We start from the raw sequence: 69,378 nt of genomic DNA on the forward strand, positions 1-69,378 counted from the left end.
GGGTTGCCATTCCCTTCTCCAGGGGATCTTCCCGACCCAGGGATCGAATGTGCATTTCTTGCATCTCCTGCATTGGCAGGTAGATTCTTTACCACTAAGTGCCACCTGGGAAGACCCAAGGTTCCCCAAGATTCCCCGAGCCCTGTCCCCTACCTGGACCAGGAACTGAAGGCAGATGAGCGCTTACAAAGGAGGCCAAGACACAGTTTCCTTTCAAAGGTTTTCTTTTATTAGTCTTTTCTGAAGCAGTTAATTCTCTTATTTTTTTAAAATGTGTGTTTCATCCAGAGCTATACCAAAATGATTAAAATGAATTTTCTAATGGGGATATAGCTCCCCAGATCAGAAAAAAAAAGGTGGTTTTTTTTTGTTTGTTTGTTTTTTTTCCATAAACCACACAAGTAAAATGAAAGGAGAACATCAACAATCAAAAATAATCCCCAAATGTCCAGGACAAAAAATAAAATATTTATTGATCTATCACAGCCAGACACATAGAGATGGGCAGGGCGGGGGAGAAATGCTCTGAAATACAGTGGCTCGAGGAGGGGATGGGGATACAGTACTGCGTGGGGGGAGACCCAGGTTGGGGGGTAGATTCCTGTGGCCCCAGGTGGTACAGCTCCTCACACCCAGAGGCTCGGGGCCCCTTTGTAGGGGTGTGTGCGATGGGGTGGAGGCTGGGCACAGGCTGTCACAACAGGTTAACCGAGTCGATGGTGGGGGCGCCCAGCCAGCAAGGGGTGCCGGGCGGCCAAACCGGGACAAGGATGGACGGATGGATGGACAGACGGGCAGATGAATTCCACAAGAGCAAGAGGGCTGTTCCCAATACTGGGGTGAGTCTTCAGACATGGGGAACAGCGATGGGTCGGGGAAAGGGGGGCCAAGGAGGCCAAGAGATGGTGTGACCCAATCCAGCGTGAGGGTTTCAATGCTTGGGTACCAACTGGACCGCAGCCAGAGGTGGGTCCTGGTGGGCAGGGGGAAGTGAGACTGCCCAGGAAGTGTCTGCACCATCTTCAGAGGAGCCCCAGGGAGGGGGTTCCCTAAGGGGCTGCCCTTCCCTCCTCCCTCCCCGCAGGAAGAGTGAAAGCACCAGCACGTAGCACCAAGTCCCCTAGAGATGGAGAGTGTGTGAAGGGGGAGTTCCTGGGTGGGAAGGGCGTGGGCGCAGGGGGCCAAGCCCACCCTCCCCTCGCCTCTGAAGGAGGGGGGCTTCCTGGGGCCCACTTGGCCACCACTCTCTTGCCTCCTTGCCCTGTGGATTTCCAAGGCCGCCCGGCCTGCCCCGTTCCCACCCGGGGTGGGAACTTAGGAGGGGGCATGGGAAAGTGGGGTGGGGTCACAAAGGGTTTACATTCTCCACCAAGCAGTAGCACCAACGTTGATGAGGTCGTGAGTCAGGGGTCCCAGGAAGCTCACTTTCTCTTCCGGCCACAGGATTTCCCCAGGCAGGCCCCACCTGGGTGCAGGGGAGGCACGCCCCACAGTCAGTCCTGGCTGCTGGTGCCCAAGCCCTTGCCCACTCTGCCCAACTCCAAGCTCTTCTCACATCCGCATCATCACCATGGGAAACAGAGGCTCCAGGAAGCCAGGCGGAAGGAAGCCTGGCCACCTCCCTAGGCCAAACTCCGCGCCCTTTCATTGCGCAAACTCCCACTGGGCACGTGGATGGTAGCAGGGCCCTTGCCCTCTCCTGGGGAGGATCTGACTGGTTAACCTTGTTTCAAATCATCAAGCCACTGGGTCGGGTCGTGGGGCCTGGACTAGCGCCTACCCCTGCAGGAGCGAGGTGTGGCTCGTTACCGCCACCTGGTGGCAGTGAGACACTATCTCTGCAGAGCTCATCCAGGGTGTTTGTTGGGAAAGAAAGCAAGCAGGGTCATGGGCCACAAGCACCAGCTGGTGCCTGACTGAGAGATGGGCGCCTTGAATGAGGTCAGGCTGCTCTGGCCTCTGTTTCTCCCTGGGCTGCCTCGTCTCAGGGTGGGGTGGGGGCGGTGGGAAGCAGGTGCAGCTAGAAGGGGATCCACAGCCTGAGCGCCAGGGTGGAGCTGGGGCTTCTCTGAGTCTCTTTCAGGCATCCTTGGGAGAGGCCTTGAGGGTGGTGATCAGACACTGCCAGACGCATGTCTGCCCCTTGGAGCAAGGGCGTGGCTCCAGGACTCCCGCGGGGTCTACCCCTCCAGTTCCCTGACACCAGGGCCCCCTGTCACCTCCATTCTCTCTCTCCCTCCCAGTCCCTCCTCCCCCCGCCTTTTCTTTCTCTCGGTTTCTCCCTGCAGGAGTGGGGGTGTGGGTACCAGGCAAGGAGGGCTTGCCAGGTCTGGCCTGGGAGAGCCAGGAGGGTCCCTGGCCCACTCTCAGCTCTGAGGATCTGTTTCAGAGACAGCAGAAGCAGAGGGTAAGGTGTCCAGCTCCCCAATCCCTGGCCTCGCTGCCGGGCCTCGTCTGACATGCCGCCCCCTGCTCCAGCCTGTCCCCCGACCCTGCCCTCTTCCAGGGGCAGAGTCTACTCACCTGGGAATCCCAGGGCTCCCAGGGCCCCTCCGAAGGGCTTGGGAGGTTTGCCTGTGGAGGGAAGGCAAGGGGTTGGGGAGGTGGCCAGGCTTCCCCATCTCTACCAGCCCGCCCCCCTACCCTGCACCCATGCGCCTGCAGCAGCAGGTTCCGAAGGTCTCTCTGCCCCCAGCCCGACCCTCCTGCCCAGCCTCGTTCCTTGCAGCCTGTGGAGGTCTGAGCAGCTCTGTGGCAGCCCCTCCCACCACAGTCAGACCCCAGGCCACATTTCCCAGGGACAGCCTCACCCCCCAGCCAAGGGGCTCCAGGTTCGGCCTCCTTGACCACCTGCTTGAATAGGCCCTGTTTTTACCCAACAATATCTTTCCTCTTCTATGGGACCTTGTCAACCTCTCTGGTTAGACCCTAAGACCTGGCATGACCCACGTCCCCGTCTCACTCCTGATGCCCCGTCAAGTGCCAGGCTGGGAGCTCTAGGAATTGTGGTCCCCACACCCCAAGGCTGGTCTTTGCAGCTTCTGTGATTCTCCCATGGGCTCCATCAAGCCCCCGTACCAGCAGGCCAGCCCAGGGCTGTGGCTGCAAAAACTATTCCCTCAATAGGATGGACCCACACCCCCGCCCCCCGCCCACGCTGCGAAGGAGTTCAGGGCCCTGCTTGAAATGAGGCCCTGACTTGTGAGACTGGTTAAACTCACCACCAACTCCCAGGCCCCCGGCTCCACCTGCAAGGCAAGCAGAGGGGTGGTGAGGATGCGCGTCTCCAGGGAGCCCGCCAAGGCCTCCCCGGCAGTGTGGGCCTCGTTTGAGAGGGGCCCAGTTCTGGGCTGGGGCGTGGATGGCTCTGCCAGTGACTGTGTGACCCTGGATCCTCTCTGAACCTCAGTTTGTCTCATCTGAACGCGATGTTTTGTAAAATCCGATGCCCCCGATGTTGCATGGGAGGAAGAGAAGAGGAGGAGGCCCAGCTCTGTGCAATCTAAGGATGCGGGGGGCCCCCAACTCTGTAGCCTGGCTCAGCCCTTCTGGGCAGGGGAAGAGGAGGGCTGGGGCGCCTGGCCGTACCTGGGAAAATAGGAGAGAGTCCGAAGCCAGGCCTTGCTGCGACTCCTGCAGGAGGGGTTTGGGGTTGGCGTGGGGGCGTGGGGTGGGCTGGGGTGGGACCCTGGGACCCGCCGCGGCCTGGTCACCTACTCCTCTCCGCCTAGGATCACCTCCTCCCCCTTCCCCTCCCCCACTTGTCAAAGCAGCTTTCTTAACAAAGCCTCATCAGCCTGGTATCTGAGGCCCACGTGTCCCTCCCACCCTGCAGCCTTTCCCGGACTGTCCCCTCCACCCTCTTTCTTGGGTCCCTGTGCTGATACAGCCCTGGAGTCCCCGCTGCTAGCCAGCCAGGCTCAGCTGTGGATCTCACAGCAGAGGCGGCCCCTACCTCCAATTGGGAATGGCCGGCCGGCTCCTAGGACACCTCCAAGGCCAGCGGCACCTGAGAAGAGGGCAGAAGGGGGTAGGATGAGACACAGCGTAAGGGGCCCTGAGCATCCCCTCCAGGGTCTGAGGACGTGATTTTCAGGAAGGATCCTTCATGGCTAGTGTGAGCAGGACTGAGGACTGAGCCGGTTCATGGACAGGGCAGTGAGGGTGGGGTATAAGCAGCTTGCAGGCCTGGGCTCGGGGGGCTGTGGGAGCAACTCACCAAATTTGGCTGCTTTAGCAGCTGCAGCTGGAGACACACCTGGAAAGATGGGGAGCAGGAGGGCTTAGGAATATCTCCTCCCTCCCAGAGTCATGTCCTCCTCCTGACCACTGCCATCAATCTGCCCCTGCCCACTGACTCATGCTTCTACCATCCTTCCACCCCCCCATCTCTCCAGAAATCTTTATTAAGCTCCTGCTGTGTGGCCAGATTTGTGGAGCACACGGGGTAAGAAATTTTAGGCTGGGTCAGAGACACAGCGATGACCCGAGAGAGAGAGAGACGTTAACACAAGGTCCACCACAATGGCAGAGACTTTGGGAAAGGGATTTCCCTCCAGGCTTTGCTTTCCTTCTCTGAACTCCCACTGGAGGTGGTTGGGCAGATTGAAAGAGAGAGGAGAGGGAGAGATTGGGACACCCAACTGCAAGGGGCAGCCCTCACTAAACCTGCTCTGTGTTCAGCCGCTCAGTTGTGTCCGACTCTTTGTGAGCCTGTGGACTGTAGCCTGCCAGGCTCCTCTGTCAGTGGGATTTTCTGGGCAAGAATACTGGAGTGGGTTGCCATTTCCTCCTCCAGGGGATCGTCTTGACCCAGGGATCGAACCCATGTCTTCTGCACTGCAGGCAGATTCTTTACCCACTGTGCCATTGGGGCCCCTTCAAATGCTGCAGGAGCCCGGAGAAGGGGGCAGGGCTCAGTATAACCTTGAGTTGCTGATGAAGTGTGGGCAGGGTCCAGGCAAAGAGGATCGCCCGAGCAAGGTGTGGCCAGATGGGAAAGAAAGTCAGTCTCTCTCTCTCTCTCATTCATATGTGCTGCTGCTACTGCTGCTAAGTCACTCCAGTATGTGCACGGGTGTGCAAACACACTCGCACATCCCACGCCATTCATTCACTGATTCCAGAACACACTTTACCTCCAAGGCCCACAGCCCCTGGGACAGCTCCGAGCCCACCAACTCCCAGTCCTCCAACTCCGAGCCCACCGACTCCCCCCAGGCCTGTGGAGAGAGCTGTGTATTAAACCCTGCAAGTGACAGCAGTTGGCTCTGTCTGCAGAGGGGTTGGAGCCTGGGCCCCCAGGGCCTTGGAGGGCTGGTGGGGCCAGGAGGTGGGCGGGACCCCCCAGAGACAATGCCCCTGAAGGCCTTGGGGAACAGGCCAGGGAATATATGCTTCATGGCATGTAGTCAGACACACCCCCCCCCCAACTCCCACGGCAGCCCCCATCTCACACCCGTGCTCACCAAATTGGGCGGCTTTGGCGGCAGCTTTGGCGGCAGCAGCTGCGGCAGCAGGTCCGACTCCTGGGGACACAGAGGGAGCTCAGGGAGGGAGTCTCCATGGATCAGTCTCCCTCAATGCCCAGCCCATCCTGGGGTTTCCAGTAAGGTAGGTACCGTTAGCCCCATTTCACAGATGAGAAAACTGAGGCACGGCAGAGGTTAAGTAATGTGCTCAAGGCTTCATGGGGTTTCAACTCACCTGCCACACCACCTGGAATGCCGGCTCCACCAAGATCTCCAACCCCTCCAAGGGCCCCGACCCCTCCTGGTGCTGTGGAGAGAGGGTGGAAAGTCAGTCCTTCCCGGCTTCTGAAGGACGACGCTTCCCCGCCCCAAGGTCACTAGGCAAGTAGACAGGTGGTGAAGGCCACGTGACCCAGAGGAAGGAGCAGAGGACAGAGGTCCATTCCCAGACACACGGGTCTGAGTCCCAGCTCTGCCCTGACCCTCCGGACAAAGGCAGACCCCATCTTGATCCTTGACCTGCCCACCTCCTCTCCTTCCATCCAGGCTGGCACTGGGAGCCGCAGGTGGTCCCAGTGGTGGCTGCGGCCATGGGCTGCCAAGGGCGGAGGACTAGCCTCAGGCCCTGACAGCCCTGGGTTTGAATTCTGGTTTCTCTGCTCATCAGAGCTGTCACCTCTGACCCTAAAGGGGATGACGATCCTTTCCCTGTTCACCTACAGGTGTTTGAAGAGTGAGAGGACACCCTCTGTGTGAAGGTCCTCTGAGTGTGAACCACTGTCCAGGACAGAGCTGCCAGGAGTTACAGCTAGCGCTTTAGGGGGACACTCATGGTCAGTGCTTCGGTTAGCCGGCTTATTGTTCCAGGCAGCAAGAAAGGTAGGTGCCCTTAGCCCCATTTCACAGATGAGAAAACTGAGGCACAGCAGAGGTTAAGCAAAGTGCTCAAGGCTTCAAGGGCAGGAAATGACTTTGGAGCCAGAGCCCTTAGCGTCTCTGTTTCTCTGGCAATGGCTGTCGAGCTCAGACCAGCAGGGCCGCCAGCAAGGAACAGGAGAGAGGCCTGTGGGTTACCAGGCCCGCTGCGGGTGGAACACTTTCCAAGGTGGAGACTGGCCCCAAGTGGACCGGCCAGACCTGGTCGGCAGTTCCCTGGCGGAGGCCCCGGCCCAGATCCTAGGAGGCTGGAATGCAGGGGGACACAGACAGCATGGGGCTGGGCAGGCTGGGGCTGCCTAGGTGCCAAGTGTCGGGGGTGGGGGCGGGCAGGCTTGCCACGTCCTCGTGGCGGGCACAGTCCTGCTGACAGCAAGGCGGGGGCCAGATGAGGAGTCCTGGCTTTGCTGGGACATCAGCCCTGGCCCCTCCCTGGCCTTGGGCCCCATGAAACTGTCAGGGCCTGAGGGGCCTTAAAGACCATGGTCCTCACCAACGTGGAAACGTGAGGGGCGGTTTGGGTTGTCCTGGGGCTGTAGTCACGCTCGGCATTTAGTGGGTAGGAGCTGGAGTCTGCTGGGCTGTCATTAATGTGTCCTATAAACTGCCTTTTTCCACGCTGACCATCCCAGCCCTGTGATGTAGGCTCCAGGCACTGGGCCCTGGCCCAGAGGGAGAGGAGATAGGTGACCAGGTGCTATCAAGGATGGTGGGGCAGCAAGGGGATCAACCACTGGGGGTGGTGTGTTGAGGGGCTCTTACCGAACTTGGCTGCTTTAGCTGCGGCCAGGGTTCCAGGTACTGGGGAAAAGGGCAAAAGGAAGAGTGGGGGAGGTCAGTAGCTGAGCTCTGTGCCTGGGAGTTCTGCTTCCTCCAGGGAGCCCTCCTTGACTTCCTCAGCTTTCTTTGTTTCTCTCAAAGCCCTGAAGCCGTGACTCTGCAGCTAGGAGCTCACAGGGCCAGGGACAGAGCTCCAGTATCTAGCTGTGTCTCTACCAGTCTGGTCTGGGGGTGCTTGAGGGCTGAACTGTGCCTCATCTTTCCGTTCTATCCTCTGCTAGCTCTTCGAGGACCAGCACGGTCTGCCCGAGGCTGGTGTAACTAGGAGATGAAGAACTAGAGTTCCTCATGGCCCTCTTGCCCCTGCACACTGCTGAAGGGGAGCTAGGTGGGCCCAACCACTTCCACTGACCCCAGGGACCCCCACCCTCCTTCCTTGGGTTGGTGGGCTTCCTTTCAGCTTGGAGCCCTTCACCTGGCCTGCCCCCTACCTCTTACCCCAGTTGTCTCAGACGGCTCAGGAGGATCTAACAGCATTTATCATATGCCTCGCTGCAAGGATGCTGGAGGACGTGCTGGGGAGAGAGCCCTGCCTCCTTTGGGCTCGGGCGGCATTGCTGTTCAGCCCCCAGAAGGCCCCTTACCTGCCCCTGCCCCAAGTCCAGGAACTCCGGCCCCGACTCCAAGGCCGGGAACACCAACACCCACTCCAAGGCCAGGAACGCCAGCGGGAAGGCCAGCGGCAGCCCCTGCGGGAGATGGAGGAGTGGGGTGACGGCGGCAGACAGGAAACAGGCCCTTTTGGGGATGTCCTGCCCAGGAAGCTGAGTCAGGGCCCAGGAAAAGGGGCCCAGTCTCATGCGGGGGCCTTGTCCCTTTCATCTGCCCTCTCTACCACCAGTTTTCCTAAAACTCACACTGACCACCAAGTCCAGCCCCTCCCCAGACCGCCATGCAGGGCCACACATGCTGGACACCGCTGCCCTTTCCAGCCTCACCTTCTGCCCCTCCCTCCTGGATGAACTCATTTGATTCCCCTAACAAGCCTCCCTGGCAGGTGCCCTCGGTACCACACAGGGACATCAGAGGTCACTCGGCTGGTGTGGGGTCTCCCTTATGCTAAATCTGTTTCTAATGCCCATGTCTGTGGCCTGAGGGGCCTCAGGAGGCTGAAGGGCAGGTCTGAGAGGTTGGGTGTCCACCGACCCAGCTCAGGCTGGAGTCACACCAGACGGAGAAGGCAGGCGGAACACTCACGGAACTGGGCTTTGGCGGCGGCCTTAGCAGCGGACTTAGCTGCAGCTGGGGCTGCAGGAGAGGAAGAGGATGAGGTTTAAGGATGGCACCCCTGGAGGAGTCAGAGGACCCTCACTCAGGCCCACTTATTCATACAGCTTACCTATGACACCACCGGGGCCAAGGCCGATGCCAGGAGCCACGCCAACGCCGGGAGCCACGCCGACACCGGGAACTACGCCGACGCCAGGAGCCACACCGACGCCGGGAGCCACGCCGACGCCAGGGCCTAATCCTGCGAAAGAGAGCAGAGCCAATCCTTAACCAAGTCCTGACCAAGGACAGAAGCTGACGGAAAGAGCAGCTGGCTGGGGGGTCAGGAACCCTGGATCCTTGTTCCAGCTGGGCACAGACTTGCTGTGTGACCTTGGGCAAGTTACTTTCTCTTGATGGGCCTCAGCTTCTTCATCCCTAATAAGAGGTCTGTGCAAGATCAGGAGCTCAGCTTTCAGAGTTCCAGGGACCCCTTTGATACAGGCAGACTCACGTAGCAACCAAACGACTGCAACAACATGTAGTGAAGGGAGTTTGGCAAGACAGGCAGGCCCGGCTTCAAAGCTCAGCTCAGCCACCATTTAGCTACATGAGTATGGGCAAGATACTTAAGCTCCTGGAGACTCAGTTTCCACATCTGCGAAATGGGTGCAACAGAACCACTCTCATAAGGCTGGTGTAAGGATTACCTCAGCAAATGCTGAAAGTGAAAGCGTTAGTAGCTCAGTCATGCCTGACTCTTTGTGACCCCATGGACTGTAGCCCACCAGCCTCCTCCGTCCATGGGATTTCCCAGGCAAGAAAACAGGAGGGAGATTCCTGGCCCAGAGACAGAACGCATATTGCAGTCAGATTCTTTACTGTCTGAGCCACCAGGGAAGGCCTCAGCAAATAATAGTTTTATAAACATGAGTTGCCATATCTGAGTTTAGGAATCACTGGTGGCTCAGTGGTAGAGAAGCTGTCTGTCAAGGCAGGTGATGTGGGTTCGATCCTTGGGTTGGGAAGATCCCCCGGAGAAGGAAATGGCAACCCACTCCAGTATTCTTGCCTGGGAAATCCCATGGACGGAGGAGCCTGGGGGGCTACAGTCCATGGGGTCACAAAGAATCGGGCACGACTCAGCAATTAAACAGACTTGAGGTTAAGATTTCTCTGGCATGCAGCTGGGCTCTAAAGTGAGCTGTTTCGCTGTGCCATATTCAGGAGGGTGTGGGAGCCTGGGGCTGCCAGGGTGGCCCTCGGCTGAAGCAGGAGATGCAGAGCCCAGTCAGGGAGTGAGAGCACCGCTGTCGCTCAGGGTGGGTGGGAGCTCAGAGAAGCCCAGCGCCTGTTCCAGAAACAGGGCAAGGCCCTAGCTGGACCAGAAGGCAGCAAGGGCTTTGGGAAGGGTGGGGGTGGGTGCTGGAGGGCTCTCCGGCATCTCTTCTCTTTTTGTCTTCCTGCTTAGAAACTTCGCCCCCATCCCTCAAAGTGCTTGGATGGGCCAAGACCTGTGAGGAAGGCCCAGGCCCAGAAGGTGACAGCTGGGAGAGGTCACATTGGAGAGGGGTGCTCTCAGACTCCAAAGCAGAGATAGGAGAGAGCAGCGCTCTGGGATCAGGCTCGGAGGCAGAATTGGCAGGGGGCTTCCCAGGTGGCTCAGTGGTAAAGAATCCATCTGCCAATGCAGGAGATGCAGGTTCCACCCCTGGGTAGGGAAGGTCCCCTGGAGAAGGAAATGGCAACCCACTCTGGTATTCTTGCCTAGGAAAATCCCATGACAGAGGAGCCTGGCGGGCCACAGGCGTGGGTCCGCAAAGAACTGGACACGAATGAGGGACGAAACAACAACAACTCTTACCAAACTGGGCGGCTTTGGCGGCTGCTTTGGCGGCTGCAGCTGCTGGAGCCCCGACCCCTGGAAAGGCGAAGATTAAGGATGGGGAGCGGTCCCCAGCACCCCACCCCTCTCTCTTCCATCCCCCATGGTAGAAAGACTTCACACAGTCCATATCTCGGGAACTGCCCCCTCTCTCAGGCCCGCACTGAGATGGCCCGCCAGCCGCTCTGGGCATGTCCTCTCCCTGAGAAGCAGCTCTGACTCTGTGGCTATTGGAGGAAACGGCTTATTTCTTGGGGGAGGAATGCAAAAGGGGAATTCGCCCCCCCACCCCCCGCCCCGGCCCAGAAAGAAGAAGAAATGCAGAAGAGAACTCTTATGGGGGGAAAAAAAACCCACAAACTGACAAGAAGGGTTGTAAGTTAATCTCATTTCCTCCCTTTGGAGAAAGAGTGCCGGATAAACAGAGACTAACACAGGCCCTCCCACCCGATCAGAAAGCAGAAAGGCCCAGTGGGGCGGGGGATGAATGAGGTCTCCCCAAACCCCAGCCAAGCAGAGTTCTGCTGCCTCTCAGGCTGACATCCTGAGCATCCCTGAGGGCAGGGAGGAGACTTTCTGGGTTCACTTAGCGATCTGGAATCCTATGGAGACACTTCCCTTCAAAGTATGGGAAATCCCTTTTTCTCTACCCCTGTCTCTGGGCTCAGTCTTGCCATCTGTAAAATGGGACCCTTGATCTACATCACCTCCAGGGCCCCTTCCATGAGATAAACCAAACCCATGTCTGGGCTGGGACACAGCTCACCTGGCACCCCTCCAACACCTGGCACCCCTCCAACACCCGGCACGCCTGGTATTGCTCCTGGGGCACCTGGCACCAGCCCTCCCAGGGCTCCTACTCCCCCAGCACCTGGAAGGATGAAGAGCATGCAGCTTTGCCGTTGAAGCACCCCCCGGGGAGCCGAGGGTGGAGGTGGGGGCTGCATCATGGCCGAGTATCGTCCGGGCACCTTTAACTCACTGGTGTGGGATGGGGGATGATGAGCCAGGTACCAATGACCCCAGTAGTGGGCAATTGAAAAGGGCAGAAATGTTCACTGTGGCTTTGGAAAATGGGGCCGGGGCGTCTGACTTAACCCCGGCCTTTTCAGCCCCAGAGGCCAAGAGTGTGAGGTTGCTCTGATTTTTGAGCTTTGGCCCCCACAGGAGAGCCTAGCTGTGGAGGGGAAGGGGGAGGGCTTGGCCCTGGGGGCAGGAGTAGGGAGGAGGGGAGGCGGAGGGGGCAGGGAACGCAGGGCTGGGGCACTTACCGATTTTGGCTGCCTTGGCGGCGGCAGCTGCCTGAGCTGCTGCTATGGGGAATCGAGAAAGAGATTCAGAAACCTTGCTGGATCTCAGCTGGGCTGTGCCCTTGGCTGTGCACCAAGGGCACGGGAGGCCCGCCCTGCGCTCTCCCCCACGTCCTGCCTGAGTTCCCAGAGCTCAGTCTACCCTCCCCAGCCTCCATCCCTTTCCCTGTCCCCACCCCTGCCACCACCACCTGCCTTCATGGAACTAAGTCTCATGGGAAAGGCCGGCTCCTGGAATACCTGCGTCTCCGAAGCCAGGAAAGCCCCCAGGGCCAACCCCGAATGTGGGAATGCCTCCAACTCCCACTCCGCCTCTGGCCCCTGAGGAGGGAAGAGAATCGAGTGGTAAAGGGTCTAGTGGGAGAGGCTGGGGCGGGCTCTGGGGGATGCTGGGATGGGGAGAGCACGCGAGCCTCTCTGCAAGTCTGGTCCATGAAGGACAGGAAGCCATGAGATGCCTGAGCCCCACCAGCTTCCTCCCTCCTGACCCCCCCTGGTGTGTCCCCAGCCCCTCTCTCCTCTGAGCAGCTGGGGAAGGGTCTCTTTGTTGGTGATGGGCAGACTGTGGAGTCTTATCCCCCGCCAGGCTGGGGCTCTCCTCTGAGAGGGTCCTGGCCAGGACAGGGAGGTCAGGGACACTGTCTCCACTGGGAACGACATACTGGGACTCTACTATCACTCAGGCCCTCGGGCTCGTGGTGGGAGACACCTGGGGGACACATCGTCCTGGGGCCCAACGGGTCCAAGTCCCAGCTCTGCCAGTGACTTGCTGTGTGGCCCGGGGCAAGTCACTCCCCTTCTCTGGGCTGTAAAATGGGGAGTAGAAGATGAGGGTCCCGGAGTCCAAGTAAAGGCCAGAGCAGGGCGGGGCGGAGCTGTCCGCTCGGCACTCACCGAATTTGGCTGCTTTGGCCGCTGCTTTAGCAGCTGCGGCTGGTGACACGGCCCCTGGAGAGACCAAGAGAAACACCAATGCTCAGGGGAGAGTGGAGCGGACACTCGGGATATGTAGATGTATATCCCTCTGACTTTCAGTCCATCTTCTTTCTATCTATTGAGCCAACACAGGGTTGTCCATCCATTTACCCACTCGTATCTCCACTTACCCATCTGTCCATCTGTCTACCCAGCCACTCATTCATCCACCCACTGACCTTCCCAAATGTCTGTCCATTGTCTATCTTTTGATCTCAATCTACCCGCTCAACCACTCATCTCTCCAGCCACCCACACATGCATTTATCCATCCATTTATGCATCAGCCTGCCTATCTATCCTCTCATCTAAATGTGTAAACAACTATCTATTTTGTATTTGCCTTCTACCTACCCATTCATCTGCTCATCCACCATCCATCCATTCATCCATCATTCTAACCACTTATATTGTCCCTACCTGCCTATCCATCTCTCTTTTCATCTACCCATTTATCTTGCCATCCACCATTTTACCCATCTTATTTATCTATCCATGTAACCACCCATCTTTTTATCTCTCCACTCATCCACCCATCATCCATTCCCTCATCCATCAATTTGCCTACTCATCCACCTGGCTGTTCACCTACCTCCCCAGCTGCCCATTTGCCCATCCATCCATCCATCCATCTCCCCAGACATTTATCCATCCTTCCACTTACCCACCCATCTATCCACCATTTACTGAACACATATTCTGTGAAGGGCTGGGAGCACAGAGATGAAAAAGACATGGAGCATACTGACAACCAGAAAGTAAATTGGAGAAGAGGCTGGCAGTAGTTAATTATAGCCCAAGAAAGAGAAGATGACCAAGGGTATGGAGAGAAGAGGATAGAAAGGTGATGTGTTAAGGAGAAACAGAAAGTCTTGGCAGTAATTTCTAACATCTCTCTTGCACACACAAACATACGTGCACACACATAGCCAAGCTCAGCTGGTCCACCTACGATATCCGAGCATACAATACCTGGAACTCCGACACCAGGGATCCCAACACCAGGGACTCCAACACCTGGGACTCCGACACCTGGAACCCCAACACCAGGGACCCCGACACCTGGAACCCCAACACCAGGGACCCCGACACCAGGTACTCCAGCTCCTGGGACGCCAACTACTCCTGGGCCAAAGACTCCAGCAGCGCCTGTGGATGGAAGGATTGCTGTTCTGGCCTGGACCCTGTGGGAACCTCAGGGGGGCCTTCGGGAGCATGACTTTGGGGAGCTTCAGGAGCTGCGGGTCCTGTGTGCAGGATACTAGCTGCGGGGGCATTGCCTCTGTGTGGATCCAAGTCACCCGAGAGAAGGGGAGGGAACTGAGGGAACCCCGACAGAGCTCTAGGGGTTTGGATCTGTGGCTGGGAAGAGCAAGGTCTAAATCTAAAGCAGATTCAGAATGCTCTACTGGGCCCAGGCAATTGGTACAGCAGCTGTGAGTGGCCCAGGGGGTAAAGTGGGAGGAGTCAGCAGGGTCCCTGCCCACATTGCTGGGCCAGTCAGTGGAGAGCAGTGGACAGAGCCTCCTGGACAGAGGCAGGGAGGCATGACCATGATGCTTGAGGGGTTGAGGGGGAAACAGTGCCCCAGCTTGACAAAGACAAAGTCCATCCAGCCTTATAGGACTGGAGCCTTCCAAGGTGCATCCTGAGGCTGGGGCTGGCTGGAGCCCTGGCACTGCCCGTTCCGGGGACACTCACCGTATTTGGCTGCTTTAGCGGCGGCGGCAGCAGCAGCAGCAGCGTCTGGAGCCCCGGCCCCTGGAGAGAAAGCGGTAGAGGGTGAGGCCCTTTCCCTGTGACCTTCTCAAGGACACCCCTCACCGCCTGCTGGGATGGACCCTACCTGCAATGCCTCCAATGCCAGGAATTGCGCCGGGCGCGCCAGGGATGCCAGCACCACCAACACCAACGCCAGGGAGAACTCCGGCTCCTCCAGCACCTGTTTGGAGCGGGGACAGTGAAGATGTGGCTCCCAGGGGCCCCTCCTGAAGCCAGGCAGGAAGGCTGCTTGGACGCTGGTGTTTTCACCGCTGCAATCTCCTCTGGGAATGAGGCCCAGGCATCTCCGGCCGGGACTGCTTGGGAAGAGGCCCCCACCCCACTGTTCCTTGACTCACCCCTAAAGTGTCCATTTCAACAGCCTCATTAAGGGACTCGTATGTTTTCAGACAAATCCCATTCTAATCACTGCCACATACTGAGAAACCACAAGCGGCCGCTCCCCGGGCCAGAGGGGCCCCTGCAAGAATGTTCAAGACTTCCTCTCTCTGTTCCGAAGACGCGGCCAAGTTTGTAATCCAAGCGCCCGGCTGCCTGGCTCTCGCAGCCCCTCGCCGCCCCACTCTCTTGCTCTCACATTCCAGCCATCCCCTCCAGCCTTGGGGGCCTGGAAGAGGACCTCTGTGGGGCAGGCCTCCAACTCACTGCTTCCCTCCACATTCTCGCCCCATTGGGCTAGTGGGCAGGCATCTTCCATCCCATCATGGCTGCAAGAAGGGGATCCCTTGGAACTGGGGCTGAAGGTGAAGACTTCACCCCCATGATCTAACTCTGAACTGGGGAATCGCCAGGGGCCCACTCGGCCCGTGCATGGCCCGAGGGAAGGCCATGCCGCGTCGACTAGCCAAGGGATCGTGGGCTTGAGGCGCTAGTTAAAAGTTTTATAGTATATATGAAGTTGGTACTCAACTATTAGACTGTTCAAACGCTCATGGGTGTGCCACCTAAAATGATCATCCTAACCACTGCTGTGCCCGCTCCCGCTGCTTGCTCCTTTCTATTTTAACCACCCAGCAAACTCTCTACCTATATTCTAAGGCTGTGAATCATATCATTTTCTCTGAGAACCATTCCTGATTCTCTCCACATAGAGGCCACGTCTCCCTCTTCCTGAGCCCCACGACAGTGCTGAAATTCTTCAGCAGAGCCCTTATCTGTCCCCGGTTTCTGAAACGGAGGGCGGGACGGAGGAGGGAAGGATGGAGGGATGGATGAATGGATGGATGGAGGGGTGGGTGGATGGGTGGATGGAGAGATGAATGGGTGGATAGATGGACAGAGGGAGGGGCGGATTCATGGCTGGATGGAGGGAGGAAGGGACTGAGGAGGGAGGGATGGGTGAATGGATGGGTGGAGGGGTGGGTGGATGGATGGAGGGATGGAGGATTGGAGGGTGGAGCGGATGCACAGGTGGAAGGAAGAATGAATGGGGGGAGGGAGGTAGGGACAGGTGGTGTTGAAACAGCCAGATAAACAGGGGCGTGGCGAGGAGGGGCCACCTTGGTTAGTTAATAGGATAACTAGGCTCTCAGTGGTAATAGCATGGTGAGGCTGGAGGGCTGGCAGCCAGCAGGCAGGGGCTCCAGGGGTACTTACCAAGCTTCGCTGCTGCTTTAGCCGCTGCTGCTGCAGCCTGGGGGCCAACCCCTGGGGGAAGAGGAAGGGGAGAGACTGGAAAGTGTGCCCCAGCATTTCCGGAGCCCATCTCTTCCAGGCCCAAGAAAACCAACTGGTTCATATCTGGGTGTGGATGTGGGGCATATAGCAAGCAGAGGCTGGGAGAGCTGCCCCAGCTTCCTGCCTTGCCCCACAAGGGACCTTCTTTAGACTCAGACCAGGGTCTGGATATAGGGTGGGCTGGCTGGGTTTCTGGAGCCTGAGTTATTTGGCTGGCGGAGGGGTGAGGCTCTCCTTACCTGTCCCCGTTGGATACCCAGCCTTGCCTGCGGCACCAGCCACTCCTCCAGGCCCATAGCCTGTGACAGGAGAGGCTCAGTGGGCATCCATGCGATCTCATGGTGGCTGCCCCCTCCCCTGCCCTTCAAGGACCAGGCCACCCAGAGCCTCCACCTGTCACCCCCAGCCAGAGTTAAATACAAACATGTGTGGAATGGTTATTCCCATTTTACAGACGAAGAGACTGAGGTTCCGAGAAGAAAACCTGTTTTCTCAAGGCCTGGTGATAAGCGTGAGGGCCAGGATTGAGAACCAGGCTGTCCTGAGTCCCAGTTCCATGCCCCCCTCCTTAGGGGGCTCCCATTTTGAGACTGCACGCCCACCCTACCCCCCAGTTGGTATTCTCCTAGCCCTGGACTGGGGCCACAGCTCCCTGGCCGGAACCCTGCGGCTGGAAGGAGCCAGAAGCCCGCCAGTCTGAGAGGGCCTTACCATAGGGCAGTTTCCCAGTGCTGTAAGGCAGTCCATAGCCACCTGGGGAGATGGAGCGTGGGCTCAGTGGCTGCCCCCGGCGGCCCCACGCCTCACCGGGTCCCCGCTACCTGGGCAGACAGACCTAGTCCCCACACGCACTGAGGCCTGAGGCCTCCTTCCGTCCACCAGGGTCCTGAGCTGCTTCCAGAGGCTCTCAGGAGAGCCAAGGCCTTGGAGGAGGAGTGGGGAGAGGACGCCCGGCTCTAGGGCGCAAAGGGACGGCCATTCCTCTACCCGCCATGGCCCCCAAGTCTGAGGTCTTCCTTACTCTCTTCCCCAGCAAGAAATGGCTCATCATCGTGTGAGCTGGACAGGTGGAGTGGGCTGACATCAGAGGTTTCTTTCCAGTGAATGGTGTTTCTTACCATCAACACATATGGCTTCCCATCGGGGCTACGGGTCTCTGCGTGTGTATGTGTGTGTGGACACGGATGTCTATGTGTGTATGGGAGGCCAGCACCTGCAAGATGTTGGTCTCTCCCCGCTTTCTTTCTTTTTTAAAAAAAAATTTCTTTCTTTATTTGGTTTTGCAGCATCTCAGCTGAGGCATGGGGGGTTTTTAGCCGCAGCGTGCAGGCTCTAGTTCCCTGATCGGGGCTCGAACCCAGCCTTCTCCCTGCACTGGGAGTGTGGAGTCTCAGCCACTGGACCCATGAGGGAAGTTTGTTCCTCCCTGCTTTCTTTTGCTGTTGACCAGAAGTGGGCAAAATTACCCAGGTTTCCTGACTACCCTCTCCAGCCACCCCAAGATACAGGTGGGCAAACAAGTCCCCTCTCAAGCTGACCTCCCAGCAGGGAGGCCCAGTGAATGGAGTCTCTTGAATCCTCTGCCTGCCTTACCTGGCAGCTTCGGTGCCTTGATGGGGTATCCCAGCGGGACTCCAGGCTGCTGCCCTCCGAAAGGTCCAACTCCTGAGGGAACAAGGAGAGCAAGACAATCAGGCTCCAGCCACACGGGGCCAGGAGCCCCTGTGATGCCTCCAGCCTCCAGCTCCACTCTCTCCTCAGACTAGAATGAGCTCCCATGGCATCGGAATCCAGAAAGAGACTGAGGGCCTTCCTGCCTCTTTATGTCATCAGTCAGCTGAGCAACGCCCAGCAATGGGCCGCTTCCTCAAGGAAGCTGCAGGATGCTCCCCTTCCTGTGGCTTGGGCTACACTCGGAGCCTGCAGCCCTCTCACCATTTGGCACAGGCCGCTGCATTTTCTGGGCTCCTCTAGGCTGCCAGACAGGGGTTTGGGGCAGGGGAAACAGGCCTGTGACAGACACCACTTTGTGCCGAAGCCGGTCCAAGGCCTGGAGCAGTGGGAGTGCTCAGCTCCTCCCAGGGCAGGAGTCCCTGCCTGGCTGGCCACCCATGGGCCTGCCCACCCTCCCTGGTGTGGAGGGACCCAGCCTTGCCTTACCTGGGATTCCAGCAAAAGCTCCGCCCCCACCTGCAATGACAAGGAGCCATCACTGTGGCTTGGCCACCACGGGCCCAGGGCACCCCAGCTCCAGTGAGGGGAGTGCTGGCCCAAGCCGTGGCCAGTTCTGCCCAGACCTCCCAGCTCATCACAAACACATTGGGGATTTCTCACCACCCATCTGGGCCAGCTGAGCCCAAGTTCCCTGCCCCGCTCAACCCAGGACTGAGGGTAACCAGAGAGTCCCACATACCTGGGGCCTTGGGCTTGACTCCTGCTCCAGTGGGAACCCCGGGGAGTACCCCTATACCCGGGAACCGAGCTCCTGAGAGGACAAAGAGGAGGCTGGTGATGAGGGTGGGGAAGGTCCAACCTGGAAGGGCCAGCCTGGCACCGCACCCACCCTCCATGACACAGCTGGCCTCCTTCGATGTCAGCTACTGGCATGGCTCATGGGGTGGGTGGAGGGCCCCTCTGGTGGTGACTTCTCTGCCCTGTCTGCCCCAAGGTCAGAAGTTTTAATCCTATTTCCTAGCCCTTCTGTTGGCCTGTCTTTTAAACTGGAGTTAATTTCCCATTGCCCTGCCCAGCCTCATCAGAGAAGGCAGACAGACAAGGGAACAGGCTGCAGGTCGGGGAGGGCTGTGCCCTCGGCAGGGGGAGGGGCTCTCGCTGGATGCGATTCACACCCAAACACGAAGCCGGCATCTGCTCTGGCTGGGAGGTCTCCAGCGTTCAGTGCTGCCACTTCTCCTTTCTCCCCCACCGGGGCTGGGCCACCATGGCAGGGAGGGGCCGGGGGGGCCGAGGGGGACCCTCTGTCAGCCAATCCCACCCAGCCAGCCTGAGTCTGGGGTTTTGGGGGAATTCAGGAGGTCACATGTTGCATAGGGTAGCCAGGCCATGGCGGGGAAAGGAGGTTGAGAGGGCAACTCCAAGGGTCTCCTGCAGGGCGGATGTGCTGGGTGGGCCCCCCTGGTGACTCATGGCGTTTGAGAAACAGCTGGCCACCCCGGGGACTCGGTCTATCCCTGGAGACCCACCGCAGACTGTGATGTTGGTCTGGGTCTGGGTCTAGGCTTGGGGTTCTGGGGGGGCGGGGCTGGGAGGAGCTCTCTGGTCTTCCTAGGGGAAAGACAACCAGAGCTATCTTAGGTCTGTGGCCTGAGCTTTGATGCTTGGGGCAACAGTGCCCGTCAGGACTCCGGCGGCCACTGTTTGGGGGAGCTGGGGGCCCCCCGGGAGGATGCGAGGGGCTGCTCTCAAGTTAGGGTTCCCCTTTTCCTCTTTGCTCTCACCTGTGCCTGGGAGCACTCCACCTGGGTATACACCTGGGAGCCCCACACCTACGGCCAGAAGAAAACCGTGTGAGCAGCAGTCTTGCCTCCAGGAGCCTCTACTGGCCCCGCCCTCTACAGCAGCCCCAAGGCTCCCGAGCTAGCCCCCCAGGATCGCCCCTGGGGGAGAGCCGGGGACATGTGTGTGGCGTCTGCAGGCCCCCCTCCCACGAGTTCCGGGAGTCATCTGCAGATCCTTCCGTGCGTGGATTTGTCCTGTCTCCTGGAGCCTGTTTACACGGCCGGCCCAGCCCACCTCGGGGCTAACAGCTTCCAGATGTTCCCTCCCCGCTGTGCAGACTCAGGCTGTCTTCCGTTGAACCTGAAGTCACTTCCTTGAGGGCTTGGTGTGGAGGGATGGGCACCGGATGGGGCTTCACCCCAGCCCTGTCGGGACTGGGCGGGCCCTGCTGCACTGACTCCCTGCTCTGCGCCTCAGTGTCCCCATCGGTCACCCGAATGCCTGCCACAGAGCCTGTCTCTCACGTCTGCTCCAAGGTCCTGGAGGAAGGGCCTGGAAGGATAGCTGGAGTCCCTCACCCCTGTCTGGGACCTGGGATCACGCTCTGGGCCTGCCTCTGCCCCTTGACCCCTGCCCCGCTGCAGCCAGGCCCTGACCTTCCTGCCCTGGGGTGAGGGAGTTTGGGAGCTCTGGCCTCTCCCTGACCTCTGCCCTCCAGTCCCAGAGACTCCGTCCACTGACCTGGCACTTTCCCAGGCTTCGCTCCAACCCCAACTCCGGCTCCAAGCTGAGGCACCACCGCACCTGGAGGGGAAGGGGCCACATCAGAGGGGCTCCCCTCCTCCCACGACCTCCCCCCAGGCCACCCAGGTCTCGCCTCCATACCTGTAGACACTCCTAAGCCACCAACACCACCAATGCCGCCGACACCGCCGAGACCAGCAGCACCTGCAGAGGCGGAGGCGAGTCACACCAGGAGCCGCGAAAGGCAGGAGGCCGCTGGACTGAGGTCTAGCCTTGCCTATGCCTCACTTTGAGACTCGGACCTAGCTGGTTGCCTCCCATCACCCGCAGGAGACTGGAGCTGAGGATCCTGTTCACCGCTTCCCCAGCCCAGGAAAGGTTCTTTGCAAGGTGGAGAGCCCACAGAGGCCAGAGGGCTTATGGCACGTCCCAAAGGGTAATACTCACCGGCCTTGGCAGCAGCTTTATAGGCTGCAGCAGCGCCAGCCGGGCCACCGGGCACCAGAGCCCCTGGGAAGGCACCTGCGGGAAAAGCCCCGAGCCCTGCAGAGAGGAGGATGGGTGAGGTCCTTCCCCGAGCCCAGCCCAGCCCTGGCCCGCCCCGTCCAGGAGGTACATCTGAGGCTCTTCTGCTCCGTGCGAAGATGTGACTGTTGCTCCCAGAACTGGGTTCAAAGTCAGAGATGCAGTATGGCCCAGGATGCTCCGCTCAGCCTGACAAGCTACAGGGATCTTTTGGGGTCAGACTTCCACACCTCCCTCCTTCAGGAAGCCTTCCTGAAGCCCCGCTGAGTCGGGTGACTTCTTTGGGCTCCTGGGGCTGCTTCCTTCTAGCTCTTCTTGCGTGCTGCCTGCTAAGTTGCTGCAGTCGTGTCCGACTCTTTGGGACCCCATGGACTGTAGCTCACGGTAGCTCCTCTGTCCACGGGGTTCTCCAGGCAAGAATCCTGGAGTGGGTTGCCATGCCCTTCTCCAGGGGAATCTTCCCGACCCAGGAATCGAACCTGCCTCTCATTATGTCTCCTGCATTGGCAGGCGGGTTCTTCACTGCCAGGGCCACCTCGTCAGTGTAATAGCGCCAAGACCCAGCTGTCATTCCCGGGGCCCCAGGCAGGTGGTCTTAGCATTACCCCCTACACCAGTGCCCAGGACAGGCCTGGTCTGCACCCTTGTACCCCTGACTGCTTGTACCTCCGATGGCCCAGAGGGGCATCTTGCCTGGACGTTAACACTAACCTGCCCCAAGGCCAGCGCCAGCGAGCCCTCCGACACCTGTAGGGAAAAGAACACAGAGCTAGGTGAGGGGAGGCTGGTGTAGGTCATCGTTCTTGGGCCCAGGATGGGAAGGGACTCACGAAACCCGGCAATGCTGGGATCTGTGTGTGGTCACTCAGGTCTCTAAGCTGGACTCAAGTTTTCGGTACTTGGCGGCCAATCCTGGTAAGATAGTCACCACTGTTTAGTAACCAACTGCTTTGTGCCATGTGGATGCCACTGTGTTGATCCCAACCAGACCTTTCAGTTTCCTTAGAAGTCCCGCCAGCTAAAGGGGGACCCAGAAGGGCTTTCTCTCAGGGCTGGAGCTGAGCAGAAGCTGCCAGCAAGGCCAGGCCAAGCCCTGCCCTGCTCCCACGTCAGCCCCACCCCAGGCCTTTCTTCGGCTTCCTTGCAGGAGTCCCCTGGCTCAGCCCACACCCTCTCCCTTGTATCTGGAGCCCTTTTTGTCATCCATCTAGCCTGCCCTGCAGTCTGGGAGCCTCCTTGCCTGCAGACAGATGCTAAAATGTTTATAAAAAGCCAAATGGGTCCCTCTGGCTCTCTCCTTCCCACATCTGGGCTCGATCTCTGCTGTTCTCCCTCCAGGAGACATTCCACGGCTTTGGCCAGGACCGATGGGCAATCAGGTTGGAGTTCACAACCGTGCCGGCTTTGCTTCCAATTATGTGAGAATCTCTCCCACAAGCGCCAGTCCTGGTCACCAGGGTCCCAAGCTCAGGGGCAGCCTCTCTGGGGACCAACCCCAAACAAGCAGGACAGCTGAGCCCCGGAGAGTTCACCTGCCTTTCTCTGGGTGTGGTCCCCTGGCCTCACTTCCTACTTATGTGAGCTGGCCCGTCTGAAAGCCAGCCAGGCCCTCTGTGAGATGGGCCTCTGCCTCCGGCCCATCTCCCTTCCGGGCAGGTGTGGTGTGGTCTGGCTGGGCCTGGGGTTTGCCTGGGTTCACTTCCCAGTGCTGCCGGCCCCACCCCACCCCAACTCTGTCGGGGGTGTTTCTCTCCAGCCTGGCCTATTTCCTGAGGTCCAGCAGGGCAGCAGACACCCTCTGGCCTTTCCTGACCGCAGAGGGGAGAGGAGGAGAGGATGGGGACCGGCCAGCAAGCGAGAAGAGGCTGGGTGGGTGGGGTGGGGGCAGGTGGCTCTCTGCAGCCATCTGCCCTCTTCCCGTGCTCCCCCCAGGGTTGCCCTGCAGCCTGAGCAGAGTCCCACCCCTGCTCCCCTTCTTCCCATGGACTTCTCTGGCCCAAATGCCCCCAGGAGTCCAGCCCCTGAAAAGAGGGAGAGAGGGGTGAGGAGGAGAGGGGGGAGAGAATGGCCAAGGTTGGGAGCCCCGAGAGGCCTGGCTTATCCAACCGTCACTCTCCAGAGTCACTGAGCTCTGGATTTAAATCTTGCTGCCCCACCACTACTCGCTGCGTGAAACAGCAAGTCACTTGCCCTCAGTTTCCCCACGTACAAAAGGGCCGGCGTATCCCTAACCTTCCTGGGACCACAGGGCTTGTGAGCAGAGAGCATGTTGTGTCTGCAGCCTGTTGGGGTGACCACTGGATGTCCCCCCTGCTCTTTCCTGGGCTCTTTGGTGGGTGACTGGCCTTCAGCCGGTGCTGGGGGTGGGGGTGGTGCTGGGTCCCAGCTGCCTGGTCCCCCACTGAGAGCCCAGGCGGGGCCAGCCCACTGAGGCCCACGAGGAGCAGCTGCCAGGCCACCCACCCTCTGCTCGCCAAGGGATTAGTTGTTCCCAGGCATGACACTCGCTGCCTGTGCCCAGTTCCATCTCTCCTGGGCATGCCCTGTGTTGGGGGGCACTGTGGCCCAGTCCAGGCCTTTGGAGCCCAGAGTCCTAAGGCTGAAAGATAAGCTCTGGGAGGTCATGGAGTCCAGCCGCTTTTCATCAGTCGAGGTCCTGACTTTCCTCTCGGTCTACATCTTCACCCCAAGCTGGAAGTCCTTCTGGAAAGTCTACGCTCAATCTTTCGTTACTCAAAGCTTCACTTTATCAACTGCAACTGCGTGCACTTTTCTCAGTCTTCTCTCTGGTGTTTCATCACAACCGACCGTGTGTCCCCGGCTGCCAGCGGGATCAACCAGTCCCTCCTCTAGCTCCGCAGTCACGACTTCCTCCGTTTGGGTCTTTCCAGATACGTGCGATCCTAATTCCACCCTCTTGCTTATCTAGTCTTTCCTCTGTTCTCTCTCCACCATCAAAGACCCTTTTAAGATCACTCACTCCTCTGAGAAGATAGGAAACAGGTTCTGCTGGGATAAGCAGTGAATCCCAAAGGGCTCCCAGCCCTGCAGACTCCTACAGACCCCAGTAAACCCTTTGCCCAGGCCTCCTGCCCTCCTGTGTCTCTCTCTGTCTTGCCTGGCCCCAGCCCTAGCGTTTCACAACCCAGATGGGGCTGCAGGGAAAGGGAATCTGGGTCTTGTAGATTCATTTGCACTTGAATCATCGAACATTGGAGGTGGGGGTTGGATTTCGTAAGAGCTGTTGGACATGCAAACTGTCCTGGAGTTTCAGGCTTCAAAGCCAGGGAGACATGGAGCGGGGTGGGGGGGGGTGGGGGGATGAGGGGGGAAGGCTATATCTCATGTTGATCAGATCATAAATCCAGACAGAGGCACCCCTTCCTCCACCTGCTCCTTATCCACCAGGACTTCCCAGAGGAACACACCCTCCCTCTTTCCTTGGAGCGGGGGTGGTGTGTTCTCTGGAGCTTAGCGGACCTAGTAGTAGATTGCAGCCCTGTGGGCCAGGAAACAGCCAACCACATCTTAACTGGAAAACTCCATGGTCAGAGCACAGCTGAAAGGGGCTTGGGGTCAGGGTGCAGCCTAGGGTTAGGTACAGGGCTTTGATCTGGGGTCAAGGCTCAGCCTGGGGTCAGGATAAGGGCTCAGAATGGATCATCAGAGTCAAGGATAACCGAGATCTTGGCCTGGAGTAAGAGAGGGCTTCATTTGGGAGTCTGGGATCATTCAGGCAGAGGCCAGGTTCCAATTATCTGTGTCTGAGCCCAGAGTGACATTCACAGACTTGGTGGCCACTGGAACATCATTTCTGACTTTTGACCCCAGCACCAGGGCTGTTTTCTGGGATCTGGTGCAGAGGGGACTCTCGGGGGACACAGAGGCCTGGGCAGAGTCGGTGCTGGACACCCCATCTTCAGGGAGGACTGTAAGCTGCCTCTAGCCTCCTGACCCTGGAAGCACTGGAGCTCGGTCCTAGCCTGGTCCTGGGAGGCGTAGACTAGAGGGGAGGGTTCGTCTACCACCTCACTCCCTCCTTCCATCCACAGGCCCAGTTTAGGGCTCTGTGGCCCCTTCCCTCCCCTGCCCCTGGCCCTAGCTCAGTGCTCAGAGGCTGCAGGGCTTACCTGGCTTAGCTGGTTTCCCTCCAGGGCCCAGTGCTACGGAGGGAAGGAGGGAAGAGATAGTCGTTAATGGGGAGCCCCAGCCCACCTGTCCCACTACTATCCCCACAGGGCACTGTGGGGTCTCACTGTGGGGTCAAGAATGGTCCTCCTCTGTGTACAAGGAGCAGCTGGGAGCTCAGGACCCAGATGCTTGGGTGGGGGGCCCAGGTCCCGTCCTGACCTGGGGTTTCCCCCTCTCTCACTGTTTATCAGGCCTCTGAAGAGGGTGATAGTTCCCACTCAGCTGGATTTGCATGGATATTACTAAGGATCAAAAGAAATATGAAAGAAGGCAGGGCCCCCCAGGGAAAAGAGACTGGGGGCAAGAGCTTAGGGGGCAAGGGCTTAGGGGGCTGGGGGATCTAGATTTTAGAAAAGTCCCTCCTCACTAGACGCTCAGTCTGGGAAACGAGGGACCCCTTAATGCCTGGGTTTTCTGAGCTTTGAGGTCTAAGGATATGCGTGGATTAGGCTGAGACCCAGACCCCATCAGTGAGGAGTCAAGTTTGGTGTTCGAACTCACCTCCTCCTCCCAGACCTCCAAGACCAGCCCCTGTGTTGGCACGGTAGAGAGAGAGAGAGAGAGGGAAAACCATCAAAGTCCCTGCCAAGAAGCCATCCACTGACCCATGGTCAAATCCATCGCTGCCTAGCCACATGATCTTGGGCAAGCCTTGAGCTCTGTGAGCCTCTGTTTCCTCTTGTCTCATCTGGCCAAAGTTTCCTGCCTCTGTGTGTGCCTGGGAATGTGCTGGTGGCTTCTTTCACTTCCACATGAGTTCTGAATGCTCAAACCCTTTTATTCTTTTTTTTTTTTTGGCCGTACTGTGCGGTATGAGGGGTCTCAGTCCCCTGGACCTGGAACCCGTGCCTCCTGTAGTGAAAGCATGCTTTCTAAACCACTGGATCACCAGGGAAGTCCCTTAAACACTTTTTAAGTATTGAAAATATTACATGTGATTTTTCAATCTACATTAAAACATCATGCTTTTTTTCTCAATTAAAGGACGAGATTGCCTCCCCCTCTATCCACCCCCCCCCCCCGCCCCCCAGCCATGCCATTGAGCTAACATTCGGCCCTTTTTTTTTTTCTTCACCTGCACCTTGCTCTTGCTTTTATATTGTTTTTACTTGAAAATCACTTGACCATCAGAGAGCATATGCATACTTTTTAGTAGTTGCATAACCTTAGTTTACTTAATCACACCCTCCTGTCAAGCGGGTTTCTTGTTTTGCATTTTTGCTAGTAACATTCCTATGAACCTTGGGGCAGATGGCTTTTTTCTTTTCCTCTTCTTTTCAATTATTTCCTTTGAATGGATTCCCAAGAGTGGGGTTAATGGTTCGAAGAGTAAACAACACAGAGGATCAGTGAGGCGGCCACTTTCCTCCCGTTTTCCAGGCACTGAGTTTCATCTTTTAGAAAATTTATGCTCAGTAGTTGTAGAACAGCATCATGTAAACAGCTTTTTAATACAGGAGTGACTGATGAGTCCTCTGAGGCGGGCATGCCAATGTTTTTCCCTTTTGCAGTGTTCACATGTCTGCCTCTTGCAAATTTAATCAGCATCTGTCTTACCTGGGCACGTGCAAATTTCATGTACATTACCTGGGAAGAAGACGCCTCCAGGAACTCCACCAGGAACAGCTCCTGGGACCCCTGGAAGGAAGGAGGCAGAGTCCCCCATGAGCCAGAATGAATTAAAAGCTAATGATAAAAGATAGGGATGATGGCAACAATACTGTGTGTCTACAAAGTAACCAATATCACTCAAGCACCTTATATTTTCAAAGTATTTTCTCTTTCCTGCTCCTCAAAATGGCCCAGTAAGTTTGGAAGGGCAGGAATTATTAACTTCAATTTAACAGATGTGAAATCAGGCTCAGAGATGTTAAGACACAGGCTGGGGGTCACACAGCTGCAAATAGATGGAGGCTGGATTCAAAGCCAGGTCACTCCTCTGAGCAAATGGCTCACGCTGTGTTACCTGGAGAGGGTCTGGCTGAGGACTGGGTCTGAGCACCTTTGGCTGGGCCTCCACATCTCTCCAGCCTTGAGCGGCGTGGGCAGGACCCAGCGTTGTGGGAGAGCAGGCCCGGGCTGTGACAGCAAGCGCTAAGGAAACGCGGCTGCTGCCAGCCGAGGCCCAGCCATTCCCACACTGATAGGAAAGCATGAGGTCAGCGTCCTTAGCCGCTGGGCAGCAGAGCTTGGGTGGGGCTCTGGCTGTCTGACACAGAGCTGTCTAAGGAGGTGCGGGGGCCCAGAGGGGGACACCATGAATGAGCAAAGTGAATAGTTTCCTAAGGAAAAGCTAATTCACTGGCTGGGCCAAAGGGGCCGTCTGCCCAGCCCGGATCATGAGTTCAGTCCCCACGGACCTGTGAAGCTCTCACAGGGGAACACTGGGAGGCCGGGCCCCAGACCCAGCCTATGTGTAGTCATGGCAACAGACTATCCTGGTGCAGACCAGGCCTTGACTCCACCACCACTGAATGGCCCCTTGACAAGCCGCCTTGCCAGTGCCCCAGCCTGAGCCCCAGTACCACCCAGCTGAACATGGCTGAACGGACGGAGTTAGGGGAGCATGTCAGGCAGCTCCCCAGCATGCCCAGCAGACATCTGGCCTCTGTGGCCTGGCTGTGCTGCACAGCTGGGCCTGCTGGCCCCAGGGTCTGGTTAGCCTCAGCCATGGCCCAGGAGGGTGGAGGATGCCAAGCTGTCGTGGTCCCCCTGTGCCAAAGCCCCAGCGCAACCCGCCCCTCCACCCGAGCCTGAGCCCCTGAGCCCCTGAGCCGACCCTCCCCCCCCCCGGCCCCCCCCCCTCTCCCCCACCCCCACCGCCCCAGACACTACGATCCAGGCTTGGAGTGTCTAAGTAATCTGCTCAGAGCCTTGAGGGGCTCAGAGCGGTGGCCCAGGAGGCTGGGCCTGCTGGGAATGGGCGCTTGGGCCCTGTCATCAACTGCCAAGCGCACACATGGTCCTTTGATGCCTTCTCTGGCTCCGGCTTCCAGCTCTGAGCACTGTCTCCTGTGCCTTTCTCTGCCTCGGCCTCTCTCCCTCCTCCCCTTCCTTCCCCTCCCCCTCCTCTCTCCTCACCCCTCCGCTCTCTGGCTCCAGAGTCGGGGTGAGGGGGCTGCAAGAACAATGTGGTGGGCGGAGGGAGCAAAGGGCTCAGGACAGACCCATCTGGTCTCTAATCTCGGCAGTGCCAACTTCTTACCATCTGTGTGACCTCAGGCAAGTCACTTAACCTCTGTGAACTTCAATTTCCTTTGTAGCAATGTGGGGCTAATAGCTTCTGCCTTGCCAGGTTGCTGCGATGTCAAAGAGTTCCAGAGACCTGCCCTGGGCCTGGCGCTCGCTCAGTAATTGCTCCAAAATAAATAAATAAATTAATGACTGACACTTTGTTTCTACTTCACAGTACATGGCCTGGGGCCAGGGAGATAATAGGTGCTCAATAAAGGATGGGTGAATTTGGTGGAGGGGAGGCAAGGAAGTTGCCTGGAGGTCTGGTCTGACCTCTTCCATCCCCAACCAGGTTACTGGTCTCCCCACCTCAGACTGGTCTGGTTGAACCCCCAGTTCCTCTCCTGGGCTTCTGTTCTCCCCCCAGCGCAGGGGCTGGGCCCATCCTGGGATCGGCCAGCTCCCCTTTTGCTTTCGCTCTCCCCAGGGCCTACCCAGCTCTCCCCAGCTCTCTCTTCTCCCTGCTCTCCACCTCCATGACTCAGAGCCCAACAGTGTCTGCCAAACTCCATGCCTGAACCATGACAACCCACGAGCCAGAGGTTTCGATCCCCGTTTTGCACTGAGGAAACGGAGAAGCCTTAGTGGGCGTAAAGGGCCCCCGCCGGGCCCCTCTCGAGGACAGGAGAGGTGAGGACAGAATAAGACTCGTGGTGATCAAAGGCCTTTGAAAAGGCAGCGGCCTCCTCTCCTGCCCTCATGCGAAGCGTCATCCTGCTTCCCACCTCCCGTCCTTGGCCTGAGCTGTTCCTCCTGCCAGGAATGCCCTTTCCTCTCTCCAAGTCCTACCCTTCCACCGAGACTGGGCTCAACTTCTCCCCCCTGCCGTCTCTGAGCCTGTGGTTCCCACTGCTCAGCTGGCCCAAAGCAGTTGGCCTGGAGCATACTTGTCTTGTTTTATGTGGGTTTGGCTTGTTTCACCAGCTCGCCCAGGGTGGAACTTGTCTCTTGCATCTTAGAATCATGGTCCTAGACTCTCAGGGATCATAACAGTCTTTTGGCCTGGGTTGAAATTCCTTTGCGAACATCTTGTGTTTCTGCTTGTACGCCTCCAGTGACAGGCAAATCACCACCTCCTGATGCTATCAGCTCTACCAACAGAGAGCTCTCCCTCCTATTGAGGTAGAATCTGCTCCTCTTTCCAGTTCTTCCCCCCAGAGCCCCAAAGACTGAGGCTCACCTCCCAGCCACAGAAGCCCCTCAAACATTTAATTTTCTTTCAAGATTTAACTCAAATGTCACCTCTGCCATGAAGCCTTCTTAGATTTCCTCTACACCACCCCCTCTCTCAGTCTCGTCAGCTTCCTCCGTTACTGTGTCTCTGTTTACACATAGGCTGCCTCCCCATTAGACAAAACGTGGCATGAGTGGCAAGAGAAAAATTAAACCTTATAAATGTGTATGAATTACAAAGGCTGATATTAGTTTACACTAGCAAATCCCCAATAAGAGAATACATGGTTTTTAAAATTCGCATTCCCGTAGTCCTCTTACTTGATGTATTACTTGAAATGTGACATTGCTGGAGTCACCCACTGGCCCTAGGAGATGTGCTGGGCAAGGATGCTCCTCCCTGTTTTACAGCCAGAGAAACCATCCATGAACCAGAGGGATGAAATTCCTGGCCAGGTACCCACAGCTGACCCCAGTCACACACAGGGCCTTCTGCCTGGGCCCTGGGCTCCGGGTTCAAAGAGCTGGGAGATGGCTGTTTGGGAGCAAGCAGAGGGCCAGCAGGCCTTGGCAGGGGACTTTGCCAATTCCAAGTCCAGGGGGGCCGGCCTGGGGAGCAGATAAGACCACATGAAGCTGTTTGTTGTTTGCATGGAGAAAGGCTGCCAAGGGCTTTTCAAAAACAATCCGCCCTTCAGTGACTGAGTCTGTCCCCTCCCTCCCCTCGGGTACGCCTGCCTTCCTGCCTTGGCCCCAGCAGACTCAGAGAGCAGCATCAACCCCTAAACTGGGGGTCCGAGGCCCTGGAGGCCCCTCAGAGTCACCTGGGCGGCTTTAACAAGACCTACACGTCTGGGTCCCTCCTCAGACCAAGTAAAGCAAGAATTTTGGGTGAGACCGCATGTCAGAATGGTTTCAACTTCCCCGTGTAATTCCAATAGGCTGAAAAAAAAAACAAAACCCCTGTTTCAAAACCATCTTCAGTTCCCAAATCAGAAAAACAAAAATGAAAAACCACCCAAAGCTAAAATGATAAAATTTCTGGGGGTTTGGGGCAGCTGGTCCCAATTATAGCTGATTTAATTTCTCTCTCTCTCTTTAAATGGCAAGGGAGTCTGGGGCAAATGATCTTCAAAGCTACTTTTGACCCATCTTAAATGGGTCCAGACAACCCTTCCATTGCAGAGCCTTCCTGGGTTGTCCCTGTTTTGTCTCCATGGCAACATGGTTCTTTGGGACTGGGGGACCCATGAGGGTGACATCCTTCAGGACGGCCGGGCAGGTGTGAGTGTGTGTGTGCTTGTGCGAACCTGTGCATGTGGGAGGGGGCCCCTCCTTTGGGAGGCTCTGGGCACAAACCCCAGAAGACCGCATCAGTTCACACACCCCTTATTTGGACCCGGCTACTCTACCACCCGGGACAGAGCTGAGATTTATGTTTGCAAAAAAAGAACAGGGCCAGCAGAGCATTTAGCCTGGTCATTGAGGGTACATTCTTCTTAGGGCAGGCCCACCCTGGAGTACTCAGTCCCAGGCCTGCTCCTTCCCAAATGCCGCTTGGAACCTGGCCCCCACCTCCCTCATCCTTTAGCCCAGGGATGAGCTGGCTGGTACTCACCCCCTGGTGCTGCCTTAGCCTGCCTCAGCCTCAACCTCCCTGTTTGTGGAGCGTAGATAAAAATTCTCTACTCTTAGGGTTTCTGCGGGGGCTAGGTGTCATGCTCTAGCGAGGAGCCGTCTCTGGGAAGGCAGGTGTTCAGGGGCCAGACTCCGGGGAGGAGGTTCAGATGGGACCCGAGCTGCCATCTCAGGCCCGGGGACGGCTGCTGCCCTGGGATGGTCTCTCTGCCCCCCGCAGGGCCCCACCTGATGCTGCGCCAGCATCCCTCAGCTTTGTCCAGATTCGGGAGCTGACCTCTGTGCAGGAAGCCCCTGCTCCCAGCGGTCCTGCCCTGCTGGTCAATCTCACGGAAACAGCTGCTGCCCCTGCCCAGCTCCTGCTCCTGCCCTCCAGCCTGGCCCTGTTCCACCCAGTGGCTCCCCCCCATCCCGACACTGGACCCCACTGGTTCTCACGGCAAAGAGGACTCTCCTGGAAACCAGACCCCACCCAGGCTACCCCACCAAAGGTTCAGGAGCCTGCCTGCACCTCTCTCTCCCCACGGCCAGGAGCACCTCCGGGGGACGCTGGGGGACCACTCCCAGAGTCCCCCCCAAGGCGCGTAGCAACCCGGAGAGGGGCGTCCTCTGGGACCAGGGCAGGGAGCATGCCAGGCGGCCCAGGGGTGCCCCCAGGTTCACGCAGGCTCCCAGCACTCAGGGCTCTCCCTCTGCCAGGAGACAGATACCTCCTCCAGCTTCCTTGTCCTCGCTGGTGTTCCATACCACACACACTTGCATGCACACACTCACACGCACGCACGTGCTCAGTGACAAACCACACCCAGTGACACCTGGACACCAGATCGCCTCTGGGGACACGCCTGTTGGGTGGCAGACTTTTGCACATGCTAACAGGCACTTTCGCATATCCTATAACACTCCTCCTTCCAACACACACACACACACACACACACACTCACACACAAACACACACACCTGTCCGGGGATGAACCTGTGAACATTCATCCCCTCCCAGAAGCCTCTTCCTTTATCTGATGACACGATCGGACATATACAGACCATGCATACCTGCGCAAGGGCATGTAACACACTCGTGCACACACGCACATTCACACACTTACACACATGCTCAGAAGTCCCAGCCTTTCTCATCAGGGACAGACCACAGCGGCAGCTTTCCAACCCGCAATCCTGCAATCAACTTAACCCTGACATCACCCGGAGCAGGTCCCGACTTCCCAGGGGACGAGGAACCTGCCGAGGTCAGAGAGCTCACTGCCGCAGAGCTGGCCTGCAGCCCAGGTCCCCTGTCCCTGGGGCACGTGTGCACAACCACTGGGTCCACAGGTGTGCCAACTGCCGGTGCTCACAGACCCAAAGGGACCTCGTCAGCCCTTCCCCAGCGTGCTCGGGACCCCCATCCTGAGAGAGCCCCCCAGGACAGAGCAAGGTTCATCCGCTCTGTGGGGGCAGCAGAAGCCGGCGCTGGTCTGGGACCATTCTGAGTCTCGGGGCAAACGTATGACAGGTTTCTGCTCTGCACGGCTGGCTCCCAGGAGGGGTGGTTCCGAGGGTCCAGTGGCTGAGGGGCTCCTGCCTGGGCCCCCTCTTGAGGGTGCTGGGAGGGCAGGGCGCCCTCTCGTCGGTCGGTCCAGCCACCTGAGCGGGCGGCCCCAGGGCTGCGGGTCCTTCGGGGGAACAGGGTGAGGCCTACCTCCGGGCTGCGAGGGGTGAAGGATGCACAGCAGGAGCAGGAGGACTCCGGGCCGCCGAGCCGCAGCCGTCAGACCCGCCATCTCGGGGAGAAATGCCCCAGCCCGCTCTCTGCGCCTCGTTTTATCCCCAAAGCGTAATTGCTGCCTCGTCGGCTGCGAGGGAAGGAGGGAGGGAGAGAGGGCGGGCGGGAAGGCGGGAGAAGGGGGCGGCCTCGGGGAGGGGGCCACGGGGAGGGGGCAATTACGAAAGGCCGGCTTGCAAGCCTCCCAGGCTGGGTCTGACTGGACTGGACTGTGGGCTCTTTTTTTTTTTTTTTTCCCTTAAAACACACACGCGCACATACACACGCGCGCACACACACACACAGAGTTTCCCCCCATCTCTCTCTTGCTTTCCCTCTGCGGCTGTTCTTTCGCTGCTGGCCCTGTTCCCGCCAGAAAGTGCGAGGGGGGCCTCTGCCAGGACAGCCCTCGGGAGAGGAAGCAGGAGGGAGGGCCCTGCAGCCCGGCCAAAAATCCGGCCCCAGCCAAGGCCTGAGTGGCCAGGCCCCCGCCCCTCCGGCTGGGCCCCGGGCCCAGTGTGGGGACACAGGCCAGCTGTCCTGCGCCTCTGCCCCCCCACCTCGGCCCTCCAGACTCCCTCAACACTCCCAGACCCAGCCAGAGACAGGCCAAAGCTGGGGAGGGGGCTGTTGGTTGGACCTGGGGTCCAGGGTCCATCCAGGCCAGGGTCTGGAGAGGTCACGGGGCTGTGGGCAGAATGTCTGGGAAGGTGAGACCGTGTTGCTGCTGCCCCCGTGGGGCATCTGGGTGCAGGGAAGGGGCCCCTGATGCCCTGCAGGGCTCCATTCTCTGTGGGTTAAGGTCACAGCCTCCTGCCTGAGGCTGGGGAGTGGGTGATGGGTTGGTCTAGGATCCAGGTCTGCAGAGGCCAGGTGGCTGTGGGCAGAATGGCTTGGGGGTTGAGACCCTGTTGGTGTCATTCCCTGGGACATCGGGGGGTCACATTGGAGACTGATATATTACAGGGGCTCCGTCTGTCACGGGTGAAGATATAGCCCCCTGCAGTTTATGCGGGCCACAGTGTCTGGTTAAGATCAGGCTGGATCCCCAGGTGCCCTACAGAGAACCAGGGGGGCGGGGGAGCCCACTCAGACTGATAAGTGGCCCAACATCCCCCACCTGAATCACTCGGCCCCCACCTGTCCCAACGCCGAGCATCCCTAGAACCCAAACCAGACCTGGTAGCCCTCAGACTACCAGGTTTCTCCTTGTCCCAGGAGAATACCTGGGACTGACATTCCTCTGGCGGCCAGGAGGGGGAGGCCCTGAGCTGAAACAACTGGGACCAGCATTTCCAGAAGGACTTGGGCTGTCCTCGCCTGACTGAGGGATCGGGACCCTGGGGATTGAGGAGGTGAGATGGGGTGGGAAATGAGGGGGTCATGCCTCCCCACCTAAGTGGGGAAAAAATCTGGGGGCCAGAGGATAGGAGGGGGAGACTGGTACCTGACTTTACCCCAGCTTATGACGGGGAAGAGTCAAGGCCGTGAGTTCTGAGAGCTTTTCCCTGCATCCAGAGGGAGGATAAGAGGAGAGCACAGTCACCAGTCCGAGGACAGGAGTTAAAGGACCCCTCTTCCAGCCAGGAGCACCGAGGCAGTCGGCAGGGCCAGCGGGGGAGGCCGGGACTGCAGGGGCCAGAGGCCAGGCATTGGGCTCGGTGGGACCCAGGATTAAAATTCTGGCTCGAGCACTTTCTATCAGGGTAACCTCTTCAAAGGACTTCGGTTTCCTCATCTGTCATACGGTGATAAATACTCCTGCCTGGGAGCTTATCGCAAAGATGGGTGAGATGAGGTCATATATTTCTGTACTGCGTCTGCAGTTCCGAAATGCTCTGTCCCCTGGTCTTAGTTCCAGGGCTGCTGCTGTTAACGTTAGTTCTGCAAGCCCCACGCCTTGTAGCTACTAGACTTGGCTCTCTGCTGGGTCACCCTGGGACCCTGGGCTGTCCCCTTCCTCTCCACGGTCTCAGGCAATGGCTGCTCCAAGAGTTTGGAAGGGGGTGGGTGTGCATGCTAGAAGAACTGTCTTGAAGCTGTGTGTGCACAGTAAGTGTACAGCTCTTACTTCCTGTGCGTGTTATTTGGGGGTCCTTTGGCGGGGGCGTCTCTGATGAGATGATGAGCCCAAGGCAGCCCTTGTTGTTGACGGTAGGGGATGCTCAGGGTTAGGGGCTGAGGCTCGGGGCCTGAGATGTGCCTGCTGGGGGAAGGGAGGGGAGGCCAGGGGGTAGGGTGGATCTGAGTGTCTGCCCCTTCCCGGGGAGGGGGAAGGATGAGGGTACTGGGGAGAAACTGGGCCCCACTCCTCTCAGGGCAGTGACGTGGGCAGGAACCGGCTTTCAGACTTGCAAACCGCAGTCTGCTCAGAGTCTTTATTAATTCCAGGACTGGGAGGGAGGCTGGAGCCAGCGGGAGAGGACTTGCTGCGGGGGTGGGAGGGGGGTGTCCAGGAGAGGTGTGGGGGCGCCTGCAGGGTATGACTTGAGGCTGCCGGGCCAGGCCTCTCCCCTGTGTCCTGTTCCCCACCTGCATCCCTGAGTCCCCCCTTTTCTTTAGCATCCTGTATCACAGCAGCTCCATGAACTCATATGCCACAAGGTTTCTGTACACCTCCAAAGAATCACACCCAGTAGACTGATTATCCAGTGCCACTTAGTCCAATACATTCAAGGCATAATGTAAGAACTGGGGGTTACAGTGATAGACCAACATTCATTCATTCAAGAAACACAACAGTCCTGAATTGCTCTCCGCCCACCTGCCTACATAGCTATACAGATGAAGCAATGTAAAAAAAAAAAAAAGAAAGAAAGAAAGAAAATGTCAAACTGCCTCGGGCACCAAATGTTGCAGGGGCTTGGCTTTACTGTTACCACCGACAAGTGTTACCCACCCACTTGGTCCAGAGCATCCAGGTGAGTCATTGATGGGCCACCAGCCTTTCCAGACCTTTAGGAAGGACAGAGCCCCAGCCTCCATTTGGCTCTCAGTCATGGCTGTGCTTAGAAACCCTCAGAAAAAGCGTCTCAGACAAAGCCCAGGTTTCTGAGCACGTCCTTCAGGGCCTTGCCCGATCTGGCTCCACTGCTCTGCCTCTTTCCTCCCCTCTGGCTGATAGAGTGGCTCCCCAGCACCTGGACTCGTCCTGGAGGGCTGGGTGCTGGACCTTTGCTGTTGGAGTTTGCTGGACTCAGCTTCCTCCAGCTCTGTGCCCCTCGACATCCCTGCCCCTGGAAGCTCTCTGAGGGTTCTTGACTTGAACTTGGTACTTCATTCTTATCCTCCACTGGCCTGGCCATCACTGAAGGAAGTGTGAGGACGGACTTATTTCTGCTTCCTTTATGGTTGAAGAGTATGAGATGAGAAACACAGACGTGCACTCCAGGAGATGGGGCAGTGTCCTGGTGACAGGGACAGACCTCCAGAAACCCGGGAGGTGTGGTTTCTGTTTTCTTCCTTATCTACACGTGGTCCTTTTGTCCGTTGAGTACAGGATGTGCTATCTATCTGCACGGGACCTCGGACCAGAGAGAGTAAGCGTAGGCTGCCAATTAGCCTAGGAAGAGCTTGATGTCATCCCAGACCTGGAACCCCCTACTGGGGTTCCCTCAAATGAGGGGGTCTCAGTTGTCAGTTATTTACACCTCCATGTGAGCGAGTGTCCCCCCAGGTGGTCCCATGGGAAATAAGGTCCTCGTTACACCAATAGCGGGAACAAGAATTTCTCAACCTAAGTGAGGTTTGGGAAGGACTTGCATGCTGGTTGGATAGTGTGGGTTCCAGTGCAGACCTTCTAAGAGAGAATCAGCAGGAAGGCAGAGTGAAGGCCATACATACACACGATGCCCTGGCCCATCCCTTCTCACCCATGAGACCCAGCCGCCAATGACATCAAGGTCTGAGCTTTCCCCTCTTCTGATTTTAAATTTTCTAGTAGCCTTGGAAAGAAAGCTATGACAAACCTAGACAGCATATTAAAAAGTAGAGAGATCACTTTGCCAGCAAAGATCCGTGTAGTCACAGCTATGGTTTTTCCAGTGGTCACGTATGGATGCGCCAGTTGGACTATACAGAAAGTTGAGCACTGAAGAATTGATACTTTCGAACTGAGGTGGTGGACCAGACTTTTGAGAGTCCCTTGGGCAGCAAGGAGATCAAACCAGTCCATCCTAAAGGAAATCAGTTCTGAATATTCATTGGAAGGACTGATGCTGAAGCTGAAATTCCAATACTTTGGACACCTGATGCGAAGAGCCAACTCACTGGAAAAGATCCTGCTGCTGGGAAAGATTGAAGGCAGGAAGAGAAGGGGATGACAGAGGATGAGATGGTTGGATGGCATCACCGACTCAATGGACGTGAATTCAAACAAACTTCGGGAGATGGGGAAGGACAGGGAAGCCTAGCGTGCTGCAGTCCATGGGGTTGCAAAGAGCTGGACATGACTTAGCAACTGAACAATAACAGGTAGCCACTTGAAATGAAAGAAAAGACAAATAAAATTAATTTGCTTAATAAGCTAATTTATACCTAAAAGATTGTATTTGGAGCAAGTAATGGATACAAAAAATTATTTGGGAGATATTTTGCATTCTTTTTTGTATAAAGTCTTCAAACTGGAGTGTAGGGTACACTTTGAATATCACCTTGGTTGGATCAGCCACATTTCAAGTGCTCAGCAGCCTCCTGTGGCTAGTGGCTGCTGGGTGGATGGTCCAGGGTGAGACCACGAGGGCTCTGGGTCTGGTGGGGAATGAGCCTGACTTGGGACCAGTGAGGAGGGAACACTGGTAGCAAGAGGGTGGTTCTTGCTACTGAAAGGTTGGTTACTGGTGGGACAGGGCATGAGGAGAAGGGACAGAGGGAAGAGGGCAGTCCTGGGGGGCCCTCAGTGGGAGGCCCGAGACGCATACAGCACAGGGGAGAGGCCATTGCATTGGTGACCGAGCCAGGGAGGGCGGCCTCCTACCAAAGGGTACTAGGCAGCATTTCATCCGGGAGAGGAGAGCGGCCTTCTGCAGCTCGGCCTCCCCAGAGGTGGCTGGGACCCCCGCAGCGGACCTTCCTGGGGGTAAAGCATCTGCAGCTGAAAAAAGACTGCAGATCTGGGCCACTCGAGGAATCTTACTTCATCACATGGGATCAGCCCAAACCCGGGTAAACCCAAGGGAAGTACAGCCTGTGCTCAGAGCGGGGTTTGGGAGTTGGGAAGGCGGGCTAGCATTTCTACAACCCCCCAGCTGGGGTGGTGGGAGCAGGCTGGGAGGGCAGACAGGCCAGTGGCTGTCACTGTGACAGGGATTAATGCTGATCAGTGTGTGAGCTGCGACGGATCACCTTGTCCTTTTATGGAGACGGGACGGGGTCTCCACAAGCCCTTATGAGGGAAAACTTTCGGCTTTAAGAGTCTAGTCCCTGCTGGCTCAAGTGTTTAAGAATCTGCCTGCAATGCAGGAGATGCGGGTTCAATCCCTGGGTTGGGAACATCCCCTGGAGAAGGGAATGGCAACCCACTCCAGTATTCTTGCCTGGAGAATTCCATGAACAGAGGAGCCTGGCAGGGTCATGGGGTCACAAAGAGACACGACTGAGTGACTAACACACAGACACACACAGCAAGTACTCAAGAGTGGGACAAGGTCCACTGAAGCAGACGTTTGAGGCTGGGGGAGGAGAGGGCCCAGGAAGACCACCCCCCCGCCCCACACCCCAGCTCCACATGCCGCCCCAGGGTGTCCCAGCTCCCGAGGCCCGCGTCTCCGATCCAGTAACCTCTGCCCAGGCCCGGGTGTTTGTATGTCTGAGTCATTTGTCAGTCTGGGTCCTTGGCCCGTGCGAGCCAGGGGGTGGGTGTCCTGGACGGGCCGTTCTGCCCCGTGCTGTTCAGGCTTTGCCTCGCGGGCTGTCTGCTGCGTCTGGGGGGAACATCGTGAGCTGGGTGCTCTGAGCCCCCCTCCCCAGGGGACCCGGGACAGAGGAGTCCAGGACACGCCTCTCATGGCTTTCACACTTGACAGTTTACAAAAGCACATCTCCATTTTCGATCTGAGATATTATTAACCAAGTTTATAAACACAGGGGTTAGGAGGCCTGTCTACAAACTCAGGCCGCCAGAAAGCACTGCTATCTCCTACAGATCTATTTAATTCTAACTCTGAGCCCCTGTCACATGGGCGGGGGCAGCGAATTCCATCCCAGTTACTGGGCCTCTCTGCCTCCTCCCTCCACCCCCAACCAAAATCCAGGCGTCTCCGCTAAGCCCTGGAGCCTAGAATCGGCTCTGGCTCAACGACCGCCATGTGGGAGCCTCTGTGCCTTTGTGTACCTCGCATTGCGCTGTGGCTAGGGAGAGAGGGCCTGGGGAGGCTTTCATGGGGCAATCCCCTCCTGGGAGTCACAGAGGGCTCTCCCGGTCCCCGAGAAGGACCTCTTCCCTCTGGGCCTCCTGTCTCTCTGGGATTCTGACTCAAAGTGAGGATGACTTCAGCCCTGTTGGCCAGCAGCCTGCTAAGCTGCTGGAGGGGAGGGATTCAGGACTGACGCTTACAGGTATTCACAACCAAATAAACTATTCTGCTTCCCAGATGAGGAAACTGAGCCTTAAGAAAGCATACACCCGGCCCAAGGTCACCCTAAGGCGTTGTGGCCTGGAGCTGAGGCCTTTGCGGTGTTTCACCCCTCAGCCACCTGTCTTCTGATCAAGTGATGGAGAGCAGGGCCTTCTCTTCCCTGGGTGAGGCACAGAGTAGGGCCCGGGGCTGAGCTGTCTGCCCTCAGGGGTTCCCACAGGGCTCTGGTGGGAAGAGCAGTCTGTGCACCCCGCCCTCCTCCGAGCTCCCTCTGCCCGGCTCTCAGCACTACTCTCTCCTGCATGCTCTTATCACCTCGCCTCCCTCAGCCCTCCGTGCCCAGGAGCCCTTCCAAGAGCCTGACCCACGAACATGGCTAGGCAGGGAGTTCTCTTCGCCTGGATCCTGCCAGTCTCCATCTCTACACCACGTTTGGGGCCACTCCCTGCCCTGAGCAGACCCCTCCACCCATGCCCGGAACCCTTAACTGGCCTGATCCCTGTGGCGCCAGGCGGGTCCCACGGGACGGGCAGGGCAGCTGCCAGGATGAAGGGTGGGAGGCAGGCGAGGCCAGGCCAGGGGTCCTGCTGGGATGGGGTTATCTACTCTGTCAGTTCTTTCTGTCCTTCACATTCCTGAGCTGCCTGCTTTGGCTGACCGTGGAGCCTTGGGAGTGGGGGACTCACAGAACACTAGCACCAGCAATCCTGAACTGAGGAGCAGTCAGGAAGACTTCCTGGAGGAGATGACGCCAGAGCTGCATCCTGGTCCCTTCTCTCAAAGGGAGATGCACTCTGGGTGGCATCTGCAGAAGCAGGAAGACTGAAAGCCCTGGCCGAGACCTGTACCCTTCAGCCCACCCACGGGCTGCCTGCCTGCCTGCCTGCGGGGAAGGGGTAGCTTCCGAAAGCATAGATCCCAGCTGTCCCCGCCCTGTTTCAGGCCACCAGTAACTGACCCTGGGAGGATGCTGGCCCTTCCTGCTCAGGCTTTCCCGCTCTACTAGCAGGCTGTGACCCATTGATGGGGTATAAAATTGATGTAGTGGGTCAGGAACAGCATTTTAGAAGGAGAGAAAAGAAGAGATGCAGTTGTAAAATACATGTGACCAAACCAGCCTTGTATCTTAACTCTTTTGTCTGGTTTTCCCGTGTTTGCCTGGGAGGCCTGGATGAAGATGATTTTTTTTTCCTGCATGTCACAGTCCGAGAGGCACCATGACCATGAGCGTTTACGAACTGTTCTCGTGCTCTGCGCAGGGGAGCTGTGGGGAAGAGGCACCTGTGATGTGACTGAGTGACGTCCAGGTAGACAGCTGAGTGGGGGGAGGGAGACCCCCCCAGTCCTACAACGCCTTCCTGATACCCCTCGCCTGGCCACAGGTGGGATTCCCACCAAGCTGCTGAGAACTGAGTTCTTGGCTCCCAAGCTTGGGTCACCATAGATCTCGGGGGTCGCTATGCCTGCCGTCTGGCTCCAAAGCCCCCAAGACTCCCCCAAGGGCCCTCCTGATGCTCTGATTCCTTTCCTGACCCTCAACATGCTCACTGCTCCCGTTCCTGAGAGCAGTCCCTCTGGTGCTGATTCTTGCCTGGGTTTGCGAGGTGGGTTTCAGGAGGTGTATAGACCTCCTGACGTGACATTTCAAAATGTCCCCTAGAGGACAGGAGGTCCCTCCCCTCTGCTGGCTTCTCCAAGGGGTCTCTCCTGGTCACGCGGTGTTACCAGATGGACCGACTATCCAGACGGGTGTAGGACTGTTCTCATCTGCTGCTTTCAGAACGCATTTTGAGGTCTTGTAGGGCTGGAGACTGGCAGAATCTAGGAGGGCTCCTTGCCCGGCAGTGTTTGGCTAAGGTGCCCTCTCTTTCTCCATCAACCCAGACTGCTGAGAGCCCTGGTCCCTCCAGAACCATGTGTGTAGAGTTCACCGGTTAGGGAAAAAAAAAAAAAAAAATCTGACACTGCTAAAGGGGATTGGGGGCCATCAAGCAGAAGTGTCAGGTGGGGTCAACCCAGGAAGGCTTCTCAGAGGAGGAAGGACGTGGCTTTGGATCCAGCCGGTACTGCGCTCCCCTCATGTGTCAGGCCCCATGCTGGGAGCTTCAACGGCAGTAACCCATTTCATCTCCAAATGAAAGAGGAGCTGGTGTTATTTTCCTGACTCAATCACACTTTTTATCTGGTATTTTTGATACTTTTGCCATCTTTGGCTCTTGCTGACTCTGGAGGGGCCATCCTTCCCAGGGCAAGCTAATTCCTATCGATAGTAAACAACTTGCCTGGGAGAGGGACTTTCACATATAAACCAGCCAATCCAGAGTTCACACCTCAACCACCTCCTCTACGGAGCTCTCATCCTCCGGGCCACCACTCACCTGCCCTGATCAACCTCAGGCCAGGGATCGGTGAATTCAACTCCACAAGGGCATTTTAAAGTGAGAGCTGGTAAAGAATCTGCCTGCAATGTGGGAGACCTGGGTTCACTCCCTGGGTTGGGAAGATCGCCTGGAGAAGGGAAAGGCTATCCACTCCAGTATTCTGGCCTGGAGAATTCCAGGAACTATACTGTCCATGGGATCACAAAGAGTCGGACATGACGGAGCAACTTTCACACAACACATACAGAGTCAAGTGCACAGAGAGTAGGTGGGTAGCTTGAGGGTTTTTGTTTTATGTTATTTTTTTGCTTGAGGGTTTTTAAATGCTACACACCCGTGTCACTACCCTTCGCATCAACATACAGAGCACTTTCGGGTCAGTCCCCACTAGAGGCACCACTCGGCCGATGTCTCTCACCACAGAGTAGTTCTGCCTGTTCTTAACTTTGCAGTGGGCCTAATTGCGTCCCCCAAAGATACGGCCAAGCCCTCATGGCTGCCACCTGTGACCTTATTTAATACTTGAGTTTTTGCAGATGTAATCTAATTCAGATGAGGTCCTACTGGATTAGGGTGAGTCCTACATCCAATGACTGGTGTCTTCATAAGAAGGCCATGTGGGGACTTCCCTGGTAGTCCAGTGGCTAAGACTTCCAATGCAGGGAGCCTGGGTTCAATCCTTGATCAGGGGACTGGATCCCACATGCCACAACTAACAGTTTGCATGCCCCAATTAAGATCCCATTTTTGGGAAAGGAGTACATCAAGGCTGTATATTGTCACCCTGCTTATTTAACTTATATACAGAGTACATCAGGCGAAATGCCAGGCTGGATGAAGCCAAAGCTGGAATCAAGATTTCCAGGAAAAATATCAATAATCTCAGCTATGCAGATGACACCACCCTTATGGCAGAAAGTGAAGAGGAGCCTCTTGATGAAAGTGAAGAGAAGAGTGAAAAATCTGACTTAAAAAGGAACATTCAAAAAACAAAGATCATGGCATCCGGTCCCATCACTTCATGGCAAATAGATGGGGAAACAATAGAAACAGTGAGAGACTTTATTTTCTTGGGCTCCAAAATCACTGCAGATGGTGACTGCAGCCATGAAATTAAAAGATGCTTTCTCCTTGACAGAAAAGCTATGACCAACCTACACAGCATATTGAAAAGCAGAGACATTACTTTGCCGACTAAGGTCTGTCTAGCCAAAGCTATGGTTTTTCCAGTAGTCATGTATGGACGTGAGAGTTGGATCATAAAGAAAGCTGAGCGGTGAAGAATTGATGCTTTTGAACTGTGAGAAGACTCTTGAGAGTCCCTTGAACTGCAAGGAGATCCAACCAGTTCATCCTAAAGGAAATCAGTCCTGAATATTCATTGGAAGGACTGATGCTGAAGCTGAAACTCTAATACTTTGGCCACCTGATGTGAAGAACTGACTCATTGGAAAAGACCCTGATGCTGGGAAAGACTGAAGGCAGGAGGAAAAGGGGTCGAGATGGTTGGATGGCATCACCGACTTGATGGACATGAGTTTGAGTAAGCTCCAGGAGTTGGTGATGGACAGGGAAGCCTGGCATGCTGCAGTTCATGGGGTCTCAAAGAGTCGGACACAACTGAGTGACTGAACTGAACTGATGCCTTAGCTAAGACACAGAGCAGCCAGATAAATAAAATTTTAAAAGGCCATGTGAAGATGTGGGGGTGCAGACACACAAGGAGAAGACAGGCTTGTGAGGACGAAGGTAGAGATTGGAATGAATCACCCACACGCCAAGGAACACCAAGGACGGCTGTCAGCCATCAGAAACTAGAAAGAGGCACGGAAGGTTCTTCCTTAGAGCCTTTGGAAGGAGAATGGCCCTTTCAGCACCTTGAGTCTGGACTTCTAGCCTTCAGAGTTGTGACAGGACACATTTCTCTTGTCTGCACACCAGGTATGTGGTAATTTGTTATGAGTCTCAGGAAGCTCATACCAGCTCATAGGAATGAAATCCCACAGTGTGTACTTCATTGTATTTGGTTTCTTTCGCTCACATTGTGACTATCAGATTTACCCATACTTTCGTATAGAACTAGAACTCATTCTTTTTCAATGCTGTGTAATATTCCATCTGATAAATATACCACAGTGTATTTATCTATTGTAATATTAATGTGCTTTTGGTTCCTTTTTTTTTGGGGGGGGGTATTGTCAATAATGCTGCTGGGAACATCCCTGTCTTTAGTAGAAATATGTACTCATTTCTCATGGGTATAGAGCTAGAGGTGGAATTGCTGGGTTCTATGCTAAATATATGTTTAATTATTTGAAGAATTCCTGGACAGTTTTTTTTTTTTTTTAAAGAAGTACCATTTTACTTTCCTATCAGCAGCCTAGGAGAATTCCAGTTATTCCTCATCCTGTCAACATTTAGAATTGTCAGTGTTTAAATTTTAGCCATTCTGGTACGTATACAGGGGTATTTCATTATGGTTTTAACTCTCATCTTTCTGATGAGTGATGATGGTGAGCTCTTTATCATATGACCTTTGGGACTTTGAATATCTGTGTTTGTGACATGCTGCCTATTTAAGACTTCTATCCACTTTTGAAATTTGAGTTGTTTGATATTTTTCTATTGGTTTGTAAGAGTTCTTTAGGTATGCTGATACAATTCTGTGGTTAGCTGTAAGTATTGTAAAGACCTCCTACTCTGTAGCTTGCCTGTCTTGCATTTCTGTCTTGTGATGAACAGGAATCATTGACTTTAATGAAGGCACAGTTATCAATATTTCTTTAGTGGTTAGTGCCTTTTCTGTTTCATTTAGGAAATCTTTGCCTACTCGAAAGTCTTAAAGATATTCTCCTATTTTCTTTTAGAAGTTTTATAGTTTTGCTTGTCACTTTTAGGTCTCAGATCTACTTTGACACAGAAGTAATTAAAAAAAAATTCATTTGGCTGCACCGGATCTTCGTTGCGGCACATGGGATCTTTAGCTGTGGCATGTGAATATTTAGCTGTGGCATGTGGGATCTAGTTCTTTGATCAAGAATCGAACTGGGCCCCCCTGCACTGGGAGCAGAGATTGTTAACAATTGGGCCACACAGGGAAGTCCCAATACAAGAGTATTTCAAATCTCAGCAGAGCCAGGCCTCAGTCTGCCCACCCAACCACTCTCCAAGCTTGGTGGCTCCAGCCTTTGGGAGAAGTCCTTCCCTCCTCTGTTGCTGGCTGTATGGCCTCTTTCACTAGCCCCTGCCCTTCCCTTAGGCCCTGGATTTATTTATTTATTTATTTATTTTTTAGGCCCTGGATTTAATAAAAGCTCTGAGCTGCCTGTGGTTTTCAGACTGAATGTTGGCTCCAACCTCTGTCAGGATTCAGGCAGCAGGTGGGGTCCCCCATCCCCTCTCCATATGCGTGTCTATTCCTACCTGGGGTGGGACAAGCTCGTCAGTTTCTACAACTCTGAGGGTCCCCACACTGGGATGTGGAGCCTCCTTACTCTTCCCCAAACCCACCCCGCAGCCTGGACCTTACCCATAGCTTCTCTCCATTTGTTTGTAGATTTATGGGCCAGAGGAGCCTGTCCTGACCAAGATGACGAATAGGCTCCATCACCGACTGCATCTGACTGGCACCAGCTGCCTGAAGTGGTGTTAAAAAGGGTTCTGGGGATATCCAGTTTCAGCAGGTGAGAATTGCACGGTTGCTTGGTAACGTCTGCCTGGAAACAAGAGATGGGCGCTGTGCCCTGCACGTTGTGTCTTTAATGCCTCTGATCCAGTCTAAGACTCTCACTAGGATTAGTCAAAAGTAGAGTTTCAATGACTCATTCAAGGGCACTCAGCTCTTAATTAAGAGAGAGAGAGTTTGGAAGCTCAGGTGTTACCCATTCAGCCAAAAAGCAGCTGATTCATTCACTCACCAAATATCGATGGAGCACCTACAATACTTCAGGCCCTGAACTGGGCACTGGCATCACCAGTGGCATGAGTCTGAGCAAAATCTGGAAGACAGTGAAGGACAGGGAAGCCTGGTGTGCTGCAGTCCCTGGGGTCGCAAAGAGCCGGATATGACTTAATAACTGAACGATAACAGCTGGGCATTGAGGATATAATGATGAATAAGCCCTAGTCTGGCATATCCCTCATCCCATGATTTCCCTGATGCCAGTATTCAACATACAGAATCAGTGAATCAGGGGGTCTCACATGATGTTTATCTCCCATCCTGCCAGCCTGCCGTCGCTCACTTCTTCATCCTCCAGTGCCAGTCCCCGGGGTGAAATTATAGTGCAATTTTTAAAAAATGGAACTTGGTATGTACCTGAAGTTCCATGATTGAAGTGCTTCTCCCCAGATAACTTTTACAAAACTCATCCACAGACGAGACCTGTAACAAAAGGATGTGAAAATCGCTAAAGAAATGGCCCAGGGGGACCCCGGGGATTCTGAAATGACTTTCGGGGACTGTCTGGGCACCATCCGACAACAACGCCCTGGTCCTGCCCCCTGGTCTGTACACCCTTCTCCCTCTGAGCCAGCCTCAGGGCTCTCCACTCTTCCCCAGATGCACACACACGCAGACAGGTACTCACACACACATACACACACGCAGAGGGGCACACACGGGGCCATAGACAAATGCAGGCTTAGACACACCTCCTCTGCTCCACAAGGGTCTGTGCTCACAGATCTCAAGTTCAAGCTCTCACTGTTCCACTTGGGACTCAGCCTTGGGTGAGGTAGCCTCCCTGAGCCTCAGCGTCCCCATCTCTTAGAGAGGGTGGTGGGTGAGACATCCACGAGCACAGGGCACACACCTTGGGCGTGGGGTTCAGCAACCGTTACCAGAGCACCCCCCAAGGCCCCGCTCAGATCCCTGGCTCAGAGCTGTTCCGAGAAGCTGGAGCAGGGCGGAGGGCGTGGCCCGGCATCTGTAGAACATTCATCACTGTGCCCCCTGCGCAGACTTTGGCACGGAGCTGGGAACATGGTAGACATGCAATCAAGGCCTGTTACAGGAGGGAGGGAGGGAGGGAGGAAAGATCAGGGCTTTGCTCCCAATCTTCTGGTTCCTTCCCTCTGGGGAAGCCCTAATTGGTTTCAGAGGCCTGGAGGAACAGGGTCTGTCTGTTTTCTATCCCAGGTAAGCTGGGAAAAAGGCCACTGCTGCCTCGGCTGGACGAGAGGGGGCCCTGGGAGGTGAGCCCCAAGTCTGCTGCAGAGCCGCCGATCGGAGCCCAGCTGGGCCCCTGCCTCCCACCCAGGCCCCATGTTCTCCGCTTTCATCATGTCCACCGCCCTGGCTGGGCCCCCGCCAAGCCCTCACTCGCTGGTGAGGGCCAAGCCGGGGCCGTGCCAGGCTCAGCGGAGGCCCTTGGCCAAGAACAGCAGAGCCGTTCTCAGGAAAGCTGGGGGATTAAGCCGCAGGCCAGCGGGGACTCAGGTATCCGCCTCTTGTCCCCGGGCTGGAGAGGAGGGGCAGGACGACCTCAGAGCTGCCACCCTCTCGGGGACACAACACCCCCCGAGCCGGCTCGCCCGGGAACCACCTTCAAAGAAGAGCCAGGGCCACCTGACTCTGGGCCCTCTTGCCCCCTCAGTCAACCTGGCTTCGCAGCCTGGAGACCCTCTCCTCCAGCCCCGGCTGAGCTCTGATCCCCGGCTGGACCCTGCCCTGAACCTGGGATCTCCCCTACTCTGTCTCCTGGGGTTGGGATCTGCCTGGAGGGAGGGGTCAGAGGAGGTGGGAGCCTCAGGGCAGATGGTCCCTTCTGCTGGGACCACTGCTGTGCTCGGGTGGGAGACAGCATGGGATGGAGATCCCAGCCACGGCAGCTGGGTCATGGTGTGGGGCAGATTCTGGCTTGAGACCTGGGGCAGGAGCTGTCCTGGGTTGCCCACATGTGCCCCCCGAGGGGTGGGGGTACCCCGTTTACTCTGGGGCAGGCCCCCGGGTGCCTGGGGCTTCTGTCCATCTTGCAGCCCTGACTACGTTGTCCATACCCAACCCATCTTTCAGGACTTCCTGGCCTCTGGGTGTCTTCTCTGACCTTAGGCGGGGTTGAGGGCTCCCTTCTATTTCCCCAGGCCCCTACTTCTCCCCTTCCTGGGACCTCGACCACCCTGGGCTGCCCGCACCTGCAGACTCTTCTCAGACGGGAGTCGCAGGGCCGGGCGCCCTCTTCTGCCACTCCCTAGCCTCCCTCTCTTGACCCTAACGGTCCTGCCGCCCTCTGGGCTGTGACCGTTACTGGCTGGGTCCCCACTGGAGCAGGTGGCCGCTTGCCCCGGCCCAGTCCCCGGTCTGGGCCGCCTCTAGGCCCCTCCTTGCGGGCCCAAAAGGGTGGGGGTGTCTGCAGGGACGCTGACTCAGATGTTATTTTGGGCTCCCCTTGGGCCCGGCGGGCCCTGGGGCCTCAGGCCTGTTTAGACGGCTGGGCCGGATGTGACCACGTCCAGGAGCTTGGGCCTCCCCGAGGCTGGTGAGAGGCAGGCCAAGGCAAACGCCAGCTGGGCAGGGGGCAGGCAGGGAGGCTGGTCAAGGGATCCAAAGGCTGACCCAGGCCTGGGTCTCAGTTCCAGGGGGTCCCAACTGAGGCCCTGAGCCATGAAGCTGGAGCATTAGGCCCTGAGGTTATTCTCTGATAAATCCCCCAAACTGAAATGCCAGTCACAGAGGGTTGGGCTTCCCGGGGCATAGCCTTGACACCTCTCACATGGACATATACGTATACCCCACGCAAGAGCCTGAGGCCCAGAGACGGAGGGACAGGCCCAGTTCAGATAGAGAAACCCACCTCACCCTTAGTCTTTGGGTCCCAAAAGACACCACTCTTTAGAGCTTCCACAGGCTAGAAGCTGCGCAGCCATAGGTTGAGGGCTGGGTGCCCTGGGCTCCCATCTGGGCTCCATGCCCATGCCCGGTGGGCCTCAGCTTCCTCGTCTGTCACCCCCGAGCCCCTGGCGCCCTGTGAGCCTGTGGCCCATGACAACCCCACGTCTCTGTGTAGACCTGGCCTTCCAGGAGCGGGCAGGTGGTGCCTGCCGCTCCTCCCTGAAGTCGCTTGTCTTCGGCCCCTGCCCCAGGCCCCAGCCAGAAATGTTTAAGGAAACATGGAAATCCTGAAGCTTTGTCCACCACGTCCAATTGAAAACAGAAGGGGCTGGAGCACTGCTGTTAACTCCAGGAGAGCCAGTGATGGGCCCGGGGCTGGGGCCTGGTGCCCAGATGCACACCTCTGCCCCAGACTCTATCGTGGGCAAGTTCAGGTCTGGCAGGTGGGTGCTCCTTGCCAGCCAACCGCATACTCTGGGCCCAGGGACACCCAGACCCGCTGCCTCGGTGGGAGGCCTTTCTGGGGGAAGAGAGGGAGCAAAGGAGGGAAAGGCTGAGAGATGTTTCAGAGCTGCCCAAGGGCTGGGCCTGGGCTCCTCCTTTGAGAGGAGTAGGGCAGACAGCACACCTCACCGCTCCCACTTTGCTTTGTCTCAGCACAAAAGTGGGGCCGGTGTGAGACTAAGGACACCGTGGCAGGCTGGCCGCTGAGCTCAAAGCAGGAAGGGGGCAGTTTTTCAGGAAGGATGCCCACAGGCACAAAGGCTGGCGTGTCCCTGATGTCTCGGAGTTGGGGGGCAGGTGGTTCTAGTGAGCCCTTTGGGCATGAGATGCTCAGATTCTAAGACCCAGGTTCTATCTTCAGACCCCTCAGAGCTGAGAGGACCTTGAAGAGAGCCCATTGTCTGGAGGATAAGACTGAGGCTCAGAGAGGGATGTGGCTTGCCCAAAGTCATGTGGTTGTGGCCAGAAAGAGATCTGGCCTCCATGTCTGTATCCCAGACTCAAAGGCAGTGTTTGGCCAGCAGGGCCCTGGGCCTGGGTGGGAGACCTCCGTCCCCAGCACCCTCCCCTTCCTCCTTCCGATCCAGATGCCAGCCCCAGGATATTCCCACCTGTTCTCCAGAGAGGTAGGGGGGGTGGCCTCCCGGGGGCCAGTCCTCTCGGGACGGAGGCCGCGGCTGGCCCCGGGCAGCCCAGCTTTCCGGCAGCCACCCAAGTATGTGGAAGGCCGTGTGGGCAGCCGTTCTTGCCACGTTCCCAGAGCACGCACCAAAGAAAACATGGAATGTTTCTTGGATGACACAGTCTCCAACCCAAGTCACGCATTCCTGTGGGAGGGCTGTGAGGAGGGGTCTCGGCTGTCTGTAGAAGCGGGGCTCTGCTGAGACACCCAGTCCTGTCTGCAGACGTGGGTCCCCGGGCCGTGTCCACAGCCAAGGACAGTCAGTGCCGGGTGATGGTGCCGTGGGCAGGCAGCTGTCATACTGTCTATGCAGGCCGCCGGTGGACACCAGCCTTGTCACGGAGCCGACGTCCCGGTTCTGTGTCCTGCCCCCAGCACTCAGCTGGTCATCTCCCTGCCCCCATGGGGACAACTGGTATGACCCTGCCCACGAGTGTCCTCAGTCCTGATCAGGCAGCTGGTACAGCCTCTGCCCTTGCACTCACTGACCTTTCCCCACCCGCGTGTCCTGCCCGGGGACCGGCCTGGGCTGGTTGGAGGATGGTTTGGATACGTATGTGCCCCCCAACCCTTAGCTTCAGTTTCCTCCTCTTTAAGGGGTTCTTGTCATTCACATGACCGCTGTGATCAGGATCAAGTGCGATGGCCAGGACTCTCTTGGTCTCTGGCCCAGGACTGGGTTACGGGGAATGACAGAGAGAGTGTGGGTGTGTATAGGAGGTGGATTATGCTGGAGGTCTGATCCTCCCGGCCTCTTTATAAAAGGAGGGAGCCTCTAGTCTTGAACTTGGAGATTCTGAGTCCTCGTTAGCTTAAGATGGAGGTCAGGGGCCCAGAGAGGGCGTGCTGAGGCCTCTGCCTTAGAGAGCCCATCAGAGAAAGAGGAGGTGGGCAAGAGTGCTGAGTACTGTAACCAAGAGGACCGGGATGGGGTTGGGGGTTGCAGGAGCTGAAGGCAACCCCTTTCCTACCTTAGGGAGACAGGAATGACTCTCAAGGAGGGGACTTATGGGATGGGTTTTGATGGTTGAGTAGGAGTTTGCCAGCAGATCAGTGCAGAGAAGGAGTTTAGAGACCAGGCATCAAGCATCATGTGTGCAAAGGCCCCCAAGGTGGTATAAAGTGTGAGGCACACTTAGAAAGGCTGCGCTTTTTTTTTTTTTTTTAAGATTTGTATTTACTTATTTATTTATCCTTGCCCGTGCTGGATTTTCGTTGCTGCACGGGCTTTCTCCGGTTGCAGTGAGAGGCGGCTACTCCCAGTCGTGGTGTGCTGGATCCTCATGGCGGTGGCCTCTCTTGTTACAGAGCACGGGCTCTAGATGCGCAAGCTCCATAGTTGCAGCACAAGGGGCTTAGTTGCTCCAAGGCGTGTGGCATCTTCCCAGACGGGAGATTGAACCCATGCCCCCTGTATTGGCAGGCAGATCCTTAACCATCGGACCAGCAGGGAAGCCCCAAGGCTGAGACTGAGAAGGACTGTGATGAGCCAGGAAGAGGAGAGACTGACTTGAGCAAAGGCAGTGATGAAAGAAAGGACTAGGTTTGCTTTGAGAGAGGATGAAGTGATGTGTGGAGGTGGCCATTCCCCACGAAGGAGAGGTTCAGGCCAGCTCGTGGGGAAAGGTGGGCTGGGTCCTGGAAGGTCCTGACACCTTCTGTCCTTAACCTGCCCCAGTCCCGGTGTCTCCGGCTGGTACGGGGCGGTGGGGAGTGCGGGGGGGCGGCCGCGGTGTCCACCCCCTGCTGTTTACATCGCTCACATACTTCTGGGCTCTTATCTCCAAGGGTCTGTCGTGCGTGCCCACCTTGCCAAGTGGTCCCATCACTGCTTGTCTCATAAGTCAGGCCTGCCTCTCCCCAGCACCTCCCATCTCTGGCCGTGTCCTCCCCTTGCTGCTCGCCTCACCCTGAGTCCCACCCAGCCGGGGAGGCAGAGGGGGGCCCAGAGGTGAGCCTAGGGCCTGGCCGGAGCTCCCAGCTCTGCAGAACAGATGTCCCGGTGACCTGGTTCTCAGGAAGCAGCCCCAAAGTTTTCCAAAGACTGCTCCAGGGGACCCCGATTTTTCTGGCCCCTGGAGGGGTGGTCAAGACTACTGTTCCCTGCAGGGGATGGTCTGGGGTTGGGTGCAGAGGGGAAGACGCTAGAGGCTAGAAACTGGCCCACACCCTCTGAGAAACTCTAGGGCCTGTGTCTACACTCCACAATGGATCAGAGGCCCTTTCCCGGTCTTCTGGGCCTCACGTCCCTTGTCTGTGAAATGGGTGCATTCACTCCTTCATCGGACAAACATTCACTGCGTGCCAGGCTCCAGGCATGAGGCGACACCAAGCAGCATCTACCGTCTAGAGGGGAAGATAGACAAACCCAGAGGGGCTCCCCCAGCATCTCAAGGTCTAGGACAGATGGTACAGGGGGTGCCGGGGGACAAGGCAGAGCAGTCAGTCCTCTCTGGAAAGAACAGGATCCATTTCTACCATACCTGGGGCCGGGCTGGGGGATGGAAAGAGAGCTCTGGGCAGAGCAATGTGGTGGGCGAAGGCTCAGGGGGCAGAGTTTGGGGAACTGCCCAGGGTCTATCTGATGGAGTGAAGTGCTGCGGATGAGCCGTGGGTGTTGAGACGCGAGGCTGGGGAGGCCAGCAGACCACAGGAATCACACCCAGATGTGGGCCCAAGGCACTGGGGAGCCATGGAGGGTTTGAGACAGGGAGCATCATGATCAGATATAGGGATGAGCAGCTACCCTTGGGCTGCAACAGGGCAGATGGAGGGCCCTGTTAGAGGGCTGTGGGATCCTGGTCGGGGGAAACTGGAGGAGTCACAGGAGACCCTGATCAGAGGTGCTGTCCAAGACTGGCTTCTGACCTGAAGGGTCACACTGCCTTCTCTGTTACCAAGCCAGCTTGGAGGAGAAGCTGGCTCACCCTTGCAGGGATGGTTCTCCTTTGGGCTCCCTGGCCAGGACCCCTTGACATCTTTCCCAAGCCGGATGCACCCAGGTCACGTGAACTGATGCTACTGAAATGGAGAGATGGGGGTACTTTGAGGGGAGCAGGAGGCTGTGGGAGCCCAGAGGAGGTGCTGACCCTGCCTTAGCAGTCAGGGAAGGCTTCCTGGAGGAGGGTGCATTTCAGCCAAGTCTTCAAAGACAAGAAGATGTTTGCTAGCTTAAAGGGAGACAAGGACATAGCAATTAAGGTAACCACAATTCAGAAAACACACAAGCCAGATTTGAAGGCTGGGCTTCGGGTAGGGTGCCTGAGAGTGGCAAGTGGAAAGAAAAAGGCGGGGAGGCAGCGGGTCCGGATCCCTCCAGGCGTGGCTTTTATGGAGGCGAGTGGGAGCCATGGGAGGTCCGAAGCAGAGGGGCTGCACGACCAGACTTGCATCTTCGGATGGCCTTCAGGGCACCACATCTGTGTGTAGAACACCACCCGCTGGTGCCCAGGAAGGGGCTGCAGCGTCCAGGAGGGGCCCTTCAGAGATCCGAGGGGTGGACTCCTGAGAGCTCAGGTGGTGAAGGGGAGGCACAGGCCATTGCCTGCATCAAATAGACACGTAAACACGACCCTGGCAGCTCCACGCGATAGCTTTGATGAGCCTCAGACGTAAACGGGGGCGTATTGCAGGATTCCAGTTACATCCAGTTCAGAAACAGGCAAAGTCTGTCTATGGTAAGAGAGGCTGGCACAGTGGTCCTCCTGGGGTGCGGGGGAGCGGTCATCCAGACGGAAAGGGGGTGTAAGGTGGCTTTTGGGGGACCCGGCAAAGGTCTCTATATTGATTTCGGTGCTGTCAATACAAATGTGCTCAGTTTGTGAAAATTCACATTGGATTTGATGAGAGTTCACATATGATTTTTGTGCTTTTCTAGAGGAACAATGGGGTGGCCAAAAAGTTCATTCAGATTTTTCCATAAGATGGTATGAAAAACCCAAACGAACTTTCTGGCCAACCCAATAATATAATACTGTGACTAAAGAGTTCAAAAATGAGTCACAGTATTTGAATATATATGTAAGTACATATGTGTGTGTGTGTGTACAAATCTGGGCTTCCGTAGAGTCCACCTGCAATGCAGGAGATGCGGCTTCCATCTCTGGGTCGGGAAGATCCCCTGGAGAAGGAGATGGCAGCCCACTCCAGCATTCTTGCCTGGAGAATCCCATGGACAGGGGAGCCTGGTCGGCTGCCGTTCATGGGGTCACAAAGAGTCGGACACGGCTGGAGCGATGGAGCACGCACAAACATCTCTCATCATTTAGCTATGTGTACTCGAGAAAACTTCGATAACACTTGCATGTTGGGTTCCCTGCAGGGAGGTGGGTGGAGGGAGGTAAGGACCAGGTCCCCCCTCCCCTACTCACCCGGAACAAAGACCCTCGGATCTGACATCCCTCCGCCGGAAGGGAAAGGGCTCGGGGTTGTGGTGGAGGTGGTCTTTGAGCTGCAGAGACAAACAACACTGCTGGCCAGAGCAGAAGACTGCATCGATATCCTCCTCCTGGTCCCTGCAGGCTGGCAGACCAGGCTGTAAGCCCCTCAAGGCCGACCTATACACCCCTAAATAAATACGTGCTGATCCACTGACTGCCCAGCTTGCAGACTGCTGCCCAGCACTGGCCAAAATGCCCAGAAGCAGGTGGAGGACACACCATCTCGTTCCACTCATTAGGGACCTTCCGGGAAGAGCGGTCAACACAGGCGGCGCAGACTCCGGGACAGGACAAGGGGGCGGGATGGCTGGAGAAAGCTGCACCACATGGTCACAGACGCACCCAGTGTGGACCTGGGCACCCAGGTGTCCGCGTACCCTGCTTCTGAGAGGGACTCAGCCACCCTGGATTCGGAGTGCCCTGGGGAGAGGGCTGGTGCGGGGAGACCTGAAGGGTGACACGCAGATGTGCGTCACGCCCCAGGGAGGCGCCCAGGCGGAGCACAGACAACGGACTGACGGACACACACTCTTGCTTGTTCTCAGTCTGGCTGGAAGAGCTGGTAACAAAGAACTGATGGAGAAACTGGAGAGTATGCTGCGAGGTGGGAGCGGGTGCAGAGAGACTCCCAGATTGGGGATCCTGATCTAGGGCTAGGCTGCCACACGTGTCCTTGTTCCCTCACCCCTGCCGTCCCCAGTGACAGGAGCCTTGCTCCTGTGCCCCCAGCCCCAGGGGCTGGCGGGGTCGCTCAAGGGCTGCTTTGTCTTTCACTCCCACTTTGAAAGGGCAGCGACAGCTTTGCCAGCAACCCCTGACCTCTCTCTGACCCCTGCTCCCCCTTCCCCCCCCATCACATCCCCAGCCCTGACCTCATGTCTACAGGGCCTGGGCGAGGGCGAGATAAGCCGGGCATTGCAGGCTGCTCCCGCCTGGGGACCGACGGGAAGGGCGGGCCAGGCCGCCAGCCTCGAGAGCGCCCATGACTCACCAGGTGGGCAGGGTCCAGGCTGGCATCCGGGAGGAAATGCCGCTTCCCCTGGATAAGGCTACGGGGCCCGCCGTTTCTGCCTTCAGATCTGTGCTTCAGGGGTTTTGTTTGAAGAAGTCCTTCCCCACTCCTGTGTTACAAAACTATTCTCCAACAGTTGATTCTAGCAAATTCAGAACTCTGCTTTTTATATTTCCGTCTTTAATCTATCTGGAGTCCCCTTTTTACGATAATATTAAACCGGGATGAGGTTGTAATTTTTCTCGGTCGAGCGAGCCCCTCTCCTCAACCCTATTAAGCCCTCCACCCTCTCCCCGTGGACCTGGAGTGTGTTAAACTCTGCCCCGAGCTTGCGCATCTGCTGTCACCAGCTTCTCTGTTCTTAAACCCACACCAAATTGTTTTGTCCCAGCGGCTTTGTTCTGCGTGCTAATGTTGGGCAGGGCAAGCGAACCCTTCACTCTCGGTACTTCCAAGTCACCTGGCCATTCATGGATCTGTCTTCTGTGTCAATTTTAGAGTAAGTTTATCGAGCTCCTCAAAAATATCCAGATGGAACTAGGGGTTCCAGAAGTGACAGACGGGAGGATGATGACACATCGTGGTTTTTAAGCAACAAGAAACTGTGACCTGAAATAGACAAGGAATGCCTGCAGGGCAAGGAGAAACAGACCGCAGCCCCAGTAGAAAAAGGGGCTAAAGGCTCTGATCGGACAATTTGCAGAGAAGACACGCCCAACTAGAGAACATAGGAAAAGACTCACCCTCACTTATAATCAGAGAAATGCTAATTAAGATAATGAAAGTGAAAGTTGCTCAGCCGTGTCCGACTTTTTGTGACCCCATGGACTATACAGTCCATGGAATTCTCCAGGCCAGAATACTGGAGTAGGTAGCCTTCTCCAGGGGATCTTCCCAACCCAGAGATTGAACCCAGGTCTCCCACACTGCAGGCTGATTCTTTACCAGCTGAGCCACCAGGGAAGCCTTTAAGCCCAGGGAACTAAAACAATAATGAAATTTTTTTTTTTCAAATTTTATTTATTTGTGGCTGCCCTGGGTCTTCTTCGCTGCGTGGTCTTTCTCTAGCGTGGTGCATGGGCTTCTCATCACGGTGGCTTCTCTTATTGAGGAGCATGGACCCTAGGGCCTGCAGGCTTCAGTAGTTGCAGCATACGGGTTCAGTAGTTGCAGCTCCTGGGCTCTAGAGCACACACGCTCAATAGTTGTGCCACACAGGCCTAGTTGCTCCACGGCATGTGGGATCTTCCTGCACCAGGGATCGAACCTGTGTCTCCTGCACTGGCAGATGGACTCTTCACCGCTGAGCCACCGAGGAAGGCCAATGATGAGATATTTCTCACACTCATCAGACTGCTGGGTATTAGTGTGTACTTAGTCACTCAGTCGTACGACTACACAGAATACGACTTTTTGCGACCCCATGGACTGTAGCCCGCCAGGCTCCTCTGTCTGTGGGATTCTCCAGACAAGAATACTGGAGTGGGTTGCCAAGATCTCCTCCAGGGCATCTTCCCAACCCAGGCATCGAACCCAGGTCTCCCTCATTGCAGGTGGATTCTTTACCATGTGAGCCACCAGGGTAGGCCATTAGAGAGCCATGTAATGCTAAATGCTGGCCTGGATGCGGGCAGGAGTGATCAGCCCTGATGGAGGGCCGTCTAACTGGGTTTCGTTAAGTGCACATGTACCTTCAGACCTGGCAGTATCATCAAAACACTGCCACCCGGGCCCACCAGGGGGCATCCACAGCCACACTGCTCTTGGTGGCAGGGAGAGGGGTATCCTTGGTGCCCACGCTGGGATCTGGGTGTACGAGGTAGGTCACCATGCAAAGTGACCAGCCCGATGGAGACAAGACCACGCTGTTAGATCTTAAAAACAGAGCCCTGCATGGAAAAAGTAAAAAAGAAATATAGCTCGCAGCCCAATTCCACTCAAGTAAATAAAAAATTCCCCCAAATAGTGATGTACATTTTTAAAAATTGAGCTAAAATTCACATAACATTAACCCTTTTAAAATTATTTTAAATTTAATTTAATGTTATTTTTTGGCCATGCTGTGTGGCATGTGGGATCTTAGTTCTCAGACCAGGGATTGAACCAGTGGTCCCTGCATTGGAAGCCAGGAACCTTAACCACTGCACACTGGGAAAGTACCCCCCATTTACCATTTTAAAGTGCGCAATCCAGTTGCATGATGTTGTGCAATCATCCCCTCTTTGTAGCTCTGGGACATGTCATCCCCCTGAAAGGAAGCCCCGCAAGCAGTCACTAGTAGTCCATATTTGCAAGAACCCTTGTGAAGAAAAGGACCTGCGTTAGAAAGATGACTGGGAAGGGCAGGGCCACGGGGCTGAAAACAACAATGGAAACGAACTGTCTGTGCTTGAGGGTCAAAAAGAGATTGAAAAATTAAAATGTAAGGCATCCCTAGTGACTCAGCTGGTAAAGAATCCGCCTGTCAATGTAGGAGACGCAGATTTGATCCCTGGTCCGGGAAAGTCTCATGAGCCGTAAAGCAACTAAGCCCGTGTGCCACGACTATCGAGTCTATGCTCTAGAGCCTGGGAGCCGTATGCCCGAGAACCCATGCTCTGCAACAAGAGAAGCCACCGCGATGAGAAGTCTGACTATTAGAGAGTAGCCCCTGCTCACTGTCCCTACAGAAAAGCCCGCAGGCAACAAAGACCCAGCACAGCCAAAATTAAATAAGTAAATTAAAAAATTATAAAAAAAAAAATATAAGCTGGAAGTTCATGTTCCCTCTACTTTAGGGTCTCAGGGAGCAGAGACCATGAAAGAGAGACTTAGAGGTCCCAGGGGAGAGTCCCCCATCGCTTCCCGACTCCTGGCACGTGTGGAGAACATGCTGAAGGTGGTCCTTGGGCTTGGGAGGGAGACGGTGGGGAGGAGGAAACAGGCAGAGTAAGGCTGGAGCTGAGGGGCTGGACGGTAGTAGAGGGGGGCCCCCTGTTGGGGTGCATGGTGTGGCGCTGTTGGAGTGGAAGCCGGCGGGAAGAGCAGGGACCCGGGGGCTGTGTCGGGCCACACACTCTGTCGATCCCCGGGCTCCAGGGCAGAGCAAGAAACCCAGACGTGTGGTTTGCCAGAGGTCTGGGCTTTCTTGGATTTGAGAATGTATTTATATGAAAAGTCTCACCAAGGTATAAACATTCTGGGCCTTTGCACATGCAGCAAGCTCAGCTGGAATGTTCCCTGCAAGCCCCCTCCTGCTCTGTGTCTGCCTGGTGAACTCCAGCCACCTCCTTGAGGAGGCTTTCTTTGACTGAGCTCCGTCCCCCCCCGCTACACACACATGCACTTGCTGGGAGGTTGCTCTCTCCTGGGGGATCCACAGCCCCTCACGTGCCGGTCACCTGCTGTTTCCACATCAGCCTTCATTCCATCCTCACTTGGAGGCAAGCGTGTGGGTGATGCGTGGATGTTTAGTTACACTCTCAGGGGCTTACAGCCGGAGTGGGGGCTGCCTTGTCTGCACCGAGTCTTTGGGGTTTGAACCATGGGGGTCTCCAGGCCTTGCCTCACCTCTCCTCGGCTACCCCAGGAGGCTGGAACGAGCCTGTTCTCTGCCAGAGAGTCCGGGGCCAGGACCTGTGACAGGGAATTCTGGCCCCTGGGCACGGCGCCTTCCCTGTGTGTAGGCGATTGAGACCCCTCAGACCCCCAGACTGGGTGAATCAGGTGTCCACCACAGGGGGCTCTGGCCCAGGGCACCTCTGTCCATCTCAGCTGCCCTTGGATGATCAGAAGGAGGGGCACCAGGGGTAGCCGGCCCAGCGCCCCCAAGGCCCAACGGAGGCTGCTATGCTTAGGGCTCATCAGTGGGGCCACTTCTAGACCCTCCGTGGGCCAGAGACCCCCTCTCCCGCAGCTCTGCAGGCTTTGCCTCTGAGTGGGGTTCATCTGGGCCTGTCTAGAGGACCTTGTTTGAGCACACCCCTCCCTCCCTTTTGGGAACGTGAGAGAAAGAAGGGAATTTTTAAAATGCATGTACTTTGGTTTTCTGGGCTCCCCCCTACTTGCTTGGCAGTGCTGCCCGCCTCGTGCTGTTGACCTTGGCTGTGGGTTTGCGGGGGCTGGAGCTCTCACACCATAAATTCCTGTCTTCTAGGAATCCAGCCTGGGAAAGAAAGGAAACACCAAGGAGAATACTTGATTAACATTTTTCCAACGTGACCACATCACAGAGACGTGTGGCCGGAATTCTCACCCTGGACTGGGCAGGGTGGGACTCGGCTCGTGCCCAGCTGCAGGGAGGGTGAGCTGAGCCAGGGGGCCCTGGAGAGAGGGCTGGAGTGGGGTCTGGGCTAGCATTGCCCTTCAGGGTGGAGGGTTCCTGGATAGGAGCTGGGCCAGGTTAGACAGCTGGAGTTCAGAGCGTCTGGGAGAGCTCACCTTTGTCCTCAGTGGCTCTTGGGCTGCACCCTGAGTTTGGGGTGAACCCCAGGGATGTGGGGCTCTGACCATGTTTTAACCATCTGCTCCCCACTCTACATGGTGATAGTAGAGTTATGTCGCCACGCATAGTAGGGCTTCCCTGGTGGTTCAGATGGTAAATAGTCTGCCTGCAATGTGGGAGACCCAGGTTCCATCCCTGGGTTGGGAAGATACCCTGGAGAAAGAAATGGTGACCCACTTCAATACTCTTGCCTGGAAAATCCCGTGGACAGAGGAGCCTGGCGGGCTACATTCCATGGGGTCGCAAAGAGTCGGACACGACTGAGTGACTAACACTTTCACACTTTCCCTCCTCACTCTAGATAGGACCCTCTCTGCCCCTGGATTGAATCTTGGCCCTAACTCCAGACTCAGACCTGGCTCAAGGTCCACAGTGACCTCTGACCCCAGCCCCAGGCTGATTCTGGACTTGCCTCTGAGCTCTTAAACAGAAATCCTTCAAGTCCTTATCACAGTCCCCAAGCTCTGAGCCTTTATTCACAGCCTGAGGCTCGTTCCACAGGACCAACATCAACCTGCTGCTTCCAAGCCTCTGGCTGTCTGTCCACTCTCCTCCTCTCCATCCAGGCCGAAGAGACCCTTCCTCCCAAGGTGCCTGGCTCCCCTCCCCTCCACCTGCTCGGCATCTCAGCCCATCCAGCACTTAGGTTCCCAGCACCACTGTTTTTATCAGTCCCTTCAATGGCATGCAGACATTCCATTGACTAAACAAAAAGAAAGCCTCCCTTGAACCCCGCGTCCACCTCTGGCTGCCCCTATCTCGCGCCTCTCTGTCACAGCCAAACTCTCCAAAAAGCTGTCTGCACAGTTGTTCCCACTCCTCACCTCCCTCTCACTCCTCAGACCACTCCTGTCTGGCTCCCGCCCCCACCGTACTGCCCAAACAGCCCTCACCGGGGTCAGCGGTGACCCCGTAGAGCCCAGCCCCAAGGGCAACATCGCGGTTTTTTTTACCCTACTCGCCATCTCAGCAGCATTCAGCGCTTCGGACCACCCGCTCCCTAAAACCCTTATCCTTTCTGGCTCCGAGGACCCTACTCCACCCTTCTTGATCCAGACAGGCAGTACCATCTCTGCTGGCTCTCCCTTGGCACCTAAACTTCAGTCGTCCAAACCTGGAGTCCTCCTCTTCCCCTAAACTGCTCCCTCTGCTGTGCTCATGTCCCAGCTGCTCAAACCCGAGGCATTTCCCACACTTGCCCCCTCCTCTCCATCTCAGGTCCAAACCAGGACTGTGCCCTGGGGAATCTGACCTCATGAATCCCTCGAGTACTTGCCTCCTTCTGCCCCATGCCTATCCCCTCACCACCCTGCACTGTCTCGTTACCCCCACTCACTCCCACCCCCATCATAGCCACGGCTCCCCCCTCATCTCCCTTCCCCTGCCATCCTCACAGCTCATCACTCCCCAAACCATCCCCGTCACCCCACCCCACCACCTTCCCATCACCACTGCTCCTCCACCATCGCTCCCGTTGCCCCCGACGCCCTCCTTTCCTCCCCTCCCACCTCACCGCCCTCCTCCAGCATCACCCCTGTACCTGACCGAGCCGCTGTCAGTTTCACCCGCCTTACTGAGATAGCTTTCCAACTCAACTGCCATCAGCCACTCTTGCCCCCTTCTAATCCAGCTTGATCTTTACAAAATGCCAAGCTCATCCTGCTGCTTGCCTCAAACCCACCAATAACTTCCCACCACCAGTAGGATAACCTAGGAAATTCCTTCCATGCCCACAGAGCCCTGTGTTATCTGGTTCCAGTCGACCGCACCAGTCCAGCCATCCCGGATGCACCTGAGTGTCTGTCTCATGCTGCCCTCTCCATGCAGCCCTCTCCATGTGCCCCGTCTCCCTCCAGCTGTACCTGTCCCTGCCACGCTTCCCATCCCTGTTGCCCACTCCTGTCCTGCACCTGGATGAAGCCCCCGACCCCAGGACCACTTACATGTTGATCCAGCAACTATTGAAAGAGTGAGGGAGGGGCAAAGGTTGGAGGGAAGTGGGTTTTATTTTCCTTCAAATGCCATCAAAGCATCCTACATTTCATCTGCAAAAATACCGGCTGAACATTTTTTTTTTTTAATAGAAATTCAAGACAAGAGGAGAAACGAAATCGAACAAGATCCCATGCACATTGGTAATACGTGCAGCACTGACTGTATCAGGCACTGTGCTGAGCGCTTCATGGGCACTGTCTCACGGCATCATCACTGGGGCACATGTGAGGTTGTCATCAGGGGCCAGTCTCCATTGCCACCCCACCTCAGATTTCTATGTGAAGGCATGGCAGCGAGAGGACGTCCCAGTTCCCTCTCCATTCGTGTTTCTGCTCTCTCAGGACACTTGTATTTTCTGCTGTGCTCGGCAGTGACTTTATGAGGGAAGCCTCTGCCTGGCAGGGGTGGGAAGAGTGTCTGGGAGGTCTGGCACTACCAATGACTAAGGTCAGGCAGGAAGGGTTAGGATGCCCACTGAGGCTTTGTTTTGTTGTTTTTCTAACCATCGTACCTTTTCTTTTCTTGCCTTATTGCAGTGGCTAGGCTCTCCCATACAATGTTGAACGCAAATGGAGTCAGCAGACAGCAATTCACAGTCATAAGGTTAGTGCTTTCTCTAACAGATTCCTGCAGCTATCAGTTTTTATTCTGAACTGGTAAAGAAGATGTTATTTATAGGCCTCCTAATGCCCCATTTTACTGTGAGGTAACCAGCCCAAGGTCACACATGTATTAAGTGGCAAAAAGCTCCTATGTAAATCTCGGTCAGTTTGACTTCAAAGGCCATAATCATAATTCCTATGCTATAAAGCCTTCAATAAAACATGTCCTCTAAGAACAATAATGTAACAGTGCAGTGAGATTAGAGACAGGCATCACTGGAATAGAATACAAAGCAGTCATTATATGTAAGGACCACTTCTATGGAAAAATGGATTGCACGGTAAAGCAAGGATTATAAAAGGAAGGGTCAGCAACTTGGGGTGGAGGCCATTAGCTAAAACCTGTCCTATTTAACACTAAAATCATCTCCAGGCAGAGGACAGAGTTAAAACTTATATAAATGAGTAATAAAATTCTACAGTAGCTAGTAGGAAATACTGAAGATTTTCTTCCCTCTGGAAAAGCATTTATACATACTCCTTAAATTCTTTAACTTTTCTTAAACTTCCTGAGGGGGTTTATAAGCGTCTAAGCAATAGAAGAAATCACAAGGAGAAAGGCAAATCTTTCTGGCTGCGGGTTGGGTGATGTCAGGGGAAGGAGCAGAGGGTACTCCCCTGGGCATGACCACGGGGGACAAGGGCACAGTGGCTAGTGGTATAAACCATCTGTGAAGACTGAGAAAGAGACCAACATAAGGCTGCCATGTTGCTGGTACCTGGCCACCCTTGGATGCTCACACCGGCCACACCCTCAGGGCACACTCACACCTGGGTTGTGCACTACAGCCCTGGTTGCACTCTCACAGCCTTGGATTTCCACAGAGGCGTCTTCTCTTGACTTCACGCACCCCAATTTGTGTCCCACAAATGTGCTCACCCCTCTGCCAGCTCCTACTGCCCCCTCATATTCCCAGCCTGGCCCACCTCTCCAGCCCAGTCAGTACTGTGTATCTGCAGGCCTTGAGGGACAAGTGGCATGTCCCAGGCAAGGTCACAGGGTCCCCTTCACCTGCAGATTCAGCTCTGTTCTCTAAGCCCTCCTACCTACGCAGGCTGGGAGGAGGCATCCCCACCTGCTAGGGGGTCTCCAGGGAGCAGGACTGGCCTCCATCCTGTGTGTTCCAGGTCTGCTCCTGCCTGGCAAGCCCACACCACCCTTTACCCCTCTCCAGTCGGTCCAGTCCCAACCCCAACATCTGCCTGGGCTTACTCCCCAGACCCAGCCCTTCCCCGTAGAATTTGAGTTCTGCCCTGAGCTCCATCTTGGCTGAGCCCAAGTCCCATCTCCAAGCGCTTGGAAGCCCCTTCCTTGGAAAGCCAGACCCCCTGTCCCACCTCTGTGCTTGAGGATGCCAGGCAGAACTGAGCACAGTGCCCAACACATAGTAGGTTCTCAATAAATATTTGCCAAGTGAGTCAATTCCTCAACAACCCCTCAAACACTCTAGTGATCTCCTTGACCCGTCTGCTCGGCCAGGACCCCAGGGGTGGGCTGCTTTGGGCCAGGAGATGAGTCCTTGCTCAGGGCAACTCTGCTCAAGCCCCTTCCTGCACCCTCCCAGGCATCCCTGTGGAGGGATCGTCCTTCTTGATTCGGAGCGTCTTCTCCTTGGCGCTCAGAGCAGGGCCCACCACCACCAGCTTTCCTGGACCTCACCCTTCCTGTTGCCCCGGGATTTTCTGCCGGCCTGGCTCAGCCACTGCTTCATTTGGAGGTCCAGGCCTCCCACCCTGCCTCTCCTGTGCTGAGTGTCCTCAGACCCCTCTGAGGACAAGTGAGTATGTTACTCTCAGAGCTTGACCTAGGGTTTCCAGGCGGCGCCAAGTGCTCGGCACTTTCTGCCTGTCTGTGCAGAGGGGCAGATACCAATGCTGCTGGGCACCTGCGTGCCTCCGCTTCTCAGCCAGCTCTTCATTCTCTCTCCCTGTGATCCTGCAACCTCGTGGTTAGAAACTAACAGGGACATTGAGGCAGAGGGGTCATCCTGTGGGTCAGTGCTGCTCTGAGATCTACAAAGGTTGTTTTTGGTTTTTTAATTATTTATTTATTTGGCTGCCTGGTGTCTTAGTTGCAGCATGGGGGCTCAATCGCTCTGTGGCATGTGGGATTTTAGTCCCACGCGTGATCAGGGATAGAACCCGTGTTCCCTGTACTGGAAGGTGGATTCTTAACCACTGGATCACCAAGGAAGTCCTTGTGCTTGTGTGTGTGTGTGTGTGTGTGTGTGTGTGTGTGTGTGTGTGTGAGAGAGAGTCGCTCACTTGTGTCCAACTCTTTGTGACCCCATGGACAGTAGCCCACCAGGCTCCTCTGTCCATGGGGATTCTCCAGGCAAGAATACTGGAGCAGGTTGTCATGCCCTCCTCCAGAGGATCTTCCCAACCCAGGGATCAAACTCGGATCTCTTGCACTGCAGGCAGATTCTTTACCATCTCAGGCACCAGGAAGTCCAAGGAAGTCCCTTCAAGGGTGTTAAGGTGGGCAGGACTCCATCTCCAGATGCGCCACTGAGGGTCTCCCAGCCTCCCCCATCCGTGACCCCAGCAGCTCCTCCACCGCCCTGCCATCTCGCCCTGAACAGCTGTTCCCTCAGTGATGCCCCATCCAGAGTGCCTGCAGCTGGACAGAGCACTCCAGGGAAGCTGACCGGTGTGGGGAGATGCCTCTATTCTCTGGTGGCACTCCTGACACCTGGCTGGGCTGTGTGTCCCCAAACTGGATGGCAAATGTGTACCCTCACTCAAAGGCCAAAGCCGCAAGTGGGGTCAGGCTTTTTCTGGGCTTCAAATGCATGGATCTTCCCAAGGACTTGTCCTGAAACTTTCCACCTCAACAGCCTTTGTTCTAGCCCGACTGGACAAGAAGCCAGCTCTTGGGCACCCAGTCTTGCTGCTGCCCAATTGTGAAGTCTTCTCAGTGGGAAGAACATGTTTTTAAAACACACAAAAAATCCCATCCTGTCTGAACTGAACATTTTCTCCCGCTTGTTCAACACCACCATTTACATTCTTGGGCCCGGCCTTGGCCAAGATATTTATAGCCTTGCCCTGGCACTCCATCTTGCCTAATTGGCGTGGCCTGACGGGGCCCCCATCCGTCACGGTAAGTGGGGCCTTTCACCAGCTTCTAGCGGGCTCTCAGCCGGCCCAGACATTCCCAGGCCCTGGGGGGGGGGGTGGGGGGGGAGTGGGAAGCTGCACCCCACCCCAGCCCCAGCCTGCTCCCTGTGCCCCTCACCAGTGGGTCGGACCACAGCCAGGGGAACCCCCAAGAGTGAGAGTGTAACTCAAGCTGCCTGTCCTGTCCAGCCCAAGGGTGATGGGGGATCCTCGACAGCATCCTCCCAGACGCTCCAGGCCACCACAGTGCCTTCAAGGCCCCTGTCGTTTCTCACTCCATCCTTCTCGCTTATAGAGTTGGCCTGCTCGCTCCACTGCCTCGTGACTTCACGGGTTCCCTGCGCTGCAGGAGGAAGCCTCGAAGCTCTCCAGCCCTGAAAGGAGCGGTCACCCTTCACCCCACATGCCCCTCTCAAGCCGGTCCCCTCTTTCTACTCCAGCCCCAGGGAGCTACATGCCGTGTCCGTTGAGGCCTCCAGGGGGCGCTCTTCCCTCTGCCCGACACCACCCAGCCCTTCTCTGCCCCTCTGCTCTTCCTCCCTGATCTACCTTAGTTGCCCCCTCCTCCAGGAAGCTTGTTTGTGCCCTTCCCAGGGTTGGGGTCTCCCTCTGGCGCCCCCAGGAGGTCCTGGGCTTCCTGGCTACAGCACTGAGCTCGGTTCATCATGGTTGGATTGTCCTTGCTTGACCTTGAACTCTCCAGGGCCAAGGGCGGGGCTTCTCGGCTCTTCCCAGGGTGGCTACAGAAGAATCCTCAGTGCTGCTGAGAAACCCATCTATTTTGTCCCTTGGATCATAAGGACTGGATGGCTTTTGTTTCCAAAATACCATATTTCATCAGTTCCCCCAAAACACTGTTTTCACATTTTCACGTCTTTGAAATTGGGATGGCATGTCCCAGCTTAACTGTCAGGGGTTTTAATCTTTCTTAATGGGCCAGAAAACAATGTCACATCCTTGACTGGATGGCTTCTAAGCCTTGGAGGAATATAGGAATGGCCTTGATTGCATCACACCACTGAGCTAGCACAAGGGTTAGGTCAGACCTCAGGTTTGACCCATCTGAGTTCTGAGCCCAGCTCTGCCCTGTTCTGGCTGCTGATACTGGGCGACTCATCCCAGCCTCTGAGCCTCGGTTTCCACATCTGAGAAATGGGGGCACTAATACTATCTACCTCCTCGGGTGGTGAAGATGCTTATAGTGAGAGAGAGGCTTAAGTGCTCAATCAGGAAGAGCTGCTGCTCTTCATTCAGCAGAGATTTTGGTGCCAATCAGAAACACAGAGCGAGACAGATGTGCTCTACCCTCGGGGATCTTAACAGTTTGCGGCAGAGACAAAGGGATGCATAATTGTGAAGTGAAAGTTGCTCAGTTTTGTCCAACTCTTCATGACCTGATGGACAGTAGCCCGCCAGGCTCCTCTGTCCATGGAATTCTCCAGGCAAGAATACATGGGTGGGTTGCCATGCCCTCCTCCAGGGGATCTTCCCAACCCAGGAATCAAACCTGGGTCTCCTGCATTGCAGGCAGATTCTTTACCATCTGAGCCGCCAGAAAAGCATAATCGTAAATTAAAGCAAGTTCCTATAAAGGAGACAAACCAGAGACTCTGAAGGAACAGCCTGGTGAAATCCTAGTTGGGGACCATGGTGAAGAAAGTGAGACACAAGCCCATATCTGGAGGACAAGAAGGGACTGTCTGAGTGCAGAACTGCAGGGAAGAGCTTCCAGGCAAAGGGAACAGCATGTGCAAACACACAGATGCAAAGAGAAGATCGGGAGAGTGGAAGGAGGTGAAGTAATACCAGGTCACCAGAACCTCAGAGCCACTGAAGGGATGCCAGTCTTGCTCTGGAAGCAATAGGAAGCTGTTGGGGGGAGGAGCTGTTTAAGCAAAAGAGTGGGATCTGATTCACATTTTACATTTTAAGCCCATTCTTCTGGCAGAGGGGAGGCAGGCACTGTGGTCCAGGGGAGAGCCCGTGGTGGTGTGACACAGCGGTGGCAGCGGGAACAGAGGAAAGTGGATTGGGGATTTATTTTGGAGGTAGAATTGACAAGTTTGGCAGGGGATGGATGTGGGTGGCGAGGAGTGGCAGGATTCAAGGATGCCTCCCAGTTTTCTGGCCTGAGCAACTGGGCGGACGATGGTTGCCATTTCCTGAGATGGGGAAGACGCAGGGAGGAGCAGGTTGGGGAGGAAATCAAGAGTTTACTTTTGGACATGTTAAGCTTGAGCTATTATTTGTCTTGCCTGGTTCATTGCTGACAGAGCTCCATGGGTCTCAGAGGTGCAGGAAGGCCAGAAAGAGGGGTGTCTCTGACCCAGAAGCGGCCCTGGCCATGTATGGCCCCATTAGAAAGGTGTTTCTTTCTCATTTTAAAAATACTTACTTATTTATCTTTGGCTGTGTCGGCTGTTTGTGGCACACAGGCTTCTCTTTTTGGGCGCATGCGGTCTCAGTAGTTGCCACATGCTGGCTTAGTTGCCCTGCGACATGTTTAATGTTAGTTCCCTGACCAGGCATCGAACCCACGTCCCCTGCATTGGGAGGCGGATTCTTAACCATTGGACCACGAGAGAAGTTCCCCCATCTGCTGTTTTGAAGTGCCAAGATTTTTTAGATATCCTTTATCTTGTCTTTAAGGTGCTGGAGGCCGAGGAAATTTCCCAGTTCCTAGGAGAGGAAGACCCGATTGGCCCAGCCTCTTCATTTTGTGGCAAAGAAGGACCATGGTTGGCCTTGTCCACAGGCTCAGAGGGGAGGCGCTGCATCTCTGCTGGGACCACTCCACCACTGTGAGCCCCAGGGTCTGGGCCTGCCCCTTCTCTGCGCCCCTGACCACCCCCATCTGCATATCCTGGATCCTCCCTGCAGAGTTCTCTTAAACCACACAGACTGCAATTCAAATTCCACCTCTCCCTTCCACATCTACTAGTTAAGAACTGGGTGGCCGAGGACAAATGTTCCGCATCTGTGAAATGGGGGTAGAGGCATCAATGCCCCGCTCAGGGGCGCTGTGAGCGATCACCTAGCTGATGCTGGTAGGAGGTCCCCAGCAAGGCTGCTGAGAGGCAAGTCCACGTACTGCCGTCCTTGGTCCCTCACTCAAGCTTACTGCATCACCCTGAATGTGGGATCCCCAAGCCGGGACCCCCAAAGCCTTAGCTTCTTTTCCTGCCTGGACCTCTGCACACCACAACAAAGCGTTGAGGGGGGGATTCCAGGCAGTGACAACCAATGGGAAGGGAGGGGGCACTGAGTCACCCCCTGTTGGCATGTGGTGGCCTCTGGGGCCTGCAGGCAGGGCTGGCCTTGTCTGGTGACTGGGGCGGGAGCTGGCAGGGGGCCGGGGAAGGGGGGACAATGGGCCCTTGTCTTTGCCGAGATTTCTCCTTCCAAGACGCTTCAACCCCTAGACAAACATGACCTCATTCCTCCTCAGGGCTCCAACATGAAGGGCAGAAACAAGCCTGGAGTTGGACCCACCCATCCCATTTCACAGACTGGAAAACCAAGTCGCCAAGGGAGTGGAAAGAAGACAAGAGGGCGCTGAGGCTCCGGCTCTCGCGACCTGAATTCACTCCCTCCTGGGTCGCTGAGCTCAGGGGAGGGGCCCCAGAAAACGGCCAAGGTCCAGATCCATGGTGGAGGTCAGACAGGCTGTGGAGGGGGTCCCAGCTCGGCCACTCACGGCTGTGCGCCCTGAGGAACTCAGTCAGCTTCTCCGAGACTCAGCTGCCACATCTGATGGAGGGACCTGGAAGCCCCCCTCCTGGCAGGGTGGCACGGTCCTTGGACATCACTGACCAAGGACCAGGGCTCAGACTGGCCGGCTTAAAGTCAAAGTGCTGCCCCCTCAACCCAGAGGGTGGG

The 69,378-nt window shown here is 56.2% G+C and overlaps 1 protein-coding gene across 10 annotated transcripts; it reads right to left on the reverse strand.

Annotated features, from left to right (window-relative positions):
- Positions 1-447: 447 nt before the first annotated feature.
- ELN (elastin) lies at positions 448-32,889 on the reverse strand. 10 transcript variants are annotated; one of them, XM_027961943.3, is made up of 36 exons: positions 32,749-32,889; positions 26,592-26,642; positions 25,506-25,535; positions 24,944-24,976; positions 21,525-21,560; positions 20,736-20,810; positions 20,430-20,492; positions 20,286-20,348; positions 19,544-19,591; positions 18,499-18,570; positions 18,246-18,275; positions 17,679-17,750; positions 16,797-16,838; positions 16,325-16,384; positions 16,005-16,055; positions 14,473-14,568; positions 14,328-14,387; positions 13,599-13,775; positions 12,546-12,599; positions 11,892-11,972; positions 11,613-11,654; positions 11,108-11,212; positions 10,321-10,377; positions 8,587-8,718; positions 8,445-8,495; positions 7,832-7,936; positions 7,170-7,208; positions 5,707-5,778; positions 5,469-5,528; positions 5,139-5,222; positions 4,220-4,258; positions 3,956-4,009; positions 3,589-3,633; positions 3,222-3,248; positions 2,524-2,574; positions 448-1,465 (listed from the first exon to the last, which is right to left on the reverse strand). In XM_027961943.3, the coding sequence occupies exons 1-36, from the start codon at positions 32,828-32,830 to the stop codon at positions 1,422-1,424; spliced, it is 2,283 nt and encodes a 760-aa protein (XP_027817744.1). In that variant the 5' UTR covers positions 32,831-32,889; the 3' UTR covers positions 448-1,421. The 10 variants fall into 10 exon arrangements, with proteins under 10 accessions (XP_027817744.1, XP_027817743.1, XP_027817742.1 ...); XM_027961942.3 differs by having other exon boundaries at positions 11,613-11,651; positions 20,736-20,831; XM_027961941.3 differs by having other exon boundaries at positions 20,736-20,831.
- Between the last annotated feature and the right edge of the window lie 36,489 nt (positions 32,890-69,378).

The sequence above is a fragment of the Ovis aries genome, chromosome 24 (assembly GCF_016772045.2).
Source record: "Ovis aries strain OAR_USU_Benz2616 breed Rambouillet chromosome 24, ARS-UI_Ramb_v3.0, whole genome shotgun sequence".
Classification (NCBI taxonomy): Eukaryota; Metazoa; Chordata; class Mammalia; order Artiodactyla; family Bovidae; genus Ovis; species Ovis aries.

Bases quoted from the DNA above. Each gene is read 5' to 3' on its own strand.
- ELN (XM_027961941.3), bottom strand. From the start codon at position 32,830: ATGGCGGGTCTGACGGCTGCGGCTCGGCGGCCCGGAGTCCTCCTGCTC. The intron at 4,010-4,219 runs GTGAGTTGCTCC...CCCTCTTCTCAG, and splicing joins TGCTAAAGCAGCCAAATTTG to GTGCCGCTGGCCTTGGAGGT. The intron at 1,466-2,523 runs GTGAGTAGACTC...CCCTGCACCCAG, and splicing joins GGGAGCCCTGGGATTCCCAG to GTGGGGCCTGCCTGGGGAAA.